This window comes from Nothoprocta perdicaria, unplaced genomic scaffold (assembly GCF_003342845.1).
Source record: "Nothoprocta perdicaria isolate Ctin4 unplaced genomic scaffold, notPer1 scaffold_32, whole genome shotgun sequence".
In the NCBI taxonomy this organism is placed as follows: Eukaryota; Metazoa; Chordata; class Aves; order Tinamiformes; family Tinamidae; genus Nothoprocta; species Nothoprocta perdicaria.
The window spans coordinates 4,873,378-4,945,466 of NW_020455555.1; the positions used below are offsets into that span (position 1 = coordinate 4,873,378).

Sequence of the window (72,089 nt, forward strand, 5' to 3'; positions counted from 1 at the left end):
GGTCAGGGTGCCTAGCTCAGCTTCCTCGCATCCCTTGCCTAGATAGGTGGTGCAGAAGACCTGTCAGATGGCTGGATGAGGGATTAGTGCTCATGAAGGAATGTTTGTAGGAACTTAGTGATTACCACCTTGTTGGTATGAAGGATTCTCTCTTTGCTCGCTAAAGAAGTCTCCTACTGAGCAAGTGCTATGAGAAGACAGATGCTCGTACATCAGCTTCAGTGGTTTTGCTGTAGAATAGTGTTTTTTTTTTTTTTCCCCCTAAATGAGTAGCCCTGCTTCAGGAACGTGTTACCTGGGTACTGTGTTACTCTTGGTGTCGCGGTGCGTGATCCTTGGGGATGGCGCGGGAGCCCCGGGCTGGGAGCAGGGTGGTTGGGAGCCCCACGGCTCCGCACTGTGCCGGGCAGCCTGGAAGGCAGCGGTGCCGCAGCAAAGCTGCCAGCGGAGAAAGGAAACCTGCAGGCAAACGTCAGTCTTGGAGGGGCACGTGCTGCATCAGAAACCAAGCGGAGGATTCCCCCTTCTTCTAGCGAAATAAATCCACTTTTAAGGAAGTAACATCTACACTTAAACCTTCCTAGCACCATCCGTGGTATTTTTGGAAAAGGCAGTTGCTCCCTCAGGTGCCTTTCTGGCAAAAATTGGGGCTCTAAATAGATGACATCTCCTCATTTTGCCTGTCTCTAAACACATTAGGCAGCTGCCATACGTTGCTGTTGGGTCACTGTGCTGAAACCAAGCGGGCTGCAGTGTCCCTGTCCTGCGGATCCCCACGGCTGGTTACTGGACAGAAGGATCTGAGTCACTGATCTCTAATGGGCCAATTTAACTCCTGCCAAAGCCCAAACTGCCTCTCGTGTTCCTGGCTGAAGGTCCCTGCAATTTGCAGTTGTCAGAATGGCTCTTTGCCCTTGGCGCGATACAATCTTTTCCTGTATAAAATGCTGGCTACGCATGTTTAGCGCATCTTTTCCTTTTATTCCCTTCTGCCTTTTTAACAGTTCTTTATTCTTTCTCTGTCCTATTTTAGGATTTTACAGCAGCAGAGCAGATTTTGTTGTAGCAGTTGAGGAGGCTTTTCCATATGGGCATTGCTGGTTGGAACGGCGCTGCGTAAGTGGCAGTTTATTTCCCAGAGGAACTAGGAGGTCTCTGGGCTCCCCCCTCAACAGGTGTCTGCTGCTGGTGCCGGGAGCCAGTGGAAATGGATGGCAGGGAAAATTCAGCAGAGTGTGGAAGAGGAATGTGAGGGGTTGTGCAGAAAAGTGTCTGGGTTTTGGCCCCATCTGGTGTCTTGGGTCTCCCAGGGCAGCAGGCAGGTCCCAACCCATGGTGCTTGGGTACATGTGCAGAGAAATGGAAGGCAAAGGGCACTTGCTCTTCCCCTTGGTTGAAAAAAAAAAATGGCACCAAGTGCAAAGCATTATTATTTATCACTTTATGGGCACATGTGCACTTAGAGAGACATTGAAGTTGCAAAGTCAAGCACTTGGAATACTTGTGCAACCACAGTATAGCCCTCTGTATGCACACATTTCCAAAGGGCTTTTAATTGCATAACTGCCTATGGGAGGGAAGCACTGGAGTGGGAGGAATGGAGAATGGGAGAGAGTCTCAAACTACCTTTTGGGGAAAACAACGAGGGGAGGGGGGAAATGGGGAAAGAATAAGGATGCAGTCAAAAGCACCAAGCCACGGGCTGTGACCTGTGCCTCTGGGCTGCGTGTAGCTGGAGCTTGGCTGAGATTGAAGAAAGGATGCTTTCCTGATGAAGGTTTATCTGAACCTTAACTGAACCTGAGACTTAACTTTGCCTCTGTCCCCCTGTCCTTACAGAGGAGGTCATGGAAATGAAGCTCGTTCCTCGTGGGTGCTTGTCCAATCTGCTTTTCCCTGGTGCGTCATTAAAGTCTCTGGGAACTAATTTGCTGAAGTGCTGACTTGCAGCTGCAGATCAGGTCAGTGGTAGATGTGCTCTGGTGTGCGCAGAACCATGAGGTTGCATTAAGTGTTTAAAGAAGTCAGACACAGTGTTCAAGTGTAGTATATAGGCATTATTTTCTGTTTGCCTTAGTTCTCATTCAATAAGTGTGGGAGAGTCACCCAGCCCTCCCCATCCCCCAAGAAATGACTTTTATTTCCTAGCATCTTTAACATTTATGAAGTGGTAATATCATCTTGATGGGTGCTATTTAAAAAAAAAAAAAAGGAAACCAATAAATCTGTCCTCAGAGGAAAGTTTGAACAGTGTGCAGTAAATATGTCTTGGTGGGCAAGAAGTATGAACTAAAAGCAGAATACAAATAAAAGCTGTGCTGAGCTAGACTTCACAAAGATTTTTGGTTTGGAAGAATAAAGCTTTTTAGGTCTAGTTATGACAGAAGTGCTAGGGAAAGAAGATTTGGCAGCTCCCAACCGCGGAACTCCAGAAGTCAGTTGTGTGATGAACTTGTTGGGCTAGGTGCGAGCACTTGTTGCGAAGAGATGAAGGCTGCTCAGGTGCCTTATGGCTGTAAAACTGGTGTTTTGGGGTGGGAGAGACATGTGTGGTCAACCAGCAGGAGAAGGCCCCGCACAGGGAYGTGCTGGGAGAAAGAGCAGCTTGCCCGGTGTTTCGGGAACCGTGCCAGGAGCGCAGCGCTGCTCCCAGTGCCYGGGCCCGTCACCGTACGGGTCCCCAGAGGCCGGCAGGGCTGGGATGGCCCCTCGCTCTCGTCTCCAGCAGCATGTAATCCTTGCGCGTGCTGGGAGTCTGCCCTCGGTGCTGGCTGCTGCCAACACCGCCTCAGTGTCCTGAGGAGCTAAATCCACACGAGCAGGTTCCAATTTGCAAAGTCCTGTATCTAGTGGAAGATAAGAGACCAGCTGAAATAAAACTTGGAGAACAACTATCCAGGTAATGCGACTTATGGAAGATTCTGAACTGGGTAAGATCAGCATTATGCAGCATATGTAGAAATATGGGTTTCATTTAATAAGTATAATAAGCATATAGACAAATTGGAGAGAACTTGAGAGCAACAAAAGAAGGCATACCATATAAGCAAAGTTGAAAGTAGTGGTATGTTTCATATTAAAAAAAAAAACCAAAAAAAAAGAGAGGGCAAGGACACAATAACAGTATCTCAGTTGTAAGAGGTTCTGTGCAGAAGACAGGTGTTAATTGCTCTCCTTGCCTCCATGAGGCAGGCGAGCAAATCATTAGTTTAATTTGCAAGAATGAAATTTAGTTGGATGTTCAGGAGAGCTCTCTGACAGGTAGTGCTGGATGGGAGCAGATCCCTCAGGAGGGTTCCGGACTCTTCTCTGCAGGCTTTTGAGAACCACATACTTGGTAGGAGGAGAGATGTACCCAGTCCCTACATAAATACAGAAGTGAAGCACAGGGTGCCTCGAGTAGCACCTCAGCCATAGCTCCCAATGATTCTGTTATCCCCCACACCCTCATTGGTATAATGGTCTTCTGTTTATGTTAACCTTTTGAATGTAATCCCCTAATGGACTTAGTGTCCTATTTGGATTTGTTAAGTCTTAGTCTCTTTCCTGAAGGGTTCTTGGGGGGCTTGATAGCTTTTTTCTATATTCTGTCTGAAATCCTGCTCACGTGAAGTCTGTTAGGTTTGGGAAAGCAGCTGCAGGCAGTGCAYTGAAAATACCATCAGGTAAAGGACTCGGACTGTTTGATCCCATCTAACACTTGTCAAAACTTTTRGTTTATAAGCTAGGGCAGCCCTCATTAAAGCTGGTGTGAGCGAGAGATGTGAAATGTGAACACACAAGCTGCTTCCTGTAGCACGTGGCAGAGAACTCCTGCAGCTTCCCTTRAAACAGAAGGAAGCGCGAGGCCTTTGGCAAAGGCTTCAGTTACACAGTCAGGTGAGGCTGTTGTTGCTCGTGGCAAGTTTCAGAGGAGGGGAGCATTGTTTTGACACGTGAGAAAAGCAGAAAGGGCCATCGCAGGACCAGCGTGGGGTGCGGAGCAAAAGGCCAGAGGGGCGAGTCCCTGGTCTGTGGGGCCTGCCCCTCCGCACCGCGCGCTGGCCCCGCTCTGCCCCTGGATCCTCTGCTCGGGGAAACAGAACTTCAAGGCGCCCCTGTTAGTGAACAGGATTTCAACAGAAAGTTACCTGCTCTGTCATGATTTCCTTCTCCTAATCAAAACAGCTGTCAGGATCCTGAATTTTGACAAATTGCTCAAGTCAGAAATGAACGAATGTTACAAAATCTCAGTTTAAAAGAAGTATAGCACACAGGGATAGAAAATTAGCTCATATCGTTATTCTTTCTCAAGCAGATGATAGATGTTTTTGCTTTCCTAATTATCACACTCCATCCAAATAAGCAACCCACTGTCCTTGGTGATCTTGTATGAGTAAGGCAGACGAAAGATGCTGTCTTTTGATTGAGGATCTTAATTTTCTTCTCTTTCACTTCTGCACTGTGAAGGAGAAGCACATTGCTCAGGCCACACAAACAGCCACTTAAATCTTGCAGGTGCCCTCAAAGACTTTTGATTTAGAGCCCTCCCTGCTCAGTTCCTTTTTCTTTCCTTTCAAGGTCTTTTTCTTTCCTTGTTAATGGCAAGTATAATAGGAGAAAAATTTCTGTTATTGATCAGAACTCAATTTCTTTGGATTTTGCACTATCTTTGAAATCACAATTAAACATGCTGTTAGTATTGTTGCCCCATCTCTGCCTCATGGCCTTTTACAAATACTTTCTTTCAGCCAGATAATTTAACATGAACCAACGCTTTTTCTTTTACCATGAACTATAATAGATTTGTTCTTCAATGCGCACTCAGATGTCACTATTTTGAACACAGGCATGTCCTGTTTTGGATACTGCATTGCAGAATCAAAGCTGAAATGGTTTTGAAAAGTTTTTAAGACCTGCTGCTCTTTTTGAAGGCTGACAGAGMCCTCCAAAAATTGTCTGTATCCCCCATGATTTGTTTTTTTCCTATAAAGCATCTKGCAAGCATAATTTTCTGAAGGTATTTTCCTCTGTAGCAAAGAATTAAAAAAAAAAAAAAAAACAAGAAAATCAAGTATGCTTTCTGTGATAGTAACACCTAGTTGCAGAATATGTCCTGACATTGGTAATGTGGTTGCTCTGTCAGAAATAGCGTGGGGAATAAATGGAAGAAAAAGCTGACCTTTTGCCAATGATAATGCATTCATGGTCTGCTTGTACAACTCAATATGCGATGCCGTAATGAAATTGTTCCATATGAATGACACCTGTCAAATGAAGCTAAGGGATATTTGGCATCACATAGACAACACTTACATGTTTGATTGCATGGAATATAGAATTAAACGATGCCGGCAGCTACTGGCAATGTCAGAAGATTTTTTTTTTTTTTTCCTAAGCCATAGTACCACGCATATTTTGGGAACTTTTCAGAACTGTTATTCTGTGGTATCTGCAGTCTTTTTCTTTGGTTATGTTTCTTCTATAATATAACTTTTATTCTAGCTTCAGGTATATAATATAATAATTCTATTCTAGCTTCAGGTATATAATAATATAACTTTTATTCAGCTTCACACACTCAGGTGTGTGTTTTTTAAGTTGAGTTGTTGGTGTAATAATAAGTCATATGTCTTGCATATAATTGTTAAAAGTCTCAAGACTGCTGTCTTTGACCTACATCCACATTCAGAGCTGAGTTTCCTCTAGCATACATGGCAAGTACAGGGCACCTGGGTTCCTGGGAGGGCATGAGGATGCTTCTGGTGTGGAAGTGTTCACTGTCACATGGGGTGTCCACCCAAAGCAGGAASAAGCACCTGCACAGGTGCTTCTAAACAGCTGTAAAGAAACTATAAAAACTTGTTAAAARTAACATGAAAGAGGCCAGACTGAATTACTGCTATGTCATAATGGCAACTATTAGTATGTGAGATGTGAACTTGAAACTAGAATAATATCAATAATTACACCTAGTTTGAAAAATATGGAAAAGACTTACAATTTCTTCATTTCTAAGGGACATACAAATGAAAGTAAATGAGATATTTACATTAGAAATTACCTTCTATAGAGGGTTGTTTATTTTTGTTCTGTTTTGTCATCAGCATTTGCTCGTTCTGCACAACTGCTGAAGCATTTGTTTTGCCATGCTGTAAAATAAAACCTATCTTGGTCAAGCAAAAACAAAACAAGAGCATTGCAGCAATTAGAAGAGGTCTGTCCAGAAAAACACCCAGAAAAAGAAGAAATATTTAGAGAGTASGTATGAGACAGATCCACCAATGTATTTTTCTTTACTAATGATTTTTAATCTCATGAGTGGTATCAGGACCTAACTAGTACTGTTTTTTTTTCCTCTTCCATGTTTGGAGAATTTGTTACGCTTCCACCTTGAGTTAAAGCTTTTAAAATCACCTCTGCTATCTCATAAAGGTTTTGGGGGAGCTCTGATTTGTTCTTTTTCCCAACAGTCATATTTTTCATGTCCTCACACATSGCAAGCATGCAAAGAACTCCTCATCTTTACTTTTTGTTATGTAGCAGTTCGACAGCAATATCAGCTTTCAAGACCTCAGTTACATTGACGTTAGTGAGCAGAAGGTATGCCTTTGACCTCCATCATGACCTCCCCAAAATCAGCATGATTTGGGACCATATACATAATTTTCCCATACCATGACAAAAAAACAAACAAACAAACAAAAAAAAACTAGGCTATTTCTAACATTATCTGAGGTGACAGAGAATGAAGCCCTCCTGTCACCACTTCCATCATGCTGCTGATCATTATGCAGACACTTTATCTATGAAAACCACCTGACCTGTTTGACAACCTTCTGCAGAGCAATAACCAAACAGCAAATTAAGGGATACTGCAGGGCTCAGTTTTATGCCATCCCTCATCTCAACTTTCTAATGATTTCAGTGTATCAAGTAGCAGATGACAATATGAAGATGGCATTGCTCGCTGGGAGCACATTGATTTTTTAAAGACTGAGACAGGGAACTTAGTCTTGGCTTTTTAATTCATTCCTTAGCAACTCTGCTCTGATTGCCAGTGAGGCTAAATACCTTTATTTTTTTTAATTCCCCAGATGTGAGCATAAGCAGCATGATAAAAATCTCTTTCCTTTTGAGGTCARAGGAGAAAATGTTTGTTTGATGATTTTGGGGTGCTCTTTCACAAAAGCAGAAATGAGGTGAGCTTATATACTTGTTGCTGTTTTCTCCACAGAACTGTTCTGGTTTCAGTAWATGTGTCTCCATTCTGCCACACCACAGCACCTGTGAGGGCTTTGTAATTCAGTTTTTCAGGAAAGAGGAAAACAGTGATGCAAGTTCAGCAGGAAAGTGTGATTTGTTTTATTTAATGTATATGCTACCCCTGGTAGAGCTAAGGATGCCAGCAGCAGTACTGCCTTCCTTACTTTCCTAAGCAGAGCCCACAAACCAATTCCTGTTTCCCAGGAAACTACTGTGTTGCAATAATTAATGGCTTCTAGGTTGACATAGGAGATAGGAGTGTGAAACTCCTAAGCTCTGGCTTTGCTCTTCTCAAATAACTGTCATGTAAAAAGGAAAAACAAAACAAACCCAGGTAACTCTGAAATGGCTTCTCTTGATTTGTTGCAAAATAAAATGCGGCAAAATATCTGGATAAAATGTTTTTAATATCAATCTTGTAYTATTTATGAAAATACAACTAAAGGAAAAGTTTATTTAAAACCAAGACGGAAGCATGTTTCTGAAAATACGATGTTTGCRGTCTTTTTTTCCCTAAATTTCTTCTTTTTCTGAGGTGAGTGAAATAGTTTCCGTAACTTGTATGGACTTTTGTATGACTCAGACACATAACTTGCAGTGAAAGTGTACACTTTTTTCTGCCTATTGCTATTTGCATGAAGGAGTGCAATATTACTTTTCCATTACTGCTGCCTTAAGACAATTTAAAAAAAATTTCCTCTTGACAGCATCTCACACTTGAATGGCTATTTAGATTTCTTGTTATGCCATTTTGGGTTTTTTTTCTGCATTGCTTTAAGGAAAGATAATATGTTGTCTGTGTAACTGGCAAACAAGTTGCTCATTTTTGAGTTAGAGAAGAGTGATCCAGAGGTAAGAAACTTGTTCTTAATTGCAAAGTAATTGAAAAATGATAATACAGCAATTATTGAGAATGCTTTGCTCAGTTTGAATCAATTATTATTAGCCAGTTGCCAGACAGGGTTTCGCAAATTGAACTAAACAAAATAATTGCACTATGACTATGAAAATCATACTTGCAGCACCAGAGAGTAGCAAATTGCATTGCTGAGGAAGTAAATGTACAGTTATGCCTCAGTGGCTGTGAAGTGTCTCTGTGTTTGGAGGCAGTCCTATTTAGGAGCAATGCTTTTCCTATTTTTGAGTTCACATAGTTATGCATGCATTCTCTATGATGGAGAGGAGAAAATGTCCCTAAGGTCAGCYTCATTGTGCTGCATTAAGATGGAGGCCAATGAAAACGGATTAAAATGCTACTTAAATGGCAAATACATTTGCTCTAAAGTGTATTGGAATTGAAAATGGCTTTTTGTTCGTATTCTAGTTATTGTACCCATTAGACAATATGCTGTTCTTTTTTAAAAAAGGCTACTAGTAAATAGTGGTAGATTCATATGAATCACTTCTTATCTTTTTGTATTGCATTATGTATCATTCTACTTGCAACTTAGAATTAGCATTATTTGTCTTGAAAATCGCATTACCTTCATATCTATGACATTTTCCTCAAGAAATGAAAAAATATTGTTTGTAGTTATGCTGAAAAAAATAAAGGTCTATACTTCTATATAAGCTACTTTAACCTTATTTTAGTACTAATACATCTTACAGAATGTAATATCAGCATTATCAAATGTGTTCAAAAACAGAATCCACTGTTTTATGGGGAAGCTTTTCAATGCCACATACATTATATTGACTGAGTGAGTTGGGCCTGTTTAGCTTTGAAGAAGAGAAGACTGAGAGGGGATCTGATTAACATGTGTAAGTACTTGAAGGGAGAATGTAGGGAGGAAGGGGCTAAGCTCTTCTCATTGGTGACCAGCGACAGGACAAGGGGAAATGGGTACAAGTTGAAACACAGGCAGTTCCATCTCCAGGTGAGGAGGAACTTCTTCACTGTGAGGGTGAGAATGCCCTGGAACAGGCTGCCCAGGGAGGTTGTGGAGTCTCCTTCTAAGGAGGTCTTCAAAACCCACCTGGATGGGACCTTGTGCCCCATGCTGTAGGTATCCCTGCTGGAGCACGGGGGTTGGACTAGATGATCTCTAGAGGTCCCTTCCAACCTTAACCATTCTGTGATTCTGTGATTAGTCAGTCTTTTCCTTTTGGAAGTTCTCTACAATGTGTTGGTTCCTCTAGAAGTAGTAGGATGGCATGTTTTAAGTTAATTCACAGTTACTGTAGTAAGTAGAGTACACTTTGAGTCCTTAACTGAGTACTGGCAAACTGGGGAATTGGTGTGATTCTGGTATTTCCCTTGGGAATGTGACGTTTTTGAGTGTGTAGGGAAGGAGATTTCGGGGATGGTGCCTGGAGCAGAGAGGCATGTGGTGCTCAGGAACAGGATTTATTAGGCACCTGCCAAGGGGAAAGGGGAGGCCGGGAAAAGCCTTGCCAACAAGGGCCTTGGATGAGCCAGCTSTGCTACAAAGGGTGTGAAATGCTGAGCAGGGGCAGCAGCTGGAAAGGGGAAAGCTTTTTAGTTTGATTGAGGGTTGGGGAGTGGGGCGGGGGAAAGAAATCTCAGGTTACAATTTAAATGTAACAGGTAAGCAGMACTCTGTGTGGCTTGGCTTGGACTGATGGATGTCTTATCATGCTTCTCTGTTACCAGCAGTAGAAATTGGGCTAATATAAACCTGTATTTATTTTTTGCCTATTAATTATTGAGTAGAACCTGATGGGATGAACAAAAAAGATTGAGTGCAGTAAGGGCAGAACTTACAGATTTCCTTGGAAATGCTTTAATATTTGATGCTGAGTTTTTTGTGAACAAACGTATGGTTGCAGCAGGTATTAGCTGAAATGGCCAGGGAGAGGTACATGATCTCCCTTGCCTCTCCTGTGCCTGAAATGGCAGCCGTGCTTTTTGTTTCATGCTATACAGTACAGTAYGGACACCTCTGGCATGGGCCCCTTTCTCCTTTAGAAGCTGTGCAGCTGTGGTGAGGCGTTTARCCCCCAGGTGCAGAGTTTTCCCCCCACAGTTTATTTCTGCATTTTCAATTCCACATGATCAGCTTTCTGAGCACACCCCTGTCAGGGCTGCCGTCTTGTCTCTTGGCCKTGCTGCTTTGAAGCTTTGTCCCAAAGCCCTTGGGTATCCTGGTGTGGGTAGGGCCCAGCTGGGAGTGCCTCAGGCGGCCATTTTGTGGAGGGGTCCTACGACGTGGTAGCCATTTTGGGAGGGGCGCCCTGGGTGTGGCAGCCATTTTGTGGCGGCGTGGCGGCCATTTTGGGAGGGGCGCCCTGGGTGTGGCAGCCATTTTGCGGTGGCGTGGCGGCCATTTTGGAGGGTGGGGTGGAGGACGCCCCAGGTGTGGTAGCCCCTTGGAGGCGGTCATTTTCCAGAGGCAGCTGCCGCCCTGAGTTTGATCTCTGGGGCGACAGCGGCACCCTGGAGGCAGTGACCTGTGGTGAGTGCGTGGGGGACGGAGTGCCACTAATACGCAGAGAGCAGGCGTTGCTGTCGGGGCAAAGCCAYGAGGACCTGCTCCGTGCTGCCCCCCGTGGGGACGTGAGGCAGTGCGTGGGAAAGATGGCAGGTGGAGAGCAGGTGTTTCCCTTCCAGGGCTTCCTGGCCATGCTATCCTTGCACTCCCAACAGTCCTTTTGACATAAAAACACTACCGCTGTTTTCCAGACTACAGAAGAGAAATGTAGTGCAGAGGAGGGCTGGAGAGAYGATCGAAGCAGTTGGCACTATTTGACAGAAATGGTGCATGGGAGAACCTAAAAGGTAAAAGAAAATCTAAACAGTACTTTTTATTTCAGGATTTTATTTAATTATCTAAAATTCAAAAGAAATGAAAACAAATTTTCAAGTATTTTTTTTCTAACAAGCCTGTGTTCAATTTGATAAATTATGACTCAGAATGATTAGGCGAATGAGAGTAAAGACTACTGTAATAGCATAACAATATTAAAAAGGGAAATAAAATATTGTAATTTAGAACAAATAACAAATTGACCAAAACAAAGATAAAGCATAGAAGTATTCTTCAGAAATCCTATTCTGTCGCTTCCTTTCCCACTCCCTCCCTTCTCCCAAAAAGAAGATAAACAGGCATTTTATTTGGTGGAGAAACTGGTGCCTTCAATGGTGTTTACATTTTAATTTTACAAAAAGACTTATTAATAAGTGCAACCGTAATTTTGATCATTTTAAGAACTCACTTYAGGCAGCATGAAGACTCTTTGAATGCACAAAGGGGAAGGAAACCCGAGAGCCGAGAGAATAAATATAAGGTTTCTATATGTAAGAAAACGATGAAAGGAGGGAAGGCAGGTTCCTTGCTAGGAAGGCCCTTAACGTTTTTTTTGAAACTGGTGATAAAGATGTGGGACAGGATACCAGTGTAGGAAGAGAGGCAATGGCCAGGCAAGAGATAGCCAGGAAAAGGCCAGATGAGGGATGATGCTGAGCACAGGAATGGTTGCAGGAGGGTTGTGCCAAACTGGTGCAGAACATGGTGGTTGCTGCTTTCTTGGTTATTCCACATAATATTTTTTTGACCTTATGATACTCTAGCTTTCTAGACACTGCACTATGTATGTAATTTCCAGGTTAAACACCCTAAAAGAACAACTGAGCTGTCTGGACACTGTCACGCTCTTAACAGTGTCTGGAGTGAAGCGGAGTCCTATAGTGCCAGTAAAAGGTGAGAGCTCATCATGGTTCCGGGGCTGTCTCACTATTATTTTCCAAGAAGGGGAGAGAGTAGGACTCCCAYTGTCATGGGGGAAAATGATGCCCTGCTGCTTGCCAGGGAAGACTTTAATGCTCTCAGCTGGAAGTGTGTTCTCTCTAGCTTTAAGGGGCACCAGCTCCCTAGGATAAGTCTAAAATTCACTCACCACATGCAGAATCTCAGTAAATAGGATAAGCTAAAAAACAGAAAGGGAATAAAYGTGTTTTACTCTTCCAGGAACATCCCCTTTCCCACTACTTGAGCAGTTTCATTTGAATTTAAGGGAGGTTTTTCAGAAAACTCTTTAATCAGCTGCTATTTYTATGTGTTTAGGCAATTTCTCTTGCTGGATATACTGAACTTTATGGCTGCCTCTGAGAGGAAGAAAACAAATCTATTTTAATCACTTGATAGGTACAATCACATGATTTTAACATTATTTTAAATAGTACTTATCACAAGCRCTATGCTGAAAAGACACATTTCTTTCAATATGTTAATCTCCCTCAAGTCAACATTTCTTGTCTGGGTTCTTTACACTGTTGGTTATGTTTGTTGTTATGCAAAAGTGGAGCAGAAGAATAAGACAGAACAATAAAAGTTCTATGATCATCAACAGCTCTAGGACAGTTTAAGACTTGACAATCATAAAATGGAGTCTCCAGAGTAGAAATGTGTGAAATGTGACATATTTTATGATAAAAGARAACTTAATTTTAGGCGATGCATTTGCAACATGAGCAAGAGGATGGGATGGTGTGGTGTGGCATCTTTCCCCTTTCCTYTTAGCTCACCAACTTCACCAGTGATGCACGTTGAATAAGCTGAGCTAGAGCTTAAGTGACTCAGAATATAGATGAGCTTTCTGAATTGTGAGTATATCGCRTTTATGTTCCTGTCTTTACCAGCCAAGCTTGTAATCTTCCCCAAAGAAATGAGGCTTCTTGAACTCCATAGGACCCGCTCACAGAAAATGGGCTACAGAGACATGTGGAACAAATCTGCTTGAAAATTGAAATGTTGTGGAATGCTGTAAGTAGAAGAGACCTTGAGCCCAGTATAACTTTATCAGTTCTTTTGTATTTTTAACGTATCCATGCTGATTAATGTTGGTATTTTYTTTCTACATATACGGAGCATCTTGCTTAAGGAGTTTTATGACATTTTTGCAACCCCTCTTCTGAGGGCAATCCCTTTTGTCAAATTTCATTTGAAGCTTGGGTTTGGATCACTATATGGCCCCAGCCTAAGTTCATATCCCCTGCAAAGCAAGAAAGGTTTCCATTTTTGTCAAAAGGGATGTTGTTTGACTGCATTGCTGATCCTCATGAAGTTGAAAGATTAGAAAGTTGGATAAATTTGTCCTCCGTTACAAATATTTTTTTCCTATCCATTAAGCACCTGCAGTCTCGGACTGATCACAARCTACACTTTCTCACTTCTGTACTCTCCCTTTGTTTCCATGTAACTACTGAAAATGAGAACCTTTTTTATGAAACATGATATTTTACTGCAGATTTATTTAAAGTCCTTGTCTGAAAAAAAAAAATTATGCAACACAAAAACAAGTATGGGTATCTGAAAGCACAGCCACAAGGTAGGTTTTTCTTTCCTGCATGCTTATTTTATATTGATGTAAACTAAAAAATTCTCGTTCTCATGTCCTTTTCATCCCTTCAGCAATTAATGAAAATATAAAACTTCAGAATATAATTATTGTGTATATGTAACAGTCAGTACACATACCTAACATAAAGGTAATGTAAGAGTAGTGACTTTATCATTTCGTTTGCATATCTTTGTTCATGTGATTTATTAACATTGATTTGTTTACTGCTTGCATTTTTTTCTGCTTGTATTTGGTTTATTCTTCTCTGTGCAGTGTTAAGTAGCTAGAATTGTTGTTGCTAGTTCAGTTGCCTACTGAATACTTTCTTCTGAGATGAAAGTGTGCTTCAGCTGTGTAGCTATCAAAGAAGCATGTGATCCCGTCCTCATTGTGCAGAGGGAAAGCAGCTATTTCGATCTCTCTTTACACATCTGTCAGTGCATGGCTAACTTCCATGGAGTTTAGATTGTTTTTGAGCATGCTGCACATCAGTGTTAGTATAATGAGAAATGAAAAGGAATTAGCATGTAAGTTGGTCATCTCTTTTTATTGAGAAATAGAATAGTTTTTCTTCCTTCTGTATAAAGATTTCTACTAGAGAAGCAAAGAGAGAATGTGCACTATCAGTGCCAAAAATTCAGTTCATAATACTAGAAATATAGTCAACAAATGAACAACCCTATAAAAGTCTCCTTCCCCTTTAAGAAAAAGTCTCTAATTGCAGTATATGGGTGCAAATATTTAGCCTTTTAGGATATTTATTATTATTCCTGATTTATCAGAAATGAATGAGAGAAGTGTAAGATATTTGAGAAAAARCTAACACTTGACCATGGAATCAGTAACAAAAGCCTTAAACAGGAGTTATATTGTATGTTTCACTGAACTTAGATACATCTTCTGAGATCTGTGAGGGATAGTCATGAACTTAAGGACAGAATAGCTGCAGAAGTGCTTTGTGTGCTTTTGTTAATTCAAGAATAGAATGCTTTTAGTGTGATTTTTGTTTTTTGTTTCTCCATTATGATGTAGACTGCTGTTTACTGCTCTCTCATGAGACTCTATTTTTAAGTGGATATTTCATTGRATTAAAAGCAAAAAAGATGATTTTCCTTTCTAGAGAAAAGGTAACGTTCTCCCATGTGTATTGTTATGCTGACTTTCCAGGCAGAGAGGAGCAACAGGGGAATTGTTAGTCTGCACGTTCACTTTAAAACCTGCCTGCAACCACTAAATTTTTTAATATGTTCTAGCCTGATCCCGCTGTGCACTTTTTGACAACACTCTGGATACAGTTGTGTCTCCGTGAGTGCTTGGAATTGCAAGTTCAACCTTTTTTTTGCACACAGTAAGCCAAAACTTCCTTTCCTTTCAGTGTTGTAGCAATCAAAGGCACGTTACTGCACTACGCGTGACAAGGGCCATCATTTGTTTTAAACATGGTGGGTGTCAGACTTAGAGCATCGAAGGTTCTCTCTGTGTGGCAAGACRCACCATAAGCTCAAGGTGTTGTAGCTTTACATGCCATGTTAATACAGTTATATTGTCCAAGCCAGGTCATTCAGAGCTCTGTTGACTTGACACTGCTGTGTTCATATGCACTGAGATAAAAAGAAGTCTTGCAGAATATAATGTCACCCAGAAATTTTTTTTAGCTTGTCATTTGTCTACATAATGTTTTTCAACCTATACAACATAACAATAAGGAAGGAAGAGCTCATCCCATTTCACAGATTGAGGTGTGGAAAAATGAACTCAAGGCCATAATGTCTGTTGTGGATCTGAGAACTGAATGCTTTTGAGTCCGTGGTTTTCTATCGGCGTCTGCCTTGGCTGCTGTCTGAGAGAGTGCTTGGCTTCTGTCACAGAGCCGGGAGTTGAACTGAGACCACATGTGTACGTGAGTCTGCGTCTTCCTCAGCTCTAATGAGCTCTGCACTTAATTGCTCCTTTGAGGAGCCATGTTAGCTTAGATTACAGAAGAATTGTAACTGATAAGAATAAGCAATTTGGAAATGATTCTGTAAGTCTACAGAGTGGCAGAGAAGGTAAGTGTACTCTACTGAACAGCTCTCAATTTCTGCAGTAAATCTAAGAAAACCTCCAACCACGTTGAAGTAGTTCAAAAGCYTACAAAAAATCCCTTCCTGTTAACTTCTGTGGGTGTTTTTTTTTCATAAAGATTTGTTTTCTTAACCTTTTTGTTGCTGTCAGTGGACTTTAAAGTGAAGATATTTAGCAAATGTTAACGACTGCAAAATCTAAGCAGTCTTAAATAGTTGTACCTGTTGGAATACATAGAAAAATACCTTGGATACAGAGAAAAGTATCTCAGAATGAACAGGGAAGTAAATTCAAGAGTTTTTGATGCCATGGAGTGAAATGAAGGCTGTGGAGATGGTCTGGTGTTCCTGCCTTCAATCCCTTCAGTAATAAAGGGGCAAGAAAAACAAATTAACGTGAGACACACTTCCTTGTTAACACTGTGYTACCGAGTTTGCTAAACATGCTTGGAAACCAAAGCAATAAAGGACATCAAGATTGGGACCAAGGAGGTGCAGAATGGGAATTAGGCTCCTTGTCTGCTCATGCTGAATATTTTTCAGAGATGGTAACRTCAGTGTTTCATAATATTAAGTCGTATCAGTGGCAAGGAAACCAATGAGCATATGTGATGATTATTTTATGTAAGGGACTTCAAAAGTCTTGAAAATTTTTAGGTGCTTAACTTTGGAAAATATTTTGAGTCAGAAGTTCAAAGATTTGCTTAACCCCTTCAATAGACGCATGTCTTTCAGGAAAGATGATTTAGACTTTCTTTTTTAAAAGACACGAAGACATTGGCACACGCAGGGAGCCATCTTCTGTTGGTGCTTGCRCAGCATGCCTGCGTTGCAGTCAGTGCAGGCATGTCTGCTGTAGACTACTGGAGTTAGCCTAAGAACAGAGACCCCTGTGGCTTTCTGCTTGTGTTCAGAAATGGGAAATTTGGTCTTTAGCATCAGTTATTCTTCCTTTCAACTTCTTTAAAAGGAAATCTGGATGTTTTATGGTTATCTGATGTGACTATTTAAAGTAATTCTATAAAGAAACTCAAGACACAACTAGTATCCCAGCATGTACTAAATTTGGCATATGGTTTGCATTTCCTTTGGGCTTCATTATTATTTCATGAAGGAAGGGATAATTCTGTGCGYATGGAATTCAGAGGGCTTAATTGCAGTCTTAGAAAAAAAATATAGTAATCTAGAATATTTTAAAATATATTAAAATGTTACCTCATCTTTTCATTTCTGGCTGGTAAGTCTGCCTTTTTGTTTTGTTTTCTCCAGCAAGTCCCTGAAAATTGAAATAGGCTGAAGTAAGCCAACTATAAAACATACACGGACATTCATTGATAGTGCTCCCTGTACGCTACTCAGTCAAAAAGATAATAGAAATGCTTCACAATGTAACCTGAAGATTTTTTTTTCTGACCCTTTGCCATTTAGGAATTGCCCAGCCTCTGTGATAGTTGTCCATTTATCTTTCACATTTCTCTGTAGGTTGTTATATTACTTTTTTTTAGTACATAACATAGTACCCTTTATGTGTATAATGGAGATTTTTTGACAGTTTCGTATATATTGAAATCTTTTCATGGGGAAATGATTTAGTATAGGGGATTTTATGTTGTTTGGATCAAAATTGAACATATACTTTTGATCTGTTTTGTGTCCAGCACTATGAAAAAGAATTCTCTCCAAAATGTCAAAAACCTTTGCTGTCAGCTCTATATTTTCTTTTTTTCTTTCATTTTTGATACAGTTTTTTTTGTTGAGTTAAAGAATTCTATTACTTCACAGCATCTTTATAGTGGAGAGCATTCAGTTTGCCCTGAAAAAGTTTTGCAGACTGTGCCAGATGAGGAGAATCAATATGGGAAGGAAATGACAAGGTTGGTTAATGTGCTTACCTGAGGCTCTGCTGGGAGTGGTTCAGTACGGGCGCTTTGGCAAGGGTGCCGTGGCGTGTGTGGTGAGAAGAGCAAGAGCACATGCCTGAGTCTCTGCAGGTTGGTCACAGGCTCGCTGGAGGATCATAGGTGTAAGACATATAGATATATAGGTCCTTCTGTTATTCAGGTCACAGTAGAGCATAGTGACAAAAAGTCTAATATTGCTGAGAACTACTTTCTGAAATGTATTCATTGTGTGCTCTTACTTTGTGCTGTATTATCTGTTATCCAGAAGGGATCCAGAATTACAAATCCTCTTGAAGATGTCTAGGGTAGTAAAAAGTACAGCTGTACTGGGGAAAAAAGGCTTATTTCTACCTCTGTGCTTCTACCACGTGCTGGTTTTGTAGTCTGCAAAAAGTCTTAACATGTCCAACTCTTTGGCCTTGCTCTTGTGCATCACCTGAATGCATCAAGTGCATTCAAGTGTGAATGTGTGCATCACTCGTTCCCGCTCGCTTCCCGCTCCGTTCCTCCTCCATTCCCCCTCCCTGTGGTTTTCAGGAGAGAAGCTTGAGGAGGGCTGGACAACAGTGTGTGTTTGTGTATATTTATTTACTCCTCTTTGCTGCTTCCACCAATGTAGGTGTTATTTTTCCGTCTGAGGACTTTCTTTTAGCACTGGGTAGCTCTTGGTGTCTCCCATATGGCCTTTTTTTTTTTTTTTTTCCTTCCCTCTTCCTCCTCTGGAGAGAAAAATGTTTGGTAGTCCTTTGCAGGCATCTTCTGCTGAGCAAGCAGAATTGTTTACTATAATTGCTGAAGCATAGAATAAAGGAGAATCACACTAGGATCTCTGAATAATTGGAGATCAGTGAAGGAGAGCACTGGACACAGCCATGCCTTGCTGACCTAATGGAGAAAGTTAGCTCTGCCCTTGTTGGCAAAGCTGTGTTAAGAGAAGGGTAACTGAAGTGTGTTCGTAGTAGCAGCATGAAACAAGTGCAGGACTAAAATAAACGTGGAACAGAAACAAATAAACCAATGGCAATATGGCAATGTTCAAGTCTGCTCTGATTTTCTAAGTGAGTGTATAATGTCTGAAAAGAGCACATCATTAATGCAGAAAAATACGTTATTTGGGTCTTAGGTTGTCATATGTCTCCCCCTCCCCAGGAGGCTGACAGTCATAAACTCTGGTTCGGCAGCTGTGCCCCTCACTGTGCCAGTGTCTGGAAGCAGTGGTTGTCCCCCTCCTGCTAGCTGGAAACGGGAGCTAACAGAGGAACAGCCGGTTGATGGAGCTAATGGGTAGCAGTGATTCAGCCCATGGAAATAAGCCTATGGCACCGCAATCCATAGCTATAAGTGTCATCAAGGCTTTTGTAACAGAGGTGAGTTTAAAACTGGGTCATCACTCTCTGTCTGACTCCTCTTTGTCTTCGGAATTGTGCTCACAGTCTCRGGCGCTTGTCACTGTGTGACTAGTCAGACCATAGTTATTGGAAGTGAGTGATTTTAACTGGTAGAAAGAACTGGTGGTTTTAGAACCATTTGAGACAAACGTTCTGCCATAGAAATGTCAGAGCTCCAAGAACTGGCAAATGGCTTCCTGAGAGCAGTGGTAAATTGTGGAAGCTAAACAGACGAATCCTTCTAGGCTGTGGCACACAAACACTAGTAGTGACTTGATGTAAAATTCCTGAATACCTTCAGACTGACCTTAGTGCATACACACCTACCGCACCAAAAGGTTGTGTAATGGAGTAATAYGGTATAAAGCTGTTTCTGCTCCCTGAGATGGCCTGAACAACTTACCTGTGACATTAATGCTTGTAGTTAGCACAGGGGACGTGGGGAGGAAAAAAAAAATCTGCTGTGTTACCATGCAGGCTTTTTGTGTTTTGCATTTGGATTTGTAGTTTTCTTCTTCAAGGGGTCACGTGAGTTGACTTTAGTCCCCAGTGTTGTCAGTGCTTAAATACAAGCGCCAGTCTTCTCAGTGCTAAAATATTATCTTTAATTATGTGCAAAGACCTGATTGTGCACCTGACAGCAGCACTGGAAGTCCCAGCTTATATGGTGACTCTGCTGCCCCTCCCAGATTTAAATAGATCTTAGGGTGAGTTAATCTTTCTGCCTTGACTGTAAGTTATTAGAAGCAAAAGGAAGGAGAGATTTGTTCAACTGAAAGAAGGAAGAAAGCATAAAAAAGATGAGAGAAATAAACAAGAAAGGCATCTCGGGCAATAAAAACGGGGTGTAGGGTCACAGTTGCCATGATAAAATAGAACTGAACGCCTGCAAAATGTTAAGTGTTATGGAGCAGGCTGAGAACAGAGAGGGAAGAGAATGTGACAGAAAAGAAAGGAAGATCCAGCAGTGAACATAAAGAGAAGAATTATAAAATAATAATCCATTAGTAGTCCGAACTGTGAAACTAATACGTTTTTCTCCTTCAGAATACAAGTGATTTTGTTTTAATATGGAAGGAGTAACTTCAAAGAAAAAAAATGGAAATCTCCTTTCTTATTTTTCCTCTTCCAACACACACACACACACACACACACACATATATATATATAAATGTATATGTATACATATGCACCATGATTTTGAGTTTCCCCTAAAGGCATTTGCTTTGCCCTACTTAAGTCCTAAGAAATGGTTTTACTGTCTGCCACCCAGGCCAAGTAAGTGTGATGCCATGTAAACATTTACATATTGAATTATAATACACTAATAATTTTACAGTGAGAGTATGTGCGTGTAGGTGGGTGCTTAGAAATCTGTCCAAAAGATTTCTAAAGCAGTAGTGTTGATRATTGTTGGGAGACTCTGTTGAAGATGAGGCAGCTGCTTTATTTCCTTGGATTGACAAGGATTTGGGATTCTGTTTCTAAAACCCAATCCAGATCAGAGAATGTGACCCAAAAGCTTGTCMGGGTTATTTGTAGTGGCAAAAGAAGTGCATTTCATGTTGTCAGCTTTTCATTACTTTTTGTGTCATAAAAATTGTTCAACTCTCCTATGTTCCTGATCTGAATTAAATCAGTTGATTTCTGGTTTGATGATGTTTGCTGTCTGTTTGCTAGATGGACCGAAAGTCTTGTGTTCTATACTCCTTTTAATGAAGTTAAAATGAAAACACAAGCGAATGTGCTTTTTGGTAATCAGAGGGAGGAAAATGTATGTCACATGACAATAGAAGGCAATCACAGAAAGAGCAATTCCTTCTCAAATCACAGTACTCAAAAATAAATAACATTCCCATTGAAGGGAGAATCATTCCTAATCTTAGTCTGCCTTCTTCCCATGCAGGGCAAAGCATCAATAGCTTTTCACATCCTCTCATTTTATAAACGCTGCTTTAGAAATACTAACCTACAGTAAGTTAATAACATGTAATTCTGTATTTAGATGAATTGATAGTTCAGTTGCTCAGATCTAAACATGGCCTGGCTTTGAGGACAGTGTTGTGCAGTGGCCTCTCTTAGAAGATCCAGGTGGCCAGAGAAGCAGTCTGCTGGTCARTGTGTGCATGACTCCTCTTAGTAGGACAAATTAGTAGACAAATCGATCTTGACACATTGAAAGATGGTTCAAATGCAGTGACAGCTGTGAGGTGGTTAGAAGGTTAGAGAACATGACCTGTGGATGAAGGGTGAAGGAATAGAGTTTCTTTCTGCTAAAGAGGATTGGCAAGTGGGGGGACAAAGGGYAGGAGTTGTATTTATTGATATGTACGTTGTTATTGGAGTGGAAAATAATTGCTTTGTTAACGTTTCGATAAGAAATAATGCACTATGGTTGTGATGACATTTGGTTTCTTTCAGTTAGATAATAAGTAAAATGCCATAATTTTAGTTAAAAGGATAAAAGATGCCCAGGGAAGCTGTATAATCTCTTCCCTTAGTGTTTTTTAGGAGCCTGTTAGGCAAGCATCTGGGGATGGAGATTTATTGTATCCTGCATGAGTGTCTCCAGAAATGATTGTCAGCCTGTGTTTCTGTGGTCCAGATTATAACACAAAATTGAAAAATGACAATAGTGTGAAACACAAATCTTGATTCAAGGGGTGGACTGTGATTTAATGTTTTCTTCTCACTGTGTTTTGTTAAAGCCCATGTCTCTGTAATGGGAGTTCTTGCATTACTGTTACAGCAGAAATCCACCTGACTAAGGGTTATTAAGTATAATACCCTCTAAGGATAGAGGGTTTGAGTATCTCAGACTTCACCATTTCTCTCTCGAAGTTGATGAAGGAACAAAAGAAACTAATGCAGGCYGCAGCACCACAGTTTGCCATATATACCAAGGCTCCCTTTTTCTTGTCTTCGTTCAGAAATTGTTTGCCCTTTAGTGGTTTGGGTAGTAGTTGAGTAAAGTCAATAAAATATTTTTCTGATTCAAAACCAGACACCCAGTTTGTCCCCTGGGGGCTTACAGAGTGCTGAAGTCTAAGGCTAGGAGGTAGTGGAGACTTCTAAATGAGTTTGTCAAGATAGAAGATCTCTGTCTTATACTTCTTTGACATAAATACTTAAGTCCACCTTTACCCCTGTGACTTTGATCTTAAATTTGTCCTTCCACTCTTCAGAAAAACATTCTCTCATTTCCTTGAAAGACACAACCTGTCTTAGGAGATTTCTGTGCATAACTTAAAACAATTTACATAGAAATGTCAAAGTAAAGCTTGCAGTTGCTCTACCTTGGGGGCTCACATATGGTAAACAAAATATAATAGGGGCTAGGTAGTGAAATAGGAGAGTTGATGAGCTCGAATAAGGATTTTCCATCTCACTAGTGAAAGAAAAAAGTTGGTTTAACTATTTTATTAATTGTTACTTACTTAAAATGGCAGCTGTAGAATGTGCTAAGAATTAAGAATAACCCATCTGACCTGTTGTAAAGCAAATTAATATTAAATCTGTCTATTTTTCCGTGTAATTAAGCAGTAATGATCAAAGCTCAATGCTTTTCATAGAGATTAATGATGGCTTTGAAAATTAATGGTGTGAGGTGAAAGCAAGGACCATTAGCTGTAACAAATTGTTAAGAATTCAGAAAACATACTTGGCTGAATCACTCAGTTTGTTTTATGATTATTTAAATACATCTTTTTTCTTCTGTTTATTAGAAAACAAATTGATACTCAAACACACTAAAATGTTTGTCATCAAGATTTAGTATTTTCATACTAACCAGCCAAATAAAGAGTAGGGTTAGGTCAGGAATCTCCGAAAATAACCATAATGGCTGTTYCTGGCACCCACCCCACCCTAAGGTCTCTACTTCTCTGTCTTTTCACCACAGTGGGTTCCTGGGCTTGTTACTGAGCCTTAGCTCGGCTGCTTTTGCTCGTGAAATCAGTCCTGCTGAGCGATGAAGCAAAACTAGTGTATGGTGTTCGCTGGATCCAGTCCCACGGCTTGCTTTCTCAGTGGCTGGTAAGGGAAGCAYGCCAGCTATTTCCTTCCACTTTTGTACGCTGAGAGATGTTTGTGAGAATTTTTATTTTTGATGGTTGGTCTTGGACAGTTAATAATGTTTTCAAGTCAGCTGATGGACAGCAAAAATATTTAAGTACGTACTGACCATCTGGGCTTTGCTCCTAGGGAGCTGCAGTAGAATTTAGTAGATCTTCTGTACGCTATTCTCCGGGCTCTGAGTTGCATCCAGCACTCACAGCAGTCAATAATAAAACTGTGACTGAATTCTCTGGTGCAARATCAAATGAAAGTGCATCTCTCTTCCCTCCAACTCGCACCACACACACACACACACACTCCCAATTTCTTTTTTTCCTTTTATTTTCCTTTCTCCTTAAAATAGCACAAATCAGAAGCAATTTAGATAAAAACAATGGAATTGCATCTCAGAGAGGTAACTCGCATCTAAGCTAATGCCAATTCATGCTCCACTCATTCTGCCAGACTTTGCTGTGGGAATACTTTGTTTCCATTAGATGGATGATAAGAGAAATTATTTGCACTAAGGCTTCTAAAGTGGAGAAAATTCTGGAGATTTGAAAACTTTCTGAAACGTTTTGCTTAAAGTCTAGTTGTGAGGAGTAGATATCTCTCCTTTGCTCCTTTCATATCTACATACTTTTTGACAGTGTTTGCATTAACCTCTTTTCTGTAAATGTTTCTTTCCACTGAATGCTAGAGGCATTTTTAATTAGTTTGTCTGTTTAGTAATAGCAAAAAAACCCCACCCAGAATCTGCAGACAGCTATGGGTGAAAATATTAGTATCTAATATTAAAATGTCCATTTTTCACCTAAAATGGCTGAATTCTTATCAGCAATATTCATGTACTTCTGAGTGTGGACACCAAGTTTGGTTGTAAAAATTGGAGCATTTACAGAAACCTATTACTACTTTAAAACCATTATTCTGTTTGAAGGGCATAGACCAATATGCTCATCTTGTTTGTTTTCCTGCATAACACACAGTKTAGCTCTTTGCAGGCATATGGATTAGAGATTTTTTTCTCAATTATTTGTCGTAGTTTGTTTCTTTGTATTTTGGTTGGAGGTTGAGAAAAATGGAAACTATTCAGTAAATACTTATTAAAAAACAACTAATCTTCTATTTACCAATATTGTATCAGTCAATCCTGACAGTCTCCTTTGAAGCTTTAATATATGTTCCTTATAGCTCTCTAATGCAGCCTACAGCAATTGCTGAGAGGTTTAACACGTATCCATTGCAACTTTGTAGACTCACAGTAGTAGTAGCGTTTTAATTCAGATTCATAATCCATTTGTGAACACCTGCCTGCYGTCGTTCTGCTGTTTGTAACAGTAGCCTAATGCTGATGCAGAGCAGTGGCCGGCATTTGTGGTGCTGGCAAGGCCGAGGGAAGAGCTCGGTGCGGTCTGCACTGTCCCAAGGAGGCCCCTGGCGCAGTGGTGTACGGTATTGCTGCTTTATTTGCTCTAGGCACTGCTAATACCACAAATATCTATAGAAGCAGCATGTGGCCAAAAAAAAAAAAAAAAAAAAGTCTGTATTAAAATGCATCTTAGGGTAGAACTCCAGCAGTGGCATGTTTTTTTAACAGGTTATTGGGAAAAATGGAAGTGTGTGGTAGGCAGGTGTATCAGTTTTGCAAGGTTGTGCTGCTTTGTTCTTGGGCGTTCAGGTGCTTATGTGCTGCAAGCCTCAGCCCAAGTCCCGTCCTGCAGAACAGCAGGGTTTGAGGAGCTCATGAAACTTGCTTCTCTCTTGCTTGGTGGTCCTGGAGGGTCTGCTAATTATCGAGTTGTTTTTCTCCCCCTCCTTCTCCTTGACTGCTTTACTGCTTTCAGCCTAGYAGATGTGGTGGCTGTTTGGTGCACACTTCCCAGAAGGATTGCTGGGTTAAGCTTACCCCTCCAACTGCACTGTGTGTGCGTGTTTTGCACACAGCGTGGCTCAGAGGAAATGCAGGTTCCTAATGAAAGAGAAACCCAGACATCTTTTTTGTCTGCAAGTCACTGGTTCTAATTAAGCTATGAAAAGTGAAAGGTAATACGTCTAACAGTACAGATATTCTCACTGTCTAYCTCCAGCATTGCCAATGATGTGGAAGCCAGCTGCAGTGGGGTCAGAACAGCGATGCTGCTAGGTTTATCAAGTCTCTAATACCCATAGCTGCTCCCATCTGTCTGCAGACAAATGAGTGGAGGAAGCAACTCTTGCAGTCACAGAGACTGCACTGACTTTCGTGTGGAGGGGAGGAAAATCTGGTCTTCTGCTAGAGAATCAAGCTGCGGGAGAATGGCCTGAGCAGACCTGATGGAGCTGCCTATTAAGCAGGTGAAAAAAAAAATGAAGGTTGTTCAGGGAATCTGGGTACATTCCTTCCTTCTAGGTCTTGCAAGATTTAACTTGACTTTCTAAATCCCCGAGCTGGCTGCATTTTAAGTACCGTTAATTAGGTTGTTATGTCACTCTTAGGCGTAACTGCTAGGTCCAAAGCAACTTTGCATTTTTCTGTCACTGGAGCTTTCTACAGCAACTGCTCCAGAGAACATTATGCCACATAAATGCTTATGTTCACTTACCTTCACCACAACAACTGTCATCTTTCAGCTCCTCTTGGAGTCAAATGAGAGATTCCTGCTCYTCCTGTCAAGCACTATAACACGGGTCCTTCTAGACCCTTCTCAGCTCAGTGGAAAAGCAATACAAGTGCTACTGTGCCCTCAAACTACTATTTTGCAATAATTATACACTGAGGGGAGGCAAGGAAATGCTACTTTATTGTCAGAAACTTTGGGGGGAGTGAAGCTCATCACTGAGAGTGAACAGGATTTTAGTGAAATCTATATTTTAAATACAGYTGAGAATAATGTCTTGTGCGTGCTCTGCTCCGTTATGTCATGGTAAAACACTTAATTCTGAAATCGGTAATTTACTAGTACCATTGGCATTATACAACTGCTTGCTCAGGCATTCGCCATGCTGGGAAATGCAGACACAAATGTGCTTCTTTATCATTCATTATGTTGCAGTGAAATACAAAGACAAATTTATCCCTCTATTTCAAACAAAATCATTCGCATGTTGWGTTACATTTTTTTCCCCACTGTTAAGTCTTTCCCTATCAGTTTCCACATCAATAGTTAATATTTGTTACTATGCAGTTCTGTTTTTCTTACTTACAGAATTGTAGCAGCTAATCATTTTGTTTCCTGAAGTAAGTGGGGAAAAATGAGTTTTAGATGACAGTATCACAAACCAAATTTTTTTGAAATCAGGCCATTGTAATTTAAATGACTGGTGATGGTCTAAGCTACGCTTCAAATTGTTAGAAGTCTATGCTGTCATCTTAGCACTTACTGAAATAATAGAGGAGAAATATTAGAACATAAATAGCATATCCATACTAATGGTAGTAGTTATTCTTCATTTAAACTATCTCTGTTTTCTGTATTTAAATAGAAATTCACCTGTTTCTACAAACTTTTCAGGCCTTGTCTGCAGTCACTGCACATGCAGAACTGTTATAGATATGCTGGCAAATTCAACGCTGGAATCAGACTGCCTGAGATGTTTTAGATAAAAGGTAGTCTTGGCATTTATATTTTACTTTAATTGATGATGAGTCTTTCAAAACTTCTCAGCATTGAGAGTTCTATGAATTGTTTCATAGAACTGAAAGTATTTCAATTACTTTTTAAGTGAGATAGCTTCCAAAATGAAGAAAACATGCCCACACGTGACACGTTTTGTTTCATGTGGTTCTGTGCATGGGAGAGGAGCAGATGGGGTTTCAGTCTGGCTGGGGAGCGATGGAGATGGCGAGAGACCCAGGGCTTGCTCCTGGGCTCTGGTGCCATATACTGTTATTGGTATCATCTGATTATTGCAGATCATTATAGAGTGCAACTGTCTGCTTCGCTGCCTGAGGTAACACTTCAGTGTCACTGCTGTCTGTGACACGTACCAGCCTCGCTACTGTCTATGAATTTTAAACCTTACCAGAATTTTAAGCCTTATTTCAGCATGATACTTTAATTTTCAGGGTTGTGAGGTGCTGCTCCATCCTCTGGACCTGCTCTTCTCCAGCAGTGCATTAGTGCTACTTAATGTCAATGTTTCACTTGGGCTGTTAGCTAACAGTTGCATGTTTGTAAATGCTCCTTATGCTGCAGTGAAACTGGAAAGCTTATGATTGAGCCTCAGTGGAGTATCTCTAGTCAGTTGGCAGGGTAAAGACAAATGACTTTGTCCTGCCATGTGCGGGGCCGCCTCCCAGGGTACGACCTTCTCGGGTGGTAAGAGCTGTTGATGTGACCCTGCTGAGGGCTGTAGAAGTATCCAAGCCTTTCTTTACTGTCAGAGCAGGCTGATTGCTCTAGCACCAACTGTGCCTGTGTGAAGGATCAGCTCCCCTTTGAACAGCACAAGGCAAAAGGAACAAACTGAGACATAAGCAGAGTAGTCCCAGATTGATTATGGATATGCTTGTGTTGGCTACATCTTGTAGGTCGAGGTGATGGCCAACCTTGAGTTTTAAGTGACTGGCAACAGTATAGCAATGGTAATTATTTGCAGCAGTGAGATAGTCAGGTATGAAAGGACCTTTACCTTTGCTTTCTGTCTGACTACACGGGAGAATCTCTCTTGGTCCTAGCATCAAGAAAAACTGCTATTTCTGCTCTCCAAGGAGAAGAAACTCCATTACTCTTTCAATAGTAAACAACTGGCAAAACTACAAGTTTATGGCCTGTTCCTTCCACAAAGACATGCAAGCGTGTTGGGAAAGAGCACATGGGAAGGTTGTTGCTACTTGCAATGTCTGTGGGACTATTGCAGTTTAAATCAGATGAGCATCTGACCAACTATACAGGGTTTGAGGAAAATGCTTTTCTGCCCATTTTAGACACTCCGTAATATAAAGTTTCACTGAGCAGATTTTGCACTTGCTAATCATGTGTTTGTACTTAAAAGCAACTGAAATGCCCCTTTCTTTTTTGAATGCAGGAGGAGACTGCACCCATAGCTTCATTATTTTTCATTAGATAAATGCAGCTCCTTCCCCAGCATCCTGGGCGTCAGGATAGTAAATAGCTAGGTCAGCTGCTGGTAGTATCCAGGGGTCAGAAATGAGGGCAACTTTTGATTTTTCACTGAGTCTGGCAGCTATGAATAAGTTACAGTTCTGCAGACAGTGTGCGCTGTTCCTGCCACTTGAACATATTCCTTTTTGTCTTTTGAAGCGCAGGTGCCTTCAACTAGTAATCTTTCTTTGAACATTTCTTTTTGTTAGTTGATAGTTTTCTTACGTTTGCCTTCTTTTCAAGGCAATATGCATTCAAAAATGTTTTCCTCAATGAATTACTTCTTGTGAGTTGGAGACACTGTTAACACAAAAGTCTAACGTGTCTGTGAAACACATTGTGATCTTTGACTGTAAACTTTGACTGAGTAGTGCTCATCAGGTCAGAAATCACTGAATGCATTGAGTCTATCCTAACCAAACAAAAGCTCTTAAGTAGAAACCTTTCTCAGTGATCAGACCGTGTAACTATTGAGCAGAGCTTCTTTCACAGTGTCTGTGAATACAAACTGATTAGCAGTTGAAGTGAAGCTCTTGTTCTCTTGTATTGAATGCTTCAGTCAATTCTCTCCACTGGYCTTTTCCCCATACAAGCCAACTTTGTAATTTTCCCAGTTACTTCTCTCTCTTTTCAAGTGGTTCTTGCATCTCGCCTCACTAGAGGCTACAAACTCAGGAGGGAGATTGAAGAAAATATTGATGTGTGTTTAGATTTACAGGATACCATTCTGAAGCTTTTCACATACTTCTCACTTGGATAATTCTTCAATTAATTTTCTGAAGTTATTTTAACTCGGGGTGTAGTCCTGGAGCATTACAGCATAAAGTTATTAGTCATGAGCAAAATCCTAGCATTTTTTCAGGCTCCAATTATTAAAGGTTCTCCATGCTTAGAGCTGCACTGATGCTGTCAAAAACTGGCTGGTGTTTGTGAAATGAGGTATTGGGCATTTCTTTTATTCCTCACAAATGCCCAAAGAAATGTGGTAAAATCCAACTGTGGGTCTTACCTCTGCTCTCTCAGGAAAAAGGAGTGAAAAGGAAGCATCTGGTAATCTGTGCTCGTAGTTTCTGTTGCTGTGGGATGAGCTCAYGGCAGATGCCCTTCTGGGTCACACTTGCATGTGAGTGTGTTAACATCTCTGAAACGAGTGTTGCAGTGTTGATGCTGGCCCCGCTAGCATGGCGGGAGGTTGCATCACTCAGGAACGCTCTCACCCGCTTGGTGGGAGTAAAGTTTCTAATGAGCACAGAGGGACCATGCAAGGACCAGTACTGTTTAAACCCTTGACTGCGGTTGTCTGAGACCTGTGACTGATATCCCCATGGTGTGTCTTGTAATTTTCCTGAGTGTGCCCAAGCCTCGTAGGCTCCGGGACCTCTCTCTTTGCTGTCTTTTCTTTGCCCTTTTTTTTTTTCCTGTGTAGATCCTGGAGACACTTAGGCTGTATTGGACTAATAAACCTTTTGTGGCCTGTGAGGATTTTGGTTTTCTGCTGTTGCTGGTTTCTACTGTTGCTGGTACAGCAGGCACCGGCCACATGTATGTCATACGACAGACRTTTTTTGGAAAATGTTTGCAAAACTGGAGCACTTTCTCATAAGTAGAGAAAAAATGATTGCCTTTTTTTGTGAGAATTAAAAGTGAATGAATCCTAGTTGTTTGTCCTACTGATGTAACGAAGAACAAAGTAGTTATGTTTGTTTAGAGGAAGTAAGAAAATGTTAAATTTCAATTCATGATGTTTGGTACTGATTCTATTTCTCCTTGAAGCCTTTACAATGACCTAAAAGCACAGAAYAACTTTGAAGAGGTCTAAAGCTGCTTGGGGCTGCCAGAGTGGAATAGTGGAGATATAATCAGGCTTGAGAATTGTTTTAGTATATACTTTTCATATAGAATCCGATCTTGAGCCATTTCCTCCTGTGCCTTTCTGAATTACAAGCATCCCTTGCTAAAAGAGGTAAGAATAAGAGATTGGGCATCCAGGCTGAATGCCCAGTATCACTTGTATGATGCTGCTAGTAAAAAACATACGAGAGAGGGACTGAAAGACAAGAAGAGCATATACTGAACACTCGGTTCTTACCTGAAATGGAGGCCCTTATGGGACCCAGGGACTATTGTTTTTCCTTTTCTTTTTTTTTCTGCTGTTAATGGAACAGGGTTTCTCATCTTTAATACCTGGTATAAAGGCAAACTAAGCAGTTTAAAGTGATTGTGGCCATTTGGATTTTGATTATGGAATCATTGATAAATGTACAAATGCTTAGTTTTTTAATAACCTAAGATGGAAATGAAATACCTCATGTGTTTTGGCCGTAGTGTGGTGTAGGTTTTTTATCACAACTCCCCACTGTCGTGGATTAGTTCTGCTAAAATTCCTCATCTGAGAAGAAATAACACCACCATTTTTTAGCTTGCTTTTTGGCTCGTAGTCCATTGAGGCTTTCCAATTAATTAGTAATGTATAATTGATTCTTGTATGTTCCACTGCAATTTAGACATGTATAAAATACATCATAGGAATTGTGTAAAATCTGGTTGTGTGGGTCTTTTTAGAAATGAAGAATCTTAACACTCCAGGTAGGTGTCAAATGACATTTTTCAGAATCATTTAGATATGTATGTCCTGCTTGAAAATAGTTTTTGACAATCTTATTAGTATTTACYTGTCTGTCTCGCACTTGGACACTGTTTAAAATGTAGCCAAGGGGTCATCATTTATACTTCGAAATTATTTGAGCACATTTATTCAGTGTTAGCAGTGCAGGACAGGGAAGATGATGAATAAGGACAACAAATGTTAAGTAATTTGTAATTACATATGATACAGAGATTAGCATAGGACCCTCTGAAATGAGATTGTGTTGGAGGACTTACTGCTGCATGGTTTTGTTTCTGCATTGGCTAAGGAAAGCTCTAAAAAATGACGCCAGATGTAAGCCCAAGTGCAGCAGTGGGCTAGGCCTTACAGGCCTTGCGCCAATGACCTCAGCAGAGACAGAGTTAATCCTTGCTGTGGGGAGCAGCATTGTGATTGAGCCCAGTAGGAATATCCTTCATAAGTGTATGTTTTTTTTCAGTCTCTGGTGTTCAGCCATCTGAAAACATCTAGACTTTATTAATGGAAAAATAAACTTTAATATTACTTGTGCTCTCAGTAAATCTTACGTTCACTTTGTGCTGGCCTTCGTCATTGGCAAAGTTTCCTTTAGTACCTTATATAAAACTGGAATGTGACAAACAGGATGCTGTGTTTYAAAATACCTACTGTGTGCTTGTAACAAGATTAGATCTGCATCTTTGCACAGTGCAAAAGGAGTTTTGAAGTCAAAACAACTGTAGGAACCTCTGCTGAAGGAGGTTCCAAATTCCTTCAAACTCATCAAAACAAATGAGTTCGCATAAGGCCTGAGCACAGATATTAAAATTAGTATTGATCATCAAGCCCTGAATTTCGTCACTTCAGAAAATCAAGCCATCTTTTGCTCTTGTCTCTTACCTATGGTCCTGGCTTCAAGGTAGGGTTGTGACTTTAAGATGTGAAGAACTCTGAAGTCACAGAAGATGACTGAAATAATGTAATGTGTAGGTGTTACGGCCAGGTGTCTTGCTGTCCTGTCTATCTTCTTCCTGTGTTTGAGGTATTTGTGGAGRCTGAGTGTGAGAGCTACATGTGGGGAGAAGCTCCTTTGAAGCAGGACACTGAGGATTTCTGAAGAGACTGTACCTGGAATTAATGTTCTTGAAAAGCGGTGCTGGATTTGCCAGGGTCTCACTAGGCCTTTCCCTGTGCCCCAGCAGGACTGACAGAGAATGACATCTGCAGCTGCAGCTGATGTTAGCGCATCCACACTGCTATGGTGGAGACTTTTGTTACTTTGTGCTGCAAAGTTTAAATGAAAAATGTCAAGGCTGAAAAGTCAGAAATGTCCGTTTCTGCAGTATGCACATGTCACTTGTCTATAATATTGTTATTGGATAGACTTGTACTCTCCCCTGAAAGAGTAATACAAAAGGAATAAAATGTAGAAGTATTATCTTCCGAACTTACAGGGGTGGACGGAAGCTGTGGACTCACTTGTATATCTCGYAGGGAGGGATAAAGTGACACGCATCCATTTCAATTTTTGTAGCACTTAATATATTCAAAGGCCCCTGTTCATGTGTGTTTTCCTATCTCTAAGCTTTGATTTCTTTTTTAGTGACTGTATTGTTTAATCCAGGGGAAAGATTGCTTTACGGATTTGATTTATGGATTTTGGTTTGTTTTCATTGCTTATTCTTTTGCAGTGCACAGACGTGAAGCATTGATACACAAATTGTGCATAACAGTTTAACAAGAACTTGGTCTCAGAACTCACTCTCCTCCAGTTTCTTTCCCGCTTCCACCCTGGTGTGTCTGGGACAGAATGCTAGCCCTGATCATGGAAAAGAACAGAAGAAAAAGGCTGAGCTGAGATGCTGGTTTAAGTAGTTTCTAACAGTGAGTGAAATGAGGGGGTGGTGCCAGCAGCTCAGGTTTTAAAGTGTGATCATTTTCTTTTGTTTGAGAAGATTTTGTGGCTTTTCTCCCAAGCGTGGAGGGAATGTGTGTTTAAACAGGAGTCTGGGGTCCTGTGACTTTCAGGTGAAACTGAAGGTGACAAATTTTCTTGCACAGAAAAAATGCTTTATGCTTGAGTCTTCTGGCACCAGTTCCTGTTGCTTTTGAGAAAAAGTAATAACTCATTCTGAGGTTGTTTAATGCTGACAGAATCTAAACTGACAGAAAAACTGACAGAAAACTGACAGAATCTAAAGATATTTCCTGCAATTGGGTTTTCTCCTTTAGTAGTGCATTGATCTGAGGTTCTGGCTGCTCTTTGATACAGGTGTTTGAATTAAATGCTGCCTTGTCCTGGAGTAGCAGTAGGTAAAGATCTGATCATCCATTTCAGAATAATTAACTTGGAGGCAAACTTTGGATCTCTTGAAATGCATGAGTACCATGGTACTGTCACTAGGGACATGGTTTCTTCCTTTTACTAAGGTGTATTTGGCATAAGCACATTGTTAAAACGAGAAAGTAAGTTTGCTGTAAATAATCAAGCAGCTTGGAGTTTGCAGCTTAGTAGGTAGATGGGTACTCGAAGTGGATTTTTACTGTTTCAAGCTAAGAAATGACCTTGTTTACAAAGTCTGTCTGCTCAGAGCAGGCAAATTCCTAATCAAAAGCTATGTGCAATAACAATCAGAGGACTTCCTATGATAAGAACTGAAGTCTAAAGGTTGTCTGTCTGTCTGTCTCTCTCTTTCTCTTTCTCTCTCTCTCTCTCTCTCTCTCTCTCTCTCTCTCTCTCTCTCTCTCTCTCTCTCAAGCCCTAAGGCAGTACCCTTGTGAGGCCTGGTCCTGGTTTGTTGTGACTGACTTCTCATCTTCAGTGCTACCTGGTGCAAAAATTGCTATTATTCCACTGTTGCCTATTTGTATCATCTAAGGAAATGGCTGGTAACATTTGACAAAATGCCTTTTTTTTTACTTCTCTCTCCCCCCCCCCTTTTTATGAATAATTTAAATACCTTAATCTGTGCACTGAAGGGGGGAGTTGGCAGGAGGAACTTGAGGAGGATGGATAAGCTACGCAAGGAAGAATGCTACCACCTGTGTCCTATGCCATCATTAAAGTGTTCTTTAGTCCTGCTATTTAAATTTGGAAGGAAATCCATTCCCTAAAGGAATAAAAAGGGCAGGACTGATGGCCAAAAAGTCAGGATGAATTAAGTCACCAGAAACATCTTTTATTCATGGGATTAATAAGGAAGGGAGAGCTGTAAAAGACGTGCTGCTGGGTTTTGTCACAAAAATGTAATAAAAGGGATTGCAAACCTGGCTTCCTGACAAAATGTCACTTACTGTTTAAAGAATGCATATTTTAMAATTGAATGGAAAAACTGCTAACCATTTTTGTTCTCTGGATATTTTTACATTGKAAGACTTCCTTTACCACAGCATCTACTGAGAGCTGCACTCTGTGTAGTAAGTTGGGCCTGCACAATCTTTCTGTTGAAGCTGATTTTGTGCCACCTGCTCCAGCTTGCTTGAGCAGTCATTCTGCTGGTGGGACCCCAAGTGAAGTTTTGTGGGGAGAGTTCCTTAGGGACACCRGCCACCAATCTCTCTTGCCAGTTTCTCTTAGGGTGGCACAGATAGATTTAAGCACAGTCGCGAAGCTTGTGACTCTTGGCTTCAGAAGATGGATCTTCAGAAAAGGAGGTTTGTACAGCTTTAAACCATTCCCATTCTTAAATGTGAAAGTTTAATTTTTGTTTGTTAACTTTTAGCTTTTGCTCAGAAATGATCTTTTCCCTGTGGTCTGATTGGCCTTGTTTGGGAGATATTTTGGGGAAAAATAGCAGAGGATTTTTTTCTTTGTAATTAAAGCACACAAAAGAAAGCACTCTTTTTTAATTTCCTTTTCCCTTTCTTTAAAAAAACATGGAACTTAAAATCTCTAAAGGCTTTATTGCAAGCGTGTTTTAAAAACAGTTCACTAAGGTGGTAGACTTCTAGGATCTTGTCAAGTGTCACTTTCAGGCTGAGCTAGAGAGGGGCCTGGGGAGTGAGAATGATCACTTGCACTCACAGATACTATGGAAATCAGGGCAATTTGTTCCCCTGACACTTCAGGGAAACTCTTTGAGAGGATCAGAGCCTCTCTGTTGCATTCACTCAAGTGTCCAAACTCTGACTTGCCTTTCATGTGAAACAGGAGTGCCTCTGTTACCTAATTCGAGTCATGTAAAGTCATTTTTTGGTGTGAGAAGAATCAGACCTAAAGTCTATAAAACATGAAAGATTTCTAGGTTCAAAGGCTTGTACTAGAAGGAAGCTCTAATATATTTCAGTAAGATCCCCAACCCCTTTTATTTTTCATTCTACCACAGTACTATTTAACTACAATTCTTATGTTTTCTTCTTCCTAAAAGACATAAACATAAGTTTCTGTAACCAAAAACTAATTTAGAAATGTCATATAAAGGTATGCATAACACTGAATTGATGTTTGTTCTGGGCTTTCCATCTTCAAAGATTTGAAATGAGAAGAAATTACATTTTCCAATTACATTTCTATCCGTTAGACAATGGTTCCAACATAGCGTATGACATCCTAACCGCATTACCGTGTATCAGCTCTGTTGAATTCAAATATAACCACTGGTGTTGATTTGCAAATATAGTGGGCAATGAATCTGCTTGAGTCTGTGCTTGTTGAGCATCTACCCAGCCTCTACTCAAAATGGTTTGATTTTCTTCTATCAGTTTGACCTCCTGTAATTACAATGACTTCAAGACACTGTCGCCTCGTTTTACGTGAGTAGAACATGAATTAGAGCTAAAATATCATTTAGAATAGATTGAATCCAAATTCAATTACATAATTAACATATSTTTGTATTCATGCAAGAATAGATTCTGTTCAGAATGAATTTCTGTTATGTTACTGTTATCACAGCACTAAAGGTGAAATGCCACCTATGTTATCCATTACAGTCACAGAATGCACAAGGTGTATTTTATTGTCAAAGCCTGAATCCGTTTTGCTGCTTGAGAAGGTCTTTAGGTTTTATCTTAACATTTTGTCACTGGTATTTTGCTTCTGTAAGTACTGCTGATTTTTGGACTGATCAATGTCCAGCCTAGAGCCCAGGTCTGAGTGCCTCTCAGTTGTGAAATCTGGGACCAGTTTTTTGATTTTACCAGCAGATTGCAGGAACTTTAATTCACTTGGTTTTGCTTCATAGAGTTTGTGATGTCAAGCACAGGAAAGGGGGCTTAGCAAATATTTATTTTTCTTTTTTTTTTCTGCCCAGAATTAATACCTTGATTGGTATATTCTTTATTTATATGTAACTTTCAGAAGTCATGGAGAATATGAAACAGAAGGTTGATGGCTAATTGCATGCTCTTCCACTCCACACTGAGATTGCTGAATGACAAATAACAACACCAAGCGTCTGCTTAGCTTGAGCTAGGTCCTAAGTGTGGTCTTTCTGCCCTGCAGCTGTGAGACCCAGGAAGGTGGAGAAATCCCTGAGAGGAGCACGTGGTGGCAGTGTGCGGATATTGACCAGTATTTCCTGCYATTTTCTAATCCTGCGTCAGAGGAAGAGCCAAAGGATTTATCCACCACCTGCAGCCCTCGCCTTGTGCTGTCTTTTGCCTTTCCCTTAATAATTCCAAGTGTTCAGAGGGCCTTCTGCAGATGAGCTCTGAGTTGGGGAGCTTGTTGACTTGTTTGCCAGCTTTTCTTCTGCCTTCCTTGGCTTGGTGGCAGAAAAAGGCTGGATGTGCACCTCAACATTTAATGTTTCTTGAAGTGTCAATAAACASTTGGTGTCATTTGACCCTTCTGTTGTGTCTGAATCTTTGCTTTTGAGCAAGAAGTTCATTACATCTTTACAGACTGCTTTGAATATCTTCATTGGTGGAATTCTCTGATTTATATTACTCCCAAAAATGGCCAAGCTATTTTCTTAATGCTGTCAGATGTTCACCAGCTAGTAATAAATAAAAGGTGATTTCTTTTCTTGGCTTAAACCTGTGGTGATACTGCAAAGATCTGCAGAGGCAGAACTTGGTGAGTCTTTATACTGTATCTCAATCRGAGAGAATTTTTGTTGAACTGTGAACAGGTAAACAGTATGGATTTTCAGAGGAGAGGCATCTGTAGCTTCAACAGTGGAAGAAATATTATAGCTGGCTGTAAATGCAGAATGATATTTGTTTCAGAGATACCCTTGCATTTAGTAGCTYCCTGCTACTGGTTTCTGCGTATCTGTGTTTTTAAATGATGATATGAAGCTCATAATTCATCCACTGTAAATCATCTTACCATGTGAAATTAAGGTGAAAAATCTGTTTAATAATGTGAGTTTAATGACTGAGTATGAGTTCCGTGTCAGGCGGGAAAATTACTGAGATTCTTTTCTCTAGATTTATGTGTAACAGGCATTGTCTGAAGAACACCATTGTCCCTTTTCAGAATTTGAAGTCCTAATTTGATTAAACTGTGCTTCGTGATTTGCTCTTGCTGTCCTTGTTTCATACAGAAGATCAGTTTTGAGAAAACGTCCTGCCATATGTTTTAAGTTTCTCTCTTTAAAGTCTGGAAAAAAATACTGCATTTCACCAAATTGTATATTAGCATATTTTTTACTTTTAAGATGCTCTAGAGCATGGTGAACTTTTTGGTTAACTCTCTGGCCAACTTTGGTATGGGGTCGAAAGAGTAAGGAAGAACCATTTCAATTAATTTTCCTTGAGGGTGTGACTTGGCATTTGCTTATCTGACTTACTACTACTACTACTATTACTTGCTACTGCTGACTTACTACTAATGAAGGTCTGCTGGTAGAAGGTGCAAGCAAATTGCATGCAGGGCCATCRTGCCCACTTAGCCCTTCCCAAAATGGCCAAAAATATTATTGTCTCTCGGATCTTCCAAGAAGACATAGGCAAGTTAAATGCTGAAATTCTGGACTAAAATATAGATTTTTCATAGTAGAAGATAAAGAGGAGCAGAAAAGTAGCAATGGAGGACACCAGAAATTTTTGCCTGCATAAGCCTAGATAGCTGCTGCCTGACGTGCTGGGCACAGTCTCTTAAATATTGTGTGTGTGATCTGTGCAGCCATATTCTGAGTGTAAACCCAAATAACAAAGAATAGCTCCTAGCAAATACTAAGTCTGAGAATAATGAGGAAAAATTCAACCATCACATCTTGCTTATCAATTTTATGTTGATCTGGTGACTACTTCAACCCTTTAAGCATCATGATGGCATTAAAAATGCTCAGCARCTAAATAGAAGGATAGTTACTCTGAAATTAAACAGTAAGAACGTCACAGTTTAGATTTGACTGCTCTGACATCTTACCAGCTCCTGTTGTGAGCATTTTTAGAAATGTCATGATTTTACTAGCCTGGCGTGGAAGATGTTCAACTTAGTTAAGAAGAAGAAGAAAATTTCAAGCACCAGGAAAGACCAGGGTTTGCTTAGTAAACTATAAAATTGAGTGCACATTCACTTTCATAGAATTGTTCTCTGCCCCGAAATGCCACCTTTTCAAATAGAAGTTGGATGGAAAGTGCAAGGATTAGATGAACACAACATGTTTTTGTTTTCATGTCACTGCATCTTATGGTTCAGATTTTCAGAGTGCGACTTGATCATCACATACGTGGTGGCCTTTTTAGCAAGCAAGGGAAATGTCATCTAGTGATATCAGCTAAGCTCAGAGGAAGTGCAAAAGCACTTTAAGTAAAAGCGAATGTTTTGTATGTGCCACTGTCCTTTACCCAAGCCTAAATTAAGCATRCATCTCAGATTGCTGATACTTTATGCATCTGCCGTTATTATGTACAAGTGGAAGCTAAGTTAGTCCCTGACAGTGATTCATATTCTAGCTGAGGAACACAAGAATGTTCTGATAAGATGGGGGAATGAAGCATATTAATGCAGTTGAAATTTCCAATTCCCAAAGTAGTCTGAAGAAATTGTTACAAGAAAGAAAACCAACATAGCTTTTATTGCTGTCTGTACAAGCATAGTAAAAGGTAAGTGGCCTCCACCCACTGCCTTGCACTGTGTTCTGTCTGTTTTTATAAGATGAACTGTGTAGGGGCACCCAGGCAGAAGCTTCTGGCTTGARATGACAAACTCCTTAGGTTAATGCAGTTCTAAAAGGAGGAGAGCAGGGATATTGTGTCAGTGATGTTCTCCACGCCATGCAAAGCAAAAGCAAGTTTCTTGGTTCCTTTGGCTGTTAGGAAATCCTCTTAGACCTCTGAGAATTACCAACGTGTGCTAATGACAGCAGAAACAAGTTTCAGGACTACATTCACTTGGTCAGGGAAGCAGGTAGSGGAGCTTCAGCGCTCTGCAAGGACTTACCTGCAAACGTGTGCTTTCATGTAACGTGCTGCAGCTGGGGCTGCATAGCCCTCCCACTCCAGTCCGGACTCTGTCTACCATAAGAATTTTACTTACATTTGCTATTTAAAGAACAGTGATTGGTCAAGTATAGTTTTCTAGGATGCTCAAAGGCGATGGAGTATTTTTTTTTCTCTGCCTTACTGCTTTTTCCTTCTGAGTCTGTTGCATAGCGTAGCTGTGCCTAGTGAAAGGACTCTTACGTTACATAAAGGAGACAGATATATTTCATTTATGGTTTCAGTGCTACCATATACGAGAGGTTCCTTAAAGATGTCTGTACTTAAAACAAATGATGCTGCTCAGATTTTTGCCTAGAAGCATCAAGAAATTAAATAGGCCTYTGTGCTTTCATTTTATGCTCACTGTCTCTGCTGTAAGCCATCAGCTATGTGCTCAGCTCGGAACCTTCGCTGCCATTTGCTACAGTGCTTCTCCACGTTCTCAGGCTCTGCTGTCAAATGCCTCCACCTTTCATGTTCTGGTAGGTTTTTACAGGCTGTCTATACCCCAAAAGCATCACTGCTTTTCATGCAGTTTAGTTCACTGCTCTGCAGATCRGATAGTTGAAGGGGAAGTAAAGGAGAAACGTAAGTAGCTTTGGGAAACAGTGGTGTCTGCTGGTGTCCATTGTACAGGCTGTCKCAGATTCAGGCTTAAAATTTCAGGCTTTTGCATAAGATAACCAAAGATTTTTCTATCCCTTTTATGGAGGGATGGTGAAATTTTGAGGCTGGCTAGTACACATCGCTTGAAGAGACCTCTTCTTTTGCCACTTGCCTTCTGCTTGCTGCAGTGCCACGAGGCCACTGCTGCATAGCCTGCACAGGTGACTGGTTTGGAAAGCAACAGCATCCATGGTTGCAGTTGGGAAATGCAATACATGTTCCTGAAATGCCTTGAGAATATGATCTGTCGTTTTCTGTTAAGTCAACTGAGGTTCCAAAGTTRCTGCATTGAATCCAAAGACAAGAGCAGCTTGCAGTGATGTTCTCTGTCCCCTTTATCTATTGCCTGTTGTTGGATCAGGCTGTGGCCTGTCTAGACCTACTGATGTACACGAAAAAGGGCTGAAGGAGAGAGAGGGCTCCCTGTGGTGCTCCCTGTGCCACTGCGGCCGGCGCGTGAGCTGCTGGATTGCTGCTGTGGTTGCTGCTCCAATGCAGGATGCTGTAGTGGGGAAGGGAGGGCTCCCTTCCTGGGGACCTGGCGGGAGAGGGCCTTACACCACAGAGTAGGTATACCTCAGAGTAGTAGGTACCTCAGAGTAGTATACCTCACAGGAGCTCCCGAAGGAATGAAGCCTGGTGGTTATATAAAGTCAGAGCAATAACCAGAGGGAAAATACAGGTGTGCATTGCAGCAGTACTGACACTGAGCCTGTGCCAGCAGTGGTCAGCCAGGGACGTGTAAAATTTTTATATTTAGGGGAGCTTTACACCTTCTTTTGATATATCTGRCTGCTAGAAAGAGGACGGCAGCTTAACATGGGCTTTGGTGTGCCTCAGCAAGGCAGCTCTTTTTGTTCTTTTGCAGCAGGCTCCAGCGGTACCAAAGCATCACATTGTAATGCCTGTGCTCAATTTTGTCTGTGTCTCCTCATGTAGCGAGGAATTCGTTATGATTTAACCTTGAACCTGCAAACTCTTTTTCTAGCTGAGAGGCTCAAATACTTCTAACTGAAAAATCTGTCACTTCCAATCCATCCGAGAGAGAACCAAAGCAGGCCCCCAAGTTCACTTTTTGCTAGATAGGGAGTATGAATCAGCGCAGATGGCTCCTCCAGCGAGGGACAGTGATGCTCTAGGGGGCAGGCTTTGCCTGTGTTTCAGAGGAGCATCTCCAGCTCGAGCCCCAAATCAGATAGACCAAATAGCATTTCAGCTACTTAGCTTTGTATTCATAAATCAGACAAATCAATAATTGTTTAAAATGTGAAGACTTTAATTTGCCTGCATTACATGAGAAATAAAGGTATCATTAAATGAAAGATGCTGCTGTGATGAGGTCATGTTATCTCTGAATATGCAAGTGGCCTTTTGTGGTGGTATAGGCTTCCCCCCCCCCCTTTTTTTTTTCCTGTTAGCATTTAGTTGGTTCTATGTTGAAAATTACGAAAGGCAGGCACCTTGACATCCAGGTATTTTAGGGTTTCTTGCTGAAGTGGTCACAGTTTCAGAGAAGGTAGCATTTAGGACCCAATAATAATTACAAAAGCTCTTGTGAAGAATTTGCTGGTATTCCTTTGGGCTGTGCTCTGATGGGCGGTGCTCACCTACTGAGTGGTGATGTTTGTCAGCTGCTGTCCCAAGAAGTGGGGCAGAACTTGGAACTGAAATGCATTGCCTCCTTCAAAAGGATCTGGGCTGGCATTTGTATGGCTGTGAACTTGCAGCCTAACAGATGGCGTGGGGGGGTGATTTTTAAAGAAAATCTATAATTATTGAAGTGTTGATTTCACTATGTTTGTAACCAAAATATCCATGTGGTGTAAAATGGTGTAATCTGGTTGTGACAAATGAAGATGGTGTAATTTAGTTTCCTGAGGATCTGCGCAGGTCTGCGGGGACATGGGCTGCATGTCCCGAGCTGCACGTGGGTGAGCTGAGTGCCTCGCTGGGGTGTTACTCAGGTTGGTGCTGCTCCTCATGGCTCGTGGAGCTGCTGCTCCCCTGGTGCCAGCTCTGTGCTCCACCGAGGCAAACCAGCATGCGCACCCAGTGGCTGTAATGAGCGTCTGGAGCCAGTGTTCCTGGAGGAGTCTGCAAGAAGGGGAAGGGATGCTGGCTTTTATTCAGTGTTTTATGTTTCTCCTTGTTTTTCTTCCCCATAAATAAAAGTTGAACTGAAAAAAAAACAAAAAAGAAAAAAGAAAAAAACCCCTAAAGAATGAGGTTCTATACTGTCGAATAAAGCCCTGTCTTTCTCCTCTTTGCTCTGGGGTTGGTCAATGACGGTAGAGAAATAATTGTCCTCATATGTAGCTGTGTGTGTTTTGACTGAGTGAGGAGTTTGAAATCTGTAAAAAGAAGGTGAGAGACAGTGTATAATTTAAACATCAGCTTGAAATGTCTGTCTCCTAATTATGGTGTGTTTATATAGCAATTTTGCTTTCCTTTTTTCTTTCCCTGTGCTTTTTTTTCCAGACCTTTACAGCTCATCTTTTAAAGCATTCACAGTATCTGGACGTGGGGCAAAATGATTAATAGCCTATATTGATTTTTTTAAACGAGGAGATACAGTAGCATGAAGCAGGGAACTGCAGACTTAAATTTCCCATTATGTTCTTTCTCCTAGAGAGGGTGCTTGGAAATGACTATTTCTTTTGGAATGTCAGTGATTTTCTGAATATTAACAAGCTTTTCTTGTGTTTCTTTTAAGGTTGATAGATGCTTCCATTTCTGTTCCTGCTAAATTCTCAATTCTGTTAAGAACTGAACATATTAAATGGGATTTTAAAATAGAATGTCAGAAGAAATAGATTAGTTGTCTGTCTGTCTGTACGGAGAGGTACGTGATTACTAAATGAACTGTACATTAAAACTGCAGAACAACAAGAGCATGCGAATAGAGAGAATCATTTTTAAAGGATCTGGGAGATTTAGAAAGCCRATTACAATTCTGCCAGTGGAGAATTTTTCACTAAACATGTCCTAGTAAAAAGTGTAAAYGTCCATTAATTAATGTTTAACTGATTCTTAATGGCAGTGTAGTCTATTGACAGTATGACTTCCATGTGAAAATTAGTCTGACGTTGGCTCTGTGGAAGGGGGAGATACATCACTGTTAATATGGTAGCCCATTTATTACCCTGGTGTCTTAATTCAGCTGCATTCAAGGGCAATGAAGTGAGAATATCATAATCAGTTTGGGTAGGAATTTAAATGAGAGATATGTCAGCCTGGTGATTACGCACCAGGCTGAAGGTCAGGGAGAAAGGAATTCTGCAGAGGCTTCAGAGGAAGGTTTGGGAATAAGGAGTTGTATTAAATCACTGACCCAGGATGTCAGTCAGAAGCTGCCGTAAGCAAACTGTGACCCTGGGCAAGAGAGAGGCCTCTCAGTTCATCGGGTGCCATCGCTGCTGAGGAGGGAGGTGAGGCACCTTACAGCCATACCCTGAAATCTCTTCTACGGTTCCAAACAGAGCAAAAGTGCAGCCCATTTCTTTTCAGCCTCCTGACTCCTATTGGCTCTACTGAGGGGTGTCAGTGAACCAGTAATACATTTAACGCTTCAGATCTTACCACAGACCTAGCTGACTATCTTCTTTCCCAGAGCTTCTCCTGTCACCCTTTCACAAAGTCTGCATTGCTGTAAGGAAGGACTTTGTCTCAGACAAACYGGAGTGTTGCCTGCAGGAAGAGGGGAAAGGGAGCAGGGATATTCAAATCTGTCCCTTGGATTCCGAAAGACAGATTTGCCCTAAGACTATGAGAGCAAAGTTGACCTTCCAGCCAGCCAAAAGCCTTTCCAAGGCATAGGATGTAAATTCAGTGGGCCAAGTRTATGTAAATTATTTCTATCAACAGGAACTTATAGAAGGACGGTTTATAGGAGGACAGTTTTTGCATTTCTGTCCTTTGCCATTGGTCAGGAAAAATATTGGTCAATACAGTGTTTTAAAAATAAAYGACAAGATAAGTGGACTTGTTTTGTTTCCTTCAGGTGTTTTACCTTATAAACTAGGATGTTATTTCAGAGATACTGATGGCTTGGTGTTCTAAGTCAGAGTGATTTTCCACTCCTGCCCTGACATTTCAAATTTCCAGTAATTTCTCAGCAGCTGAGATAACAGGAGAGAGCCAACCTGTTCCCTCCACTCTAAGGAGGGCTACGTGGAAGGAGAGCACTAAAATTTTCCAGTGATGACCTTGCAAAGTCTTATCCTGGAGTGCCTTAGACTTGCAATCCCTATAAAGCTGAGTATCTTAAAGGATTGAGTTTGCTTTTGCTCTGGTAAACTGCTAACTCTTTAGCTGTCAGAGAGCCTCTTAACCCGTTGGAGCCAAGGTGTCATCAGCTTCCTGTTGCAGAATGCCTGACCATATATTTGTATAGGCACATATATGTTGGAGCCAAAGGCTTTGCAAATCTCTAACCATCTTCCTGCAAGTCTGTGTGGGGCACTCGGGGATGTGTGTGCACGTTCTGCCTGCTCTTTTACCATCCTATTCAATTTTGAGTGCTACAATTAAAGCTCTTCTACGTAGTGTTAATGGCTTTTACTTTGAGAAGTGAAGACTGAGCCAGGATGGATGTGGAGGGAAGGACTTTCTTCCTGACTTTAGAGTACAAGGGTCTCTATAGCTGGAGCTTTATATTTCAGCAGAAATTAGGGTTTTGTGTGTATTTACATTCTTGATTCTGATCTCTTCTCTATTTTGCTTGAATTTTCTGTGTTCCTGTGTTAGGAAGGGACAACCCCGGATATCAGTGAATCGTCTTACTCCAGTTTTTCTCCCTGATGGGAGATGAAAGTTGTAGCTGTGTCTGTAGATCAAATCTCAAAAATAATTGAAATTAAAAATGATCTTTTGCCTTCATATACTTTTTTATATATGTTCTGATAGARTGTTAAATAATGATATAAGAATGAATGCTGCTGTATAAAATTCAGTTTGATTGTGGAAGATGAATTTTTGATGTAAATGAAGCGTATTGAACACCTTTGATTCAAAGTGGAGCGCACGGATGCTTGAAATATGAGCAGTAATTAATTCAGTGATAGAGAAATTGGAGGATTTCAATATTACTAGTGTAGTGTTCTGGAAAAGATGTTTAGGAGCTAAAGCTTAACAGTCTGTAAAAATGTTTTTCTCTTTTAACTCTGAGAATGGTTGCATCTGAGCCTTTACTTTTGAGATAAGCAAAATGGTTTGCATGGAATTAAAATGGACTATATATTCCCCCAAAATATAACATAAAAACAGTCTAGCTTTTCCCTTGCCATGAATCATTTTTCTACTTGTTGCTGCTGCTTGTTGGGTGTGCATAATAGCCTTGACCTCATGTAAGTTATTTCTCAAGTTTGATTAGGTTACCTTTAAGGAGTAATGCCAAAGAGCGGATGTTCCAAAATCACAGACTACTTCTGAAAAATGCTGTGAGGCCTACAAACTGGGATTTCAAGTACAGTGAATGACATGATTGTGTCTTCTTCCATTTTATTTCTGACAGTTTTTCTCTCTTGGAATCCACAAGATCTACAAATACCAGTTTTAACAAATCTTAAATCCTCATGTAATTCCTTGACTCTGTCAAAGAGACTTCATCATGGACATCACGTCTTTACAACACTGTATTTGGGAAATAAAAGCATTGGGCATGTTCTGGTCTAGATGTATTGGGCTTCCCAGCATGTGAAGGTAATATGGTGTTGCCGAGGAACTAAAACCTTTGYGTGCTTTCCTTCCCAAGGAAATAAGAGTCTCTCCTGCCACTTGCTGTGTGCCTGCAGCTCTGCTTGTGCTGGCAGTGCACAGCATTGTCGGCACCGGGGGGGGGTACCCGGTGGGGTTCCCTGCGCCTGGGGTGCAGCTCATGCCTGTGGTCCAGCAGAAACGCTGGGGTGCTGCTGTGGACCTGGTGAGAAAGAAGGGCAGAATTACTGGAAATCTCATCTAATTGGATTATATCTTGCTATTTAAGATTCTTAAGAAATATTACTCTTTGTCGGCTAAAATGCAGTTTTTAATCCTGTCACAGGCTGCATATAACATTGCAAGTACTCTGGAGCTGAGCACTAGGGCATTTAACCTGCTACAGAGCTATCACTGCAGTGGTCACAGCAACAGTAAGTCTGATATTTTGTTGGTTATTATTGACAAATACCAGAGTGAAAATTGATGATCACTCTTAAAAGAACTGATAGTGCAATTTACTTGAAGGCACATTTAATAAAATACCTAATCCTTAAATGTATATAATGAGATTTACTATTCACGTCACTGCAATTAGAAGTTGATATTTAAAGGGCACACTTCCTGTTTAATGTGCTTTTAATATCTCTGCTCAGGTTTGCTCTTTTAAATGGCAGAGTTAAACAAACATACTTGTTTGGTTCTTTTGCTCAGGCATGACTCTTTTTTTGCAGAATGAGATTCATACATTAATTTTGACTTACGCTAATCTGTAAAAAAAATATATATAATCTTGTTCAGTGCTGGAGACTTTTAAACCTTCTTTGAAACAGTGATGGGATAAACATTTGTCTTCCAGGTGCTGGAACATCCTGGCCACAGCTCTGCTCTTGGTAGAGCTTGAGCTGCTTCTCTCCCAGTCATGTGTGTCTGCTCACTAAAGCAAAGACCTTGCTCCAGTCTGCATGCTCTCTGTGCCCCGGTACATCATAACACTTCCTTCTGCCTCCCCGCAGCCCTGCTAGTTCCTACAGGCACCATTTAGCCTTAGCTGTAAGTCCTCCTGCAGCAGTGCTGCCACAGTTCTGGATTTTTGGTGCTGAATGATAATTAGAGTTTAATATTTTGCATTCCAAGTAGCCTGTGTAGACAGACACGCTTAGGAGGATTGCTTCTTCACAGTCCTTAAGCTCTTTAGACATTTTATAAAGATTCTTAAAAACTTGGACCAGTGACTAGGAGATTAATAATTCAGAACATTGAATTGGAAGATGAAAATCAGACAGGTAATAAGTTAATGGTCATATTCTGCTGACCATAGATGTTTCTCTGTGAAATGCTTTCTCATCAAATAGCTAATGGTAGTACCCCTGTGGTAGAATTGTCCTTCTTTCACTCCAGGAAGAATTGATAATACATTTAGCTGTCTTAGGAACATGTAGGAATGTATGGAAAATGTTTTATGTATGTCACTAGAAATAGATAACATTTTACCTATTTATTTATTTATTTTTCGTAATGGTCCTCCCTTCTAATCTGGGAGGCTTCAGTTAGGCTCTAGTTCCCTGTGTTTCAAGGGAGAGGATGTTGACCTGTTTTCTCTCTTCCTTTTCTTTTGTCTTGTTACTCTTCCCTTTTATTCCCCTCCATTTTTCCTTCTTGGCTTCCTCTGTAGCTCTTATTTACTTTTTTCCTATTTTTCTTTTTTCTCCTTCTCCTTTTATCTTTTCTCTTTTTCTGTTAATTATTTTTCATTTCTCTTTTCCTGTTTTTCCCGTTTTTCTTCTGTCTTTCCTGCCTGATCTATAGCATCTCTTACTGTTAAGTGCTCCTGGGTCTCCAGATTTGCCAGGAGTCATTGCAAGAACTGCGGTAATGCACATTTGAAAAGGACTCCTGCCAGTTGGGAAGGGAAGGCTGAGAATGGGAAGGTAAGAAGGAACAGTTTGCATTTATTCATTCCCACTTACTTTGCTGAAATGCAAATTCTCTGTTAATTTTTGTATATTGAGGGAAAATTGTAGTCCTAACTGCCATGTACAGTCACTCGATGAAACTAATCTTGCCGTACAGCTGGCTGTCACTGTATGAAGACCATGGGGATGAGGTGGTGCTCACCTCTAACCCAGCATCTGTAGGCTTCTTTCTTGACTTGGCTCTTTACCTTATGTACAATGGAAACAAGTTCAATATTGATGGACCTCCAGCTTTTGCTTCAGTTGCAGAGTAAAATTTTACTGTGCACAGACACAGAGTTTTTTAGTTTTCCATATAAGCTCAATTCTGAATGCAATGATCTGAAGAATTAATATTATGTATCCAATATTAGGATTTGTATAATGTRCTGATAAAGTTCTCTTGAATTTGTGCTGATTACGTAGGCGCTTTGGGCATGATTAGTTTAGAATTGCAAGTGTGTGAGGTGCAAAACTGCAATTGAAAATTAAGCATGCCACAAGAGATGTTACATCTAATAGAAATCTGACTGTTTCAACCTCTCTATTTTACTTTCTAACTTAAAAGCAAAATGAAAGAGAGGAAGATCAATAACGTGTTTCAGGAATCTTCAGTGCAGCATTTCCTAGATTGCCTTTCCTGACCTGAGCAACATATGATGAATCCCATGAGATTAAATGCAATGAAATTGATGCACCTAATTCACCTCATAATGAACTTCACTCTGTGTTGCAGCAAGATGAAAAGCTTGATACATTTGGCAGCCCTCTATTTACAAAAGCCTTCCACAGTGAAATAAGCAGAGCACTGAATCAAGTAAGCAAAACACGTGGGCAGCTGGTTCCTTCACTGTCAAGAGGAGCTGTGCACTTTTGGGCCAGTAGCTCAGCTAGCAAGGAATACATATTGGTAGCTTAACTTGTAACAGCTGACAGTCTGCCTAAAGATTTTATTCCTACAGATCTTTTTTKTTACTGCAAATAATTTTTTATATGCAGCTTTACCTGATTCTGCTTTTGTTACTGCTGAGTGAAAGTCTGTGAACCTTATTTGTACTCTGTTGTAGAGTTGGATGATGTGTCACTCTGACCAGGACTTCGTAAGTGGTTATCACCACTTAAGGGGAATGCCAAAGCATAAGGCCAGGAAACAGCAGACACCATCAAAAGCAAAATTCAAATTTTCTTGTTAGAGAAAAATTCTATTTTAGTAGAGAAACTGATGCCAAACAGGTGAAGGTGCTTGTGCAATTTATTCAGAAAATTTTGTGATAACTGTCAAGTTAGTAGTTTTCTCACATTTTCTTTTAATTCATCCATCTTGACTTGGCAAAATCTTTAGGAACATACTTAAATAGAAGCATGCAAAAGATCCTGCTAGCTTCGACTGAAATTCATCACCTTGGAATGGCAAATCCTAAATGTTTTTTTAAATACTAAGATGTGCTGTTACTATTTATATGTATATATTATGAGATATGCAGTCTGTGTTTTATTCTGCAGGGCACCTGCAGAATGGGCAGTTGAGAGACAGCCACCTGGAGACTGCAACTTCTGCAAGTTTGCAAACATTCTCTGGGCAGAGTTGTGCAGATGGTTCTAGTGAAGCAGTTACTGTGTGACCTGAAACAAAAATGTTTCTGGCTTCATTCCAGGGGCTGGGGAAAGAAAGATTTTTTTGATTGAATAAAACATTTAATTTTACACCCACGTATTTTTAATTGAACGTGCTAAGTTGGCTCCAGGAGAACAATTCAGGTCAAAAATAGTTTGTCAAATAATGTTAAAATATTTCTTTTTTTTTTTTGACAAACATATTTATTGCAAGTAATGCAGATTTGCAAAGACTTTGGCATCTCCAAACTTCATTCCAAAAATAATGAGCTATTTTTAAGAAGAAAAAAAGTGGTTAGCTTTCCTTCTATCATAACTTTTTCCTTAGAGTTTGCTTTATATTGCATATACTTAACAAGTTCTCCATATATACTGCCTTTGTTTCTTGTCAGCTGTAATAGGTACTGGGCTTTTCTTTAAGTAGGATGTGTAAGATTGTTACTCTAACTTAAGTCATTGATAGTATTATTGATTGTGCATTGATGGTAATATTTAACTTGTACTGTGTTTTTGCTTTCCATAAACTGAAGACTTGGCAAAGGAGGCTAAAGGTCAAGCTTCAGATAGCTTATTTCCTTTCACAGTGTTTGTAGTGCATGTTCTTTACTGGCTGATTGTTGACCTTCAGAAATGCTTGCCATGAGAAATATTTTTATGAAGTAATTTAGGGGAAAATTAGAGAGTAGGTTAGAGTGTCTTTATTTCAGCTTCACAAATAAGTTAATTGAAATACATGTAAGAAAACAACTTGCCTGAAGTCTCTCTACAGGTAGGTGAAGCGTGGAAGCTGCCTGTCCAAACTGCTCGCTGCTTCCTGGCCTTGGCTCGCACCTGTATCTGATGGAGCTCCTGCAGTACAGTCGGTTCTGCATCTTTGCCTCTGCCTGTTTCTCTCTCCTTACCAGAGGGCAGCATGTGGGCCTTCTGGGCTGTGAGTGAATCAGGCAGTTCCACTTTGGATATTACAGTGATCTTCCTTTGATTGTGGAACCGTGGTGATATTCTGAAATCACGTGTCTGCCTTGTCTTTCTTCATAACCATCTAGGTTTGGGCTGACTGGAGACAAATGATATGGAAAAAGGCCTTGGTGACACAGGTCCCTGCTGTGCTGTGCTCTACAAGCAGAAAGATACCTAGACAGAAGGTAAGAAAAGCCTCTTTTAATTTTTTAACTTCACTGATGTAAAGCCTAATGAGGTGATTTTAATTTATTTGGCTACCAGCAACAGTATTTAAATGAAGCACATAATTTGTTAAATACTAACAAATATGCTTCAGGTTGTAAAGCTAATGTAATTTTTTGCTTCACTGATAGCCTTGGAGGCATAATATTTCCCCTTGCCCAAACTTCTCCTTTCTCCATAAGGAGGCCATACAAGCAGATCTGATTGAACTTTCTGAGTGTGGTGCATTTGAAACTCCAGCATTTTAATTTCTGTTTTGGCCTTTTTGGTCCCTTTCTCCATCCCCTTCCAGAGGTCTCGCTTCACATGCCTTTACGCCTGCAGTAACTGAGCGAGCAGCTCTGCTCGGCTCTGGTGCCCTGCACTCGTTGCCGCTGCAATTACCTGTCGCTGCTCAGTGCACTTCTCTCATTATGTTCAGCTCAGACAGGGAAGGAGCACTGAAACCTCCTTTAATCATTTTGTCAAACAGAAGTTGATAGATTTTAGGAGCTTATCACAGCTTTCATTGCAAGTACTTGTATATATCCAGATTTTCTCCATCCCTTGCTGGCCTTGACCTTGTGATTTGGGAGACATAAAGCAGGCCTTGCAGAGCTCTCTTGAAGAGTCACAGAGCTGAGTGCCTGCACTCTGTCATTTGAACATATTCCTTCTTTGCTCATGGAAGTGTATGAAATATTTGAAGACACAGTGGGTTCTAAGGACAATTTACTACTCACAGGTGTTTTTTGAAGGTTATGGGTGGTTATTGTAGAGGAAGAGGAAAGGGAGAATTGTTTGGTTGTTTTCTGGACAGTATGATGTATGAAGCTCTAGAGAGCTATTTTAATCATCTTACACACATAAAACTGGACTAAGGGAGGTAGACTGAATTATGGATTTTTTTGAGACTTCTGGAGATGAAGCCAGAGATCTGTTGGGGCATTTTATAGTGACAGTGGTTTTAGAAATTTTTTGATACGTCAAAGTAGGTTAATAGTATAGGAAAAAAAATAAACATTTACGAGCTATAGAAATCTGAAATGGGTATGCGTCTGAAAAGTCTCTGTGTGGACACTGAGAGTGGCTGTTAGGAAGCCAGACCAATGATTGAAAAACAAACAAAAGAACAAATGCTGATTGTAATAACTGTGTTCAGTCAAAACAAAACACATTGTATCATTTCCAGTAATTCTCTCAAAATTAATACAATGTTTTTTCAGGAATATTTTGCTGAGGAAGAGGGAAAGTGTTGTCTTATTCCAGTTATTGTGAAGAAAAGCATTATTTAACTTGCAGATCTTCTGGAGAATATATATTTTCTATCAGAGAAATATACGGAGAAGTATACAAACAGAGAAATTTAGGTATTTTCCTTGGATTCTGCTGGATGGAACAAGTCTCAAGGGCAGTTGAAGGAAAAGACAACAGGATAAGCAGAGTTTTGTGCATCCCTGTTGAGCCATGATGCCACTGACCTCTCCACTGCACCAGAAGACCTCTCCTTCTGCTCGGGGCTCCCATTTAGAGCTGTTTGAAATGATTGGGGCTTTCTGTCAGAGGGCTTTGGATTAAGCACGGGAAGTGGAGGAAGTGCAGACCAGGAAGTACTGACCTGAGCTTTGCTTCCTTTATCTTCCATATGTTTGCCTTGATTTAGGGGGGCATGCTACACCCTCTCTCCTTTCAAGCAACCTTGGGCCATGAGCCACCAGTGCTTGGTGCTCAGTCCTTGAGCTGTCCAAAAAGGAAGATGCGCAGTTTCTCCGCTGTGCCCCTGCGTGCCTCTCCTGGCGTGTGGCTCCCTCCCACCACATCTTCTCTTGCTTTCTCTGTATATGGTGCAATGGAAAGGAATATTTGGCATCTTACTAATTTTAGCTTTATGTTAGTCTTCTGCTGTGAGGTGAACATTAAATGCTTCTACGATCTCTCTACCTGCATAGAATGCATGTATGTGTGAAGAAATCTGCAGTATAGAATTACTGTTTTTTTTTAATTTTCATTTTATTTCTTTTTGGAGTAATAATAAATAACATCTCTGTGTATTAATGTTAGAAGGATAGGAATGGAGCATATCCCCATCCTACGGGGATGGCTACTATTGCTCAGGTCCTTGTGCATACAGTGGAAGGCAAAGACTGCTTGGAATCACGTTGCTGAAAAATGAATTACTTTTTGAGGTAAAATAATTCACGTAAAATTATTCACCCTGTGTGTAAAAGAGTATTTTTCCACATAGGGCCATGTATATTTGAAAGTCGGGGAAAAACGTTCTACGCTTCTGCCCTTGTATCTGGGCCAGCCTGCCAGCAAGATGAGGCTAGACTTTAGTTAAGCTGTGAAACAAGCCAAACTGGAGAGAAAAAAAAATGCAGACATATTTTGGCTGCTATATTTGCTGGCACTTTACCCAACACATAAATGATTTATTTGGTAACTGTAAGATATTACAAGCTTTCATGGTAACAGACTTATCAGGGAGAAAAAAAAAGAAAAAGGGACATGGYATTTTCCACTCCTGCATAGCTCCTTGAATAGATGAGTTTGCTCGGGAATTGTGTGTCAGGCTAGTGGCAGGGAAGGYTGGAAAGCAACCGTCTTCATGTGACTTACTGTTCCTGCACAGGTATCTCGAAGGGATTTGGATGAAGTAGGGCTGCCACACCAGCTTTATGTCAAAGAATGCTATACAGAGGATGGAGCTGCCAAGAACATAGTCATTTTGTGCACTGGGTTCTTCTCACTATACTGATATTCATCCTGGTCTCTCTCTCATTTCTTGAGAGAGAGAGAGAGAGAGAAAGAGAAAGAGAGAGAGACTCTGGAGACACAAGCAAGAATAATGTTTTTACAACAGAGCCATCTTTATACAAAAACTCTCTGAAACTTCTCATTAAGAAAGAGGATGTTAGACAGGAATCGTAGATGAACACTCAGATACGTTTATTTTTGTTTGGTACGAGCAGAGCAAAAGTAATATTTTCAAATATGATATATTGAAATCTCACGGGGGAAAATAACAGAAAGAATCATTGATTAATCATGCAGCAACAGAGAACAAAGCCAGTATACAGAATCCCATGGTATATTTGAATTTCATAAACAGGATTGTATTCTTATATGGAACTCTAATTCAAAGTTTTTGAAGCATTCATATTAGAAGACTGGCCTGGAGTAATAATGTGTTTGGTAAGATGAAAGAATACTTTGAAAGACCTGGTATTCTCTCTGTTCCAAAGGGGAAGTTGTACCGGTATTCCCACAGGATTACAAACCAGAAGCAGAAAGCGTAGAATCTCGTGCCCCTGTACTTGCACAGGGCACATTCAGATGAGGAACTCCGTTGTCAGAGCATTTTACCCCCATTCTGTAAGTCTGTGTTAAATGAAGATGTGAGGACAACTCAGGAAGCAATGGGCTATGAAGCATATGGAGGACCATATGGATTTGGGTGTGTAAATGTGTCTGTTAAAGGGCAAGGTTCTGCTGTCCTTCCTTAGCAATTGCAGTGCACCCACTCCTGTCATCACGTGAGGAAAAYAGTGTGCTGTAGATGTATCACTGTGATTCCCTGAAGGGCTCCCACTGAGATCTTTCAGAAGAGGCCAATCTCTGTAGAGTTAGAGAAGATGATTCCTAATCCCCATTAGGTAGTGACTGAATTACGTGCTGAGGCCAGAAACGCATGTATAGATTCCACCTCCCCTTTTTAATGTGGTTTAATGGAGTTACTGATGGCCTCATTTCGATATACATATAGCTGGCTCATTGAATGCTAGCTAGCACCTGATAAATATCTCTTGCCCTTTCATTTTCCTGGGATTAAAATCAAAGAATGACCTCATTATTAGTTTGGAGGCAGAATTTTACTTTTGGACTGCGTGTATTACTACATATATATTTAATTGGATTACTTATTATCACATCCTTTTAAAGTACCTGCTGATAGGTAATTTAGGATATGGATATAGTAAAATGAAAAGTATAGCACACTGAATTTAAATGGAAACTTTTGCAGGAAAGTATGTTATTTGCCTAATGAGTTCTATGCAGAGCTGTATGTCATTTATCAAATGCAGTGGTATATTTTTTCATGTAAATTTTCAGAGTTGGCCTGTTAATGGCAAGAGGAACAGCTAAGTAAGAGACTTTAATAAAAATAAGGGCTTTTACTTTTTCCTCTGGCCAGTGAAGTCCATTATCCTTAAAGTGCATTTGCTTATTTAGGCCTTCCCTTTTTCCCTGTGTTTAAATATCATGGCTAGAAAAAGATCTAAAACTCTATGGAAATTATTTGACCAAACCTCTAACTTRCGTATTTTAAGAAGTGTTATGTAGAAATGTTTTTAACTTTGTCAGCTTTCCTCACAAACAATATATTCCTATTTATTTTCATTCTCATGTCTGATTTGGGCTGTGAGGTATGTTAAGCCTCTTATTAAAGATGATTTACTACTTTACCTTAATGTCTGCAAGCAGATATTCTTTTATTTTACTGGCAACATATCTGGCTTACACTGACCTCCTAAATGAATCACAGTGTAGCTTAACAAGCATGTTGTACAGAAAATAGTAATAAAACAAATCTGATTTTCATTGATGGAAACTTCCAGCTGTTTGCAATGAAAATGATCAAATAGAATGAAGGGTTGAGAAAGATTTAAAACAAAAGGATTACAAATAATCTGTGTGCGTGTGAAATTGTCCTGTCAGGTTTGCAGATGAGGCAAACACAACTGCTATTTTCTGTCCATGTGGAATTATATGGATATTTAGTCTCTCTTATTTTAGAGGGGCCTGAATTAGAGCCGTCTGCATTCCTACTGCATAAGGATGGGAGAAATTGCAAGAGTTCTAGTTTCACATCTATTTGATAAAATAATGGAAATCAATGATTTAAAAAAAGAAAAAAATTATTTTGCAAGAGAAGAAAAGATTGTTTGGGGAATTTGGATAACACTTGGCTAAGCAATTTTAAATTCCAAACCTTTGATGGTGGATAGAAAAGTCCAGAACTTCAGAAACCCCTCCAAGCTGAGATTTTTGTTCAAAAGGTCTGTGGAGGGGGAAGAAAATCTGGAGATTCACAGAACCCCGAAACTGTGAATAGACATCTCCACTAGAAGGAGAGGAAATGGAAGAGCTCATTATCTGGGCCGAAAAATACCACGCATCAGCATTGATTGGCTCCCTAAAGAGAATCCCTGCTATTTTTTACCTTGCACTGTGCATATAAATGGATAACAAGACTGAATGAAGATGGGTTGTATATTTGTGAGTGCGTGGGCCTCCTTTTAAATGCAGTTTTACTGTTCAATTATGTCTGAAGGTCTGATTTTAATTTCCAATGATCTTGGCCTTCTATGCTTGGGGGAGATAATAAAATTCTGATCTTAAGAGTTAGATGTCTCTCTAATGCAAATAGCATTTTGAAATGTTATAGTAGTATTGTAGTATATAATATATACACACTATATTTAAAATTATATCTGCATTATATCTATATTACTGCATATCTCTATATAAATATAGATATTAAAGAAAAATAAGATACCTTCTCTGTCTTCCTGGAGCACTGACAACTGGTAAAAACATGTGTGGTCCATGAGGTCTCCTTTTAGCTGTGGCAACCATCTCTGAGGCCCTTGAGAAGTAGCCAGAGTGCCCTAGGGTGGCAGGGATGGTTAGGAGCAGCTGCTTCTGCCTGGACCAAGGCTTTCCTGAAGTTCTCATGCTGTTAACTGGGGGAGAAATAAGCAGAATAGGAAGCAGAGAATCTACTCAGTATTTAAGTCTAGAAGTATATATATATATATATATATATATATTTTTTTTTACATAGATGCTTTGTTCTAACAGCCTAATATAAATGACAGGTTATTTATGATAGGCAGTTCTCACAGCAACAGGTGAAATAGCTATAGCTTGTCTACAGCATTTCTCAACATCCAGTTGAGGGACAGGATAAAAAGCAAAGCAGAAACCTGCGTAATCTGAGGTATTAATAGAAGCTAGCAAAATTCTCCAGTATGCTCCATCTGTGTAGGATGTGATAAAACTGATACTAAAACAGCAAGAAATTCTTCTTTGGTAAACATCCACATCTTTGCTTCCTCTTGCTTTTCAGCTCTGTTATGTTGGATGATCTCCGGAAACATATCTGCCAAAATTTGTTCCAGAATATAGAGGGTTTATTGTCATAACATACACTTTTAAGCTGGGAACAGTTCAGAATAGGAGATGTCCTTGTGCATTGCTGTGCGTGGTGCATCTGTGAGCTGTTTGTCATATTCTGTTTTAGTTCAGATGCCAGCAGAGTACAGACCTGGAGTTAAGTGTTTTGAATAGAGCATCCAATAGGTCTGAAAGAGAGAGGTTCATAAATATTCAAGCAAACATTGGTTCCTTTGAAGCCTGCGGCTAAATCTGCCAAGCCCTATAGCATCAACAAAACTCTGCAATTGGGCTCAATGTGAGGGAGATTCTCCCTGATGTGATTTTAGGTCTTCAGATCATCTTTTGGCATTTGGTAAAATCTGCTAATTCTTTAAAGGACTACTTTAATAACAAAAATATAATGATCTGTGAAGAAGATACAGTTGAATTGGGGCTATGCAGCTTTGGCTAAAGAAAAAAAAGAATATGTGTTTGAGAGGAAAGGTAGGAAGACTGGAAGAGAGAAAGGAAGAACAGGAGGGTACCTATTCCTGATAAGTTTCTAACCTGTCAGCAGTCTGTGTTTGTAACTTTGCTGTTATTTAGCTTGCACAGTGGAAAGTGTGAAACCATTATTTTCTGCTACTCTGTAAGTAGCAGAAGATGAGAAACAGTTCTGTTGACAAATAAGGTAAGCAGCGGCAGAAATTCAGCTCAGAGCACCTTGCTGCATGTAACTGCTAAATCAGGCTTTTTTAATAGAATATGATTGAACTGATGCTGCTGCTTACTGTTTTTTATTTGTTTTCTCATAGAAATGTGCAAAACAAACAAGAACAAAAGAAATAGGGGCGATAATGAGTTTGGAGAGTTGGAGAGCTGTGTCCAGTGCTTAAGCTTAGATTATCTCCCAAGTATAGAATATCAGTGCTGTGTCTGCAAATTTCTTAACTTTTAGTGATATATTATCGCTAGATATTTCAGTAAAGATAAGAACTACTCGTAGCAGTCGGTATGTAAACATAGGCATAGTTGCACGAACTAATTTCAGACATGTGCAAATGACCAGCAGACAAACTGGTGGCAAGCTAAGTTCTGAACAGAACTTGTATTTCTTGCTAGGGAGAGTCAAACAGGGAGAAGGTATAGGGTCTCAATTCTGAGGAGTCTGAAAGACTGATAGGGAAGTGTAAACCAAGCTAAGCRAAAGGACAGCAAATAAGCAAGTCTGAGGTTTTCTACCGTGAGTACTCTGTTCTTAATATGTGAGGCATCAGACTTTCTAGGATAGCCTGACTTACATGTTAAAAAATAAATAAAAATGTGAGGTTCATCTTCAAATGAGATTTTCAACACATGCCTGGGGACTTCATCTGTTCTTCAGAAAATGCACTGGATGATTAGAGAMAAGGCAAAACTATTTACTGTGTCTTGAAAAGGAAAATTATGAAGCAATCTGTACATTTAGAATGCTGAAGAATTAGCAGAAAGGAAACAAAATAGAGACTTCTCTGCTGAAAGTTATGATGCCRTCTTTGAGAAGGGGAACTCTCTCCTGACTTGCGCTGTCTGTTCTCTTTAGGTGCTTGCTGGTAGCACGTCTGGCAGCTGGCGCTCCCAGAGGACCTGCAGCAGTGCCTGGATGTGCAGCGTGTTCTGCATGCTCTCCTAGTGCCACTGTTACAGGTAACATATCATCATGTCTGGAAATCTAAGAGAATGCAACAATTCTGTTGCAGGCTTTTTGTTGAAAAAGGTTGAATAATAATCATTATGATGATGTCTGGGKKTTTTTTTTCCCTTTTTTGTTTCTGCCTTTTTTACAGTTAAGCTACAGAAATTTGGTTTGCATTTGGAAGTTGCTTTCTGTATTCGAATAGTATTAAATGCTAATTCCTTTCAGGATATTTTCTTTCAGGGAAATTTCTTTCAGAGATATTTTCACATGCATATGTGATAATTTTGCCCAAGTACTAATTTAGTTCATGAAACTCTTGTCTGACAGTCATTGTTGTTATATAATCAGTGCTCACATGGTGGTTTGCAGTCATAGCACCTACCTGCATTGGAGTTTCTCTTCCACACAATGTCAAAACCTAAACTCTTGAAGATTTAAAGCTTGTCCTAGCATGGAGAGAGCAGTGAATTGGGAATGTTCAAATTTATGGTTGTAGATTGACTYGTGTATGTACATTTTGAAAACAGCCTCTGAAATAACTCATGAAAAATACCAAGCAAGAAAGGCCYAATCTGGCAGAACAATCTCTTCTTGCAGTCATACCACAAGTGTTGCTTTTTAAGCCCATCTGTTGCAATATTTGGTTTGTGCGCTGTTGGCTTTTATATTGCTCGTCATTCACAGCCCATGGTAGGGTGAAATTTCTCTGAGACTTGAAAGCTAATTGGGAACTAGTGAGTCGTTCAAATTAGGGCAACAAATACAACAGGAAATAAGCACAAAGTGCCAGTGATTATTCTCAGTTGCATCTTTTTTTTTGGCAACGGTAATGTTGTTAAAATGATCTGTGGTGACAGAATACCACTGTGATGTAAACTAAGGTATACAGTCCTGTAAGGCTCTGAACTGTGATGCCATGMTGAAGCTCTTCCTTCTTTTAAGGCTTTCAACACAAGATTTTCTTATATCTGTGCTTGCCTCACAGAACATAAGCTGAGAGATCAGTTGAGAAGGTTTCAAAATTAGCTTTAAATGCTAGGAAGCTGGATTGCCTGAGTGTTTTTAAATAGGAGCCAGTGCCCCACTTGGTGATGAGCAGGGCTGAAACCAGATGGAAGGAAATTAGGGTAATGAGGAGCAGGTGGGTATCCATTTACCTGACAGCTCATCTTACCTTTGCATAATATCAGGGCAGCTTCTGCTGTCCCCAGCTCACTCCTCCCTCCCAGAGTGCTAACAGCTCCCATGGGTGCTGTGTGCTGCTTCCTTCCAGTTGCAGTACTGCCCTGCGCCYGCAACAGCCGTGCCGGATCCCACCCTGGGGGCATCGTGCGCTTCTTGGGTGAGTCCCGGCCGTGCTTGCTCAACCTCTCCCTCTCAGGAGCAGGGGGAGCGGGTGCGTGCGTGACAAAGTGCTGCCTTTCTAAGTGCTTCTCTCTCACAAAAAAGCCCCCAGTCCAGCAGATGTTTCTGCTCCTGGTCATGTTTGCTAGCTCCGTGCTTCCCTGCGGTGAGATGCAGTTTGTCAGGGCGGGGAAAGCAGATCCCGCGTGCCCTGATGAGTGGTGCTTTGTTGTGAGCAGTGGTGGTCACGGTGGCGGTTAAACACCTGTGCAGTGGAATTGAGATTTCCCTGGTGAAACTGATGCCATTTCCTAGGCTAGAAGGGTGTTTTTGTTTTTCAGGCCTTTTTGCATTCACATAATAGTTTATATGTTCAAGAAATAYATTAGTGACTCTAATTTCAGGTTGCGTGGAAGGGAAGATTATTTCTGAGAATTACAGGAAGAAATGATGATTATAACATCAATGTTTATTCACTTTGGTCCTACTGATTTATCTTCCAAGTATTTGAGAAAGTCAAATTGTTTGAGAATATGTGGCCCTTTCTCTTTTTTTTTTTTCTTTGTTTTTTTACCAAGACTCTGGATCCTGCAAGGTCTGTACTGAGCCTCATGCAATATGATTAGTCTATTTAACTTGTGTTAAATAGTGGTCACTTTGAAACATTTTTTAAAGTTGCTCTTAAATGTTTTGGTCTGAAAAATTAGCATCATACATACTTAAAATGAATTGCCAAATAAAACCTATCAGATGAAGGTACTTAGAACAGGTAGGCCAGGCTCAATAAAGGCAGTAAATTAACTCTGAAATTGATCTCACATTTGGTCTGCTGACTTCACTGCTGTTAAGAAGATAATTATTTCCTTGAGAATGTGAGAAACAAACATCTTTTTTCCATTTCTGAATGGCAAAATATATCCCTTTAGACATGTTCTAGGCTGCACTTTTAAATACCTTAAAGACAAATTGGGTTGTTTGGAAGGTTTTAGAAAAGTGAATGCATACATTTCTTTCTGACTGAATCCTATCCTGTGAAATAATATGCTGATCTTTCTGTAAAAGGAGTGAAGAATATGACCTGGATATATTTGTTTTAAAGTGACATCAAGACATTTCTGATACTTAAAATGGCTATTTCAATACCCTTCGGAGTCAGGACTAGGTAAAACATGTTGGAAAATCATGTTGATAGTATAAGCTTTCAATTATCAATATTTTTGAGAACTTTTGAGAACTTGCAAGTTCTTGCAAGCTGGCAAGAAAAAAAAAATACACAGGAGGATTAAAAAAGATGTTAAGTCTACAATTACTTAAAAAGGATAGATACCCAGAGATACAAAAGAATCTGTAATGGTGAACCAGTTAAGTAAACCCATCAGGTATAGGTTGATTGGTTGCTTTTGATGTTTTTTGTCCTGTTATCTGCTAGGAGGACTACTAATACTAAGTAGCCCCAAAAGAGTAAAGCGAAACAAAGCAAAAAGTCTATATACAGTGTTTGATTAATTAAGAACATATTTTAGAAATTCCTTATAGAAAATAAAACTATAATTTTTTGAATACGTTTTGCAAGTTTTCAAGTCTGGAAGAAACACTGATATAATAAATGAAGAACTAGGAAAGTGAGGAAAAAAAAAAAAGCACAAGCGTTTTGGAAACTTTGGGAGAACCAGGATTAGAAGGCACAAAACTTGCCAAGTGCTGCTGTTATTCACTGATGATAACTCTGCTTCGTGTAGATGGTTGTGATCAAGTCCTGATAAATATCACAGTGATCCAGACATGTGTAAGTGAGGAAAATGATTTCAGGAGGGTGACTGACCTTTCTGTTGAGTAGGTCAGTGAGCAGCGGAGCTGCGAGAGGCGCTTTGCTGGATTCTGTGAAATGCCAGCGRAGCTGTGGCATGGGTGGAATCCAAAATATCTTGTGGTACTTTGCCCGTAACATCGTGTAGCTTTTAAATGTACTGATAAAGTACATTAAAAATTACTTTTCCATTCAAGGTATTATTTTCTTTCATTACTTCTAAAGATAAATGGTGAAAGCTAATCAAACAGGTTGGTTAGCTACCTCTGCTGTGCTATGTAGACCGGATGCAAGCAGCATTGAAGAGAAAACTCCCAGTATTTTAATAGTGTCATAGTACCAGGTTTAGCCATGTCATCCRTTTTCAGCCTTTCCAAGAATGTTTTTTCAAGGGAGGTTAATGTTCTTGCACAGACTTCACAGTGTCATTTACGATTCTGTGAYTCTCAGAAGAAGAGTTTACCTGTGTATTTTTCTTGAGAAGTTCTTCTGCATTTTCTCCTAATGCAGAAGATTTTATTCTAGAGGCTTTGGCCAGTCAAATGAAATACCTGTCATCAAACTGTATCCCAACAACATTTCTATGAAAGCAGCATGCAGAGAAGAGAGCTAAAAGGCAGCAGGGGCTGGCTTTCACGTAAGCCTGCAAATTTGTTTCCCTCGTACTTGTCAGGACTAACTTGTTACTAACAATACCTTGTCTCCAGCTAAGCCAGGATTCACTTTGCTTCCCWGCAGAGCCAAACTCTTCCCTTCTCCATCTCAAAGCTCATGTTTTGATCTGTTCTAATGTCCTGTGTATTACCAGAATACACAGAACTTCATACCAGTAAGTCCCCTTTGCTACTACCAAGGGCTTTGAGTAACTTGGCTAGAGGAAAAGCTTCAAAGCYGCTGTTAACTTGCTGGGTTGCTAGAAAGTGTCATCTTTCTGAGGATTTTTGGTGAGCTACTTGGAAACCTCTGAAGAAGCACCGTAATCAAATGAAAGAAATTCTGCTTGTCAAGTATAACAGGCATTTTCCATGTCCTTGCACAAACAGGTTAAARTACGAAGAATATCAAGAAGGGAGAGTCCTGTATTTGTTTAAAAATCCTTCRTGTCTGTTTTCCTCCACTGAAAGATGGGAAATGGAGCTTTATCTCAAGAAATAACYGTCTAGGATAATGACCTTTGCAGTACACAGGGTAAAGGTCAAGGTTCTAAATATGACCAGAAGTGGAGCCACTGTCTGTGGTGTCTCATTTAGACGTTCACTTCGCACACTACTGAGAGCTTATTTAAAAGTAATTGTTTTTGCCGCAGCTTCTTAAGAATTACATATGTATTCAGAAAACCAATTAACTAAGTTAAAATKATGTTTTAAGCTTTTAAAATTCCTGTTATCCCTTAAGTCTGATAAACCATGAAATCATGCATAAGTCACCAATTAAGCTCATCTGTTTCTTTAATGGGCAAAAGATCAGATATATTTGAATTTCATTCAAGCCAATTATGTTCTTCCCAAACAAGTGAACTGAAGCTATTAATGGATCTTGATTTTTTGCCATAGGCTTCTAGCTACCGATCCCCTCCTGCTGCCCCCACAACACGCACACTTTGGCTGTTACTCTACAACAAGCTAAATATTTAGTATTGCCATGTTGCTCATATCCCATTGTCATGTATTTCATGCTGCACTGGAAAGACTCTTTATTTTTAATCGAGTTATATTATCTTAATGAGAGAGTTGTAGTAAATAGGAAATCTTCTGGGAAGTCTTTGGGGGTTTTCAGTGCTGTCCGTACAGATAGGGATACTCAAAATACTATTTTTCAAGCTGCCTTTGTTTTCAAAGCTGCAGGGTGTCATTCCATGAGTAGTAAATTGAATGGATGATGGATTTTAGAAATTGCACATAAAGCAATTAATATTTATTCTGACTTTTAAATGAATGGAAATTGTTACTATTGCCTGAGCTGATATGAGACCGGAGATGAATGCAGCAGGTAGTAAATGAACTGTTTCCTTCTCTCTCCATAAAGACTGGACCTGGTGTGAAGTTTCAGCTTAATCTGGTTGCAGTTTGTTCCCCATTGCTTATTCAGCTACATTTCTTTATTTTTTTTCCTTGTTTTTCCCCCCTTCACGGCTGAATTAAAAGCTTCCAACAGTCCTACAGTAAGACTATCTTAAGTGTAGGAGAAGTCAGAATACTGCGGTAATCTCCATGATAGGCAAAAGAATGATTCTCAAATGTGCTCCGCATATTTTGGAAAGACCCTGCTTTGGGGGCAGATTTGAAAATTAAGCTATGATAAAGTTATTACAATTTCTACAAAAAAGTCAAGAATGATATTTAGTATGTTATAGGTATTTAATACATTACAGCTGTAAYAATTGCATTGCTGAAATAACTCCTGTGTTAGAAACAGTTCTCTAAATCTACAAGCAGGTCGCTCCTTGGTGATGGAGGCTGTCAGGTTCATTGATTTGCTGAACTATGAACGCTGTGTTTTTGTCTTTCTCCATGAGACAAAGATACATATCCCACTGAAATAAGAACTTCACTTAAAAAGAGAGCAGCTAGAAGGCAAAGTGATGGAGCCAATGCATTGAATATGTTAATATGTGCTGAATATGTTAATATATGCTAAATTTGTGTATTGAATTGAATCTTAGGGAAAAAAGTAAATAGCTAGTGAATTTTGGAATATTTCAGTATGTCCAATGGCACAGCTTTCRTATTTTGGCCAAACAGTCTAGTATTAAAGCCAGGCTTAAATTCTGTCCTTGGTGTTTCATGCACTGAAGCAAGACTAGGTAGGAAAGGGTATAATAATAAAAGGCCAGACTTTGCAGAAAGGCATCTGCTCTCCAGTCTCATTTTTTTTACTGTACTGGATTATCTGCTTTTGACAGTCCAACACAAGCACTTTATTGTGCTCCCTGCTGTCAAAGAACCGTTCGTTCCCTTTGGTGAGAGCTCAGGTCACCATATTCCATGTGTTTGTCATCTCTGCGGCTCACTTAGGTAATTCATTGACCCTGTCCAGGCTTACTTAAGCTCAGGGAAAGCCATAACTCACGGGGAGCCTGGTAACCCACATGCGTGGGCTGCAGCAGCAGCATAGAGAGCCTATTACCCAGGTGCTTTATTGCATCTGCTTTAGTGAGTTCTGAGAAGAAAAAACAATTCCTTTGATAGATTACATTTATCCCAATAAGGGCTTCATAAATCAGTGCTACCAAACCCAGGAGTTTTCCRAATGTCTGTCTGAGAGTGGCTGTAGTCTGGTAGATAATTTAAAAAGGAAGCAAAGCAAACTTGATGGAACTGAGAGAAAAGCYGGGCCTCGTACTAGAGGCAGAGCACTCTAGTAACCCCTGAGTGCTGCAGGCTCCACTCCCGTGTTCCTTCGAAACAGCCTTTCCCACCCAGGAGAACAGAAGGAAACTATTACACATGCAGAGATCGGAGTGAGAGACTCCATCAGGAGAGCTGCTGCTTTTGGGGACATTTTCAAATTGCTGTGAGCTAGTAAAAGACACTTAGGAGTGGCGGGCAATTTTGGCAGACAGTTMTCACAGTATTTTTAACTTTGGGGTTGTCATTTGACTAAAGGTTTTGCAGTATTACTGGAGTTGTTGTGTTCAGTTTTATGAATCAGTGCATAGCTGTTAACTAATCCCTGCAGCAGGAAGGATGTACCTCCTTACCTTTTCCTACTCCAGTGCAAAAATTGTCACTGTGTGCATGAATGACAATAACTTTTTAGACAAGGTTAGTGGCAGATTATGTGCCAAGATCCTGGCAAGTAAGCAGCTTCCCGTAGGGCAGGTGTATCAATCTTCCCGAAGGTTATGATGATATAAGACCTATGCATGAGGGAGAGTAGGAACATTAGAGAGCAAGGAGGGTGTGAGGAGCTCCTGTGTGGGGGATGTCACTCCTGTCCTGATTCGGAACATCCCCCCATCCCAGGGCTGGCCTGCCTTGTTGGATGTCCTTGCTGTGTTTGTAATTAAAAGGTATAAGAGGACTTAGAGTGATACTCTGTTCTGCATGTCGGCTTATGCAGTGGCATCCTATTTTAACTCTCAGCAGGAGAGAAATATGTGTCAGTGTGCTTCCTCCTCCAAACTGTGCATGTAAGTTAAAACTGTATGATTAACCCTGGGGATTTTTCCTGTGTTAATCAATAATGGATAGATGAGTTTTTCGTGGCTTTATTTGACAACCAAGCATAAAGCTAACAAGTAACTTACAGATAAGAAAATTAGAAAATACTGGAGGTGAGAGCATGTAGTTTCAAAAAGAGAAGGTTCCAGGGGGAACTTAGCATGGAAAAATACCCATACGGAGGGTCTGAAGAATATGGAGCCAAAGTCCACAGTGGTGCTCAGTGACAGAACAGAAGGCAGCGAGTGCAAGCTAAAGGGCAAGAAAATTCATTTAAAAGTAAGAAAAAGTTCTTTTGCTGTGTGAATGGTGAAACACATGGACAGCTGAATGAGAGAGGTTGTGGAACCCCTGTTCTACAAATATTCAAAACCTGAGTGGACRTAGGCCTGGGCAACCTGCTGTAATTGATTCTGCTTTCATCAGGAGATGGGATGGGATGATTTCCAGAGGTAGCTTTCAACCTCAGTGATTTCTTGGCCTGGATATAACCAGAAAATTCCTCACTGTGATCTTCCAGATAAATGGTATTTTTATAATACATTTAGCTCCACAGCAGAGATATTGTAAAGATTTCTTTTCTGAAATAATCCAATTGCTTCTTCCCCAAAAGTTTCCCTGTTGAAATTCCTTAGTTCTCAGAGGGAACACAGGAGTGACAGGAGTGGCTGTTTTGTCTGTGCTCAGTCCACTTCCTCTCTTAATTGTGCTGCTAGCCAGAATAGCCCCATCCTTGTTCCCTGAAGTGTGTTGCTCCACAGCACCTCATAACCATCTGCAAGTTATTCATAGTTAATGCAATGGGGTTTTTTCAAGTTACGTAAATAGGTTGCTTTTCCATGACCTGTCAGATTTCCCCCAGAGATAATCTAAAATTTTTCACCTYTCCTAAAAATAGATAATGTAAATTGCCTTTTGTGAAGGAGTAATAATGCACCTTCACAWAATTCAGATGTTTGTGGATTAACCAAAATTAACTCTGGATCTCCAGTGGCCTTTAATATATTAATTATGATCTGTTGCCTGCTGCAAACCGGAACAGTTAACAGCACTGTTACTACAGAACCCTCACACAATCCTTTACAAATGTTATTTGATGACATTTAGCCTAAAGYCTTTTTTTAATGAAATGATATTCAAAGCTGTATTAAGGATTTCCTTCTTCTGGCGTTCCCTAACATTTGCTGCCTCCCTGCTCCTTGGGTCTCTCTCTCTGTCTTCTATGTTAATGTATCAAACACAAATGATGTTTCTYCTCGAAGATGCCTGTCTGCCTATTAGATGATCTGGGGAATTTGTTGGTGAATAGATTACAAATTTGGTTTGATACCAAGGTCTCTTTTGTTTCTCTTTGCCAGATTGTAAATCCCATTTTGAATGTGATTTTTGTACATAAACAGAAGGATGGCAACTTTTTTTTTTTGATTTCAGAAGCACGACTCTGAATCCAGAGGTGCTAAATGCATTAGAGGTCCGTGTCCAAACTCGCCTGCCTGGTGCTGCCCAGATGATGTATGGGAGCACTCCAGTCTCTAGATAGTTATTTCTTTGCTTGGAATTACCCTCTATTTCCAAGTGAAATTTTTGACAAAGTAACAATATAAAACACTGTTGGCACAAGCTGAAATCTGTGTGTTCGTTTGGCTTTTGGTTTCCAGTAAAGGCACATCATTAGCAGCAAGCACATCTTTAAAAAAAAATGACTTTATGATACTATCAAAGTGATTGTGGTGGAAAGGTCACATAGATACTATTCATGTGCCATAATTATTCAGATCACGATTTCAAATATTAAAGCATGGTTGATATGACAAGTTATTGAGAATTCCCCTTTTCAGAATCACCTTTTGTGTTTTTTAAGGTAGTATTTTTCTCCAACCAAAGTATCCTGTAGTCAGGACCTGAGCCCTCTCATTTGCTCCAGCCTGTGGTCTGGATCAGGCTGCGGGGTGATCTTTTAAGCAGTTCCCCAGAGGTTTTCTGCAGCGTGGGCACACGTCTGTGTGCTGGGAGCACGCTTGCCCGGAGGGCCTGCACATGCTGCTTCTGAAAGGAGGTCGGTGCTCCCTGAAGTGCTGCTGCTGGGGACGTGTGGGGCCCTCCTGCAGCCCAGGCACGGGGGGAATCAGCCGTGCCAGGCCGCTTCCCCTCGCTGGCAGCACCCGCGCCTGGCCCTGACACAGCTACCCGCTCTGGCCCGCGCGCACTCCCACCTGTGGCTCTCACACGCAGTCGGATTTATTGCAGTTTCATACTCCTCACCAGTTGGAAAAGAGCCAGTGAAACTCTCTCTTCCTTTATTAGACACAAATATCCATCTCTGAAGTAATGTTTTTTCTTTTTTTTAGTAGTTGATGATAAAGTGCCCAAAACTTTTCTCTTCCCTCTACTGCATGTAGAATTGCAGCTAATTAATGCATGTAGTTGCTTTCACCATTCCCAAAATACTTAAGTTCAAGAAGAGTCCTAGAGGGCTTTGGAATTATTTTATGTGTTTTGTTTTAAAGTCATCACTGATAAATATTTCTGCTTATGTTTTCTGCTTAGAAAGTTGGGCTCTGAGCTGTCACTGGGTCCCCAGTCTTACAGATAATTACTATGCTAAGGTACTGTTTTTGGAGCAGGAAATAAATATCTTATTTTTGTACACTTGCAAAATTAACTTGTAGATTTGCACAGAGACTTGCRCATTCCAAGTGCTGGACTTTTGAAATAATGGTACAAATGACACCTGACCTCCTCCCACTCTCTGAACTGCAATTGTTGTTGCGAGCCGGTGGAAAGAAAACCATCTCTGTTGGAGCAAAATGCAGAAATGCATATTTGTGTTGTATACTGGTAGCGTGCTAGAATAAATGGATCTGTTTCTGCATGGATTTACTTCTTAATGAGAAAAGTTCAATTAAAATAAGTATTAACTTAAAGTCATTTAAAAAACTTTAATATATTGTTGTAGATTTCTAAGGGCTAAAAACCTTCTTATGTTTTTAGCCTGATGAATAGTGAGGTATGAGCCTATGTTATGTTTGGTTATAATGTTCTTTGCTGAACATGATGAAGGGTGATGCTCTCTGAAAGTGCAGCTAGCTTTATTGGAGTCGACCTCTATTTTTTTTTCCTTCTGTTTTATTACTTGCAAGCTTTAGCTGACCTTGGGAGGGAGGACAAGAGGTTGCAAAGGTGATCATTTCTGCAGAGCCCAGTGGAAATGGATTCACTTTGGATGCAAAAGGAGAGTGCCCTTTGCCAGTCTAGTTCATACTGCATAGCTTTCCTCCATATCCAGGTACAGAGCAAATTAAGTCTTAACTCTCCCAGAGTTTTCCCTCTTAAAGAGGACACTGTCATGCCAGCAGTTTGGGGTTTTCTTTGTTACTTTTAGGATGTGACACATCATGTAGACAACTAATGTTTATAAAGTGGGCATTAGGAAAAAATCTGATGGTGACAGACAGCCTGGGGAGAGAGCTGGYGCCTGGCACGGAGGTTTTTGCGACCGCGTTAGACAGGTGCCTGTCTGCAGACATTTCCATGCAGTCACTCTCAGGCTGAGTGGAGTCAGAGACCGGGTGACCCAGTGCTCCCTCCCAGCCCTTCTTTGCTGTCGTTTTACACCTTATGCATTTAAATTACTCAGGAGCTTCAGGCTTCACCAAAAAGTTGATCAATCTCGCACTGAAGGCTTGTACATTCTTCTAACATTTGGACTTATACTTCATTCTAGAGTTCTAAAATGTTACTCATGTTTTTAATAGGTGTCGATTATTAAACGARAAATTACCCAAATTCATAATTGCTGTAAATTTGCACCATTGAGGTCTAGGCAGTAATACCGGTTCTGCTCCATCTAAAGACATGGGCCAATATGTTGTGTGCAGCAAAACGTCTATTAAAGCYGGTAAGAACAGGCTTTTCAAGTGAGTAGATAACCGGGGTGGGCATTTCTAGAGACTGAAAATGCTGTAGATGCAAAACCATTTGTCTATGATTTTTAATATGCTATCAAATGCAGTGTGCATAGATATTTGAACTTTTTGAAGTGACAAATTATAACATCCCTTGAAATTAAATGTGATGTTTAAGAAAGTTACTGAGTGTTAATGGATTTCTTCATTTGTTTTTTATATACTTGGTATCATTCTAAAGCAATTCAGGAAAGCAACAGAGGAAGCTATAAACATTTTGAGAATATTAAGATGAAGTTCCAGAAGAACTAATGAGTATGTAATTGGAAACACAAATTTGCATACAAATTTGAACATGATATTTCAAAGCTTGCAAACATCAAAGTATGTTAAAATGACAAGCTATCCATGCCAATGTACAGTTTTTTATTTTAAATGGATGAAAATATAAAGGTTTTACTTTTGAGATGACTAATTATATCAAATTGCTTTAGGTGAAATGCAACATCAAGCCACCATAACATGCATTTACTTTATTTTTGTTTTTTTTCCTGTTATTGTGTGCAATTTTTGAGTACCTTGAGGGACAGAGGAGTGAAACCTGTGTCAGGCATATTAGGATGCAGCTTGCCATCTAGCAAATAATACAGACATCTCCATTTCTTGCTCATGCTTTGGACTGTAGAAAAATGTGCACCTCTATGAAATAATCTTCCTTTCATTCCTGGGACATCGCAGTCCTTAATCATGCCCTGCTTTGCCAGCCTGAGAGCCCAGAAGCCACCCTGGCTATGCAAGTCTGCAATTTCTGTGATGCACAAGTCCTGTGCAGAAGGGGAGAGTAGGGGACTGGGCTGCAGCTGCAGGACAGCGAGGACCTCGGCTCGCCGCAGCGCCGCTCACCTCTCCTGGGAGCAGGGTTACCTCTCGGGAGGCTGCATGTCTTGTCCCCCCAGTGGGCTGGGGATCAGTATCGTGTTCATGTCACACGGAGCTGCTGCTTCTGCTGCCAGCTGTAATAGCTTACGGGCTCCTGTCTGCACTAGCTTATGGCTTTCTGCACCATTTTCCTTTACAACATGCCACTAGTTTGCATCAAGACTTTGCAAAATCCTTCTTTATGAGAGCCTCTCCTACCACTTTCTTTTGGGAGATAGAAAAACTATTACCTCTGACTAATGCTAATACTGGTTAAGTAAAATAATATCAACAGTTTAGGAGATGGGTGGCAGGTAGTATCAGTTTTTTAACTGTGACTTACATGTGCATGATAGCTGCATATATAGTTGGTGAGAAGTTTAAAAAAAAGAGCAGCTTGCGCAGAAAAATCAATAGGAATGGGCACTGAAGAGTATCAGATTTTTTTTCACATCTGTGGAGAATACTGGGTCCCTATARGGACTCTTACTAATGAATGAATTTTCCGCAGTTTTTCAATGCAGTTATACCTGGGAGTTGAGCAAGTTTAGTGGTGTAGTGCATTGCAGCAATTTAACAGACCTGTAAGAAAAGCRTGGATCACTGCACCTGTCTTGACTGGAATTCAAACAGAAATATAACAGAGAAATTCAATATCAATATAACAGGATTTTACGTATTGACTTTATCTACTTACTGACCTTTTACATGGAAAAAAATGAGGTTTTGTGGGAGAGGCTGCACATAGATGAGGTAGCACTTGGCGCCGAGCCCCACTGCGAAGGCTACGAGGCCAGCTCTTTTCTCCACCCATCCTGCAGGAGGCAAAAGGACAAAAGGGAAGCTGCTGGCATATGAGTTTCAGCAAAATGCACCAGCTGGGTGCAGAATAAAGTTAGCACCAACTCAAATTGTATGAGTTAGTAAGACTTTTGCCTGCATTGAAGGGATTCTCATTTTGAACTGCTTCCATTGCTACCGGTGACATATGGATTTTAACTAGGGTAGTTAAGTGTTGTTTTGCTCTAGCAATCTTGTCTAGGGCTTTTAAACTCTGAAGGACTCCAGGGAACAAAGCACTTAAGTACTGGGTTAATTTTTCAGCTAATAGATTTCACACACATGCCTAATTTAATCACAGAATTGCAATGAATGTTCAGAGTTGAGACCGGACTAAGATGGTTACTGAGGTAAAGCCAGGCTGCTTATCATTGAATTACATGAAACTGTCTTAAATGGGAAGAATTATGCCAGGTGGTGTTTGCAGAGCAAAACTTAATATTGCCTCCAAACTTTTCACAGAGCACTGTGTAAACTAGCAATGTTTTGTATGCCATTTTTAATGCAAAATTTTAAAACTATGACAATGAAAATCAGAATATATGATGATTTATTGAGTTAAAAAGTAATTATTCRGCATAAAAAACAGCGGCAACTAGTCTTGGATATTCAGGTTTTGTTTTTCTTTATCCTACTTCTAATCTGCACATGGAATATGCTGTCTCTTTATGAGAATTTTCTGGGTATGGCTTAGCAGCATTAATGTGAAGTAATATCTTGCTGAACTTGTAGGGAGAACGCGAAAGCCACTTAGCAGGCAGAGTAGGAGACTTTGTCAGGATTATCTTGCAGAACTTTCTTAGCAGTTGCCCCCAAGTACCAACAGGTCACACAGGGGTTGTGGCAGAGCCGGGGGTTCCCTCGGGAAGCTGCACCCTCTCTGGAAGAGTGACTGACTCCTTGCCAAGAGGTTGGTACTTGCCCCATGACTCCCCAAGTCTCCAGGGCACGTAGTTGAATTGTGCATATAAACAAGTCACTTCCAAAATGTTCAAGAGCCGGGGCGGGGGGGGGAGGAGAGAAAAAAAATCCCTCTTCCACAGAGGGGAAAGGCAGCTTGTAACCTGGTGGAATTTTAGTTGGAAGCTGACACTTCATGGGCAGCGCTATTACCAAGTGCAGTCACATCTGGGATAACGCTTCCTGATCTCTAAC

The 72,089-nt window shown here is 40.3% G+C and overlaps 1 long non-coding RNA gene across 1 annotated transcript; it reads left to right on the forward strand.

The window, feature by feature from the left end:
• Window positions 1-10,910: 10,910 nt before the first annotated feature.
• On the forward strand, window positions 10,911-45,767 carry LOC112950521. The gene is made up of 4 exons (XR_003250035.1): window positions 10,911-10,987; window positions 11,815-11,909; window positions 12,848-12,971; window positions 45,731-45,767. It is a non-coding gene; the product is annotated as an uncharacterized LOC112950521 (long non-coding RNA).
• The last annotated feature ends 26,322 nt before the right edge of the window (window positions 45,768-72,089 follow it).